Below are 61,703 nucleotides of genomic sequence, written 5' to 3' on the forward strand. Positions count from 1 at the left end.
GAGGGACCCGAGAACGCAGAGCGCTGGCTAGAACACATAGAGAAGACTTTTCGGGTGCTACATAATCAGGGGAACTTGCCTATGGAGAGATGGGTTGAGACGACCGCTTGGTTTCTTGATACGGAGTCGGCAGCTTGGTGGGAGCAGGAGCTTCGTAGGTTGACTCCGGATCAGAGGGTCGAATGGAATGTTTTTACGAGGTTGTTTAGGAGAAGGTATGTGCCCCCTGAGTATATTGACCGTAAGAAACAGGAGTTTTCCGAACTGAAACAGCGGAAGATGTCAGCGAATGAGTACTACCGTAAGTTTACTGACTTGTCCCGTTACCACCCTGATGTCGCTGGTAATCCGGCGGAGATGCTCCGTCTTTTTCGTTTGGGCACCAGGAAGAAGTGGCGTTCTATGGCGTCTGCAATCCACAGCGAGACTTACCGGGACTTCTATGAGATACTGCTGAGGATCGAGGATTCGGAGAATATGTCAAGCGATACTGATGAAGAGAAGGACAGCAACCAGAAGAGAGATGACAAAGGTAAAGGTCAAGCATCGCTTGGGCCCCGTCAGACTCAGAACTTCAAGAGAGGTGGAGCTAGTTCTAGTTCTTCGAGTGGTGGCTTCAGTGCCACTGGGCAGGGTCGTGGAGGTAGATTTTCTGGTGGCGCTAGAGGCCAGAGGCAGGGCGATGGTGGGCGAGGCAGAGCCCCAGTTTGTCGTAGGTGTAACAACCGGCATTTCGGTGAGTGTAGACGTGGTAGCAATGGTTGCTTCACATGTGGACAGGTGGGACATAGAGCGGCACATTGTCCCCAGGGCCAGCAGCAGCAGAAACCACAGCAGACCTTTATGCCACCATCTGCACCACTCCAGCAGATCCAGGGTCCTAGTGGTTACGGACAGGCAGGTCGAGGTGGTGCTTACCACTACCAGGGTGATGCTGTACCCTATGCCTCGGGACAGTATCAGTATCCTCAGGACCCCTACTCCCAGGGTAGTTACCCTCAGTATTCGGGCGGCTATATGCCGTATCCTCCAGCTTCAGCCGGCGGTTCTCAATGGTATCAAGGAGGACAGTTTCAGACAGGAGAGATTGCTACCAGTAGTGCAGGGTCTTCGAGACAGACCGGTCAGCCCAGTCAGGGGCGTGGTACGCAGAGTCGTGGTGCTCAGGCGAGCAGAGGTCGTGGCGGACGGCAGCAGGGCCAGGGGCGTATACACAACATTTCTCTACAAGATGCTCAAAACAACCCGGATCTGATTATGGGTACGTTAAATATTCTTGGTTATTTTGCTAGAGTCTTAATTGATTGTGGAGCTACACATTCCGTAATTTCTCATACATTTGCTCAAGCGATGCAACCTCGCCCCACACCCCTAGGGTATGATTTAGAGTTCGCTATGCCTAGAGGGGAGAGATGTATTGTGGATCGTGTGTACCCAGGTTGTCCAGTGATAGTTGAGGGCGTAGTTATGCCCGCTGATCTTATTCCGTTGGATATTGTGGATTTTGATGTGATTTTGGGCGCGGATTGGTTGCACCCCAATCGTGCCAATATTGATTGTTACGGGAAGATAGTTACATTTCGTCGTCCTGGACTACCCGTGGTTACCTTTGTTGGTGAGCAGTGTGGGGTGAGACATGGTGTTATTTCGGCGCTACGAGCGAAAAAGTTGTTGACTAAGGGTTGTCAGGGGTATTTAGCCCATGTGGTGTTGGATGAGGTTCCTCCTTGTGGTGTTGAGGACGTGAGGGTCGTCCGACACTTTCCAGATGTTTTTCCCGAGGAATTGCCTGGATTACCACCAGATCGAGATTTGGAGTTCACTATCGAGTTGCTTCCAGGTACTAATCCTATTTCGTTGACTCCTTACCGTATGGCACCTGCTGAATTAAGGGAATTGAAAGTGCAACTGCAAGAATTAGTGGATAAAGGATTCATTCAGCCTAGTACTTCACCTTGGGGCGCTTCAGTGTTATTCGTAAGGAAGAAGGATGGAACCTTGAGACTGTGCATCGACTACAGGCAACTCAATCGGGTGACGATTAAAAACCGTTATCCCTTGCCTCGTATCGATGATTTGTTTGATCAACTGAGAGGTGCTTGCGTGTTCTCTAAGATAGACTTGAGGTCTGGTTACTATCAGCTGAAGATCAGTAGGGATGATGTCCCTAAGACGGCGTTCAGGACTCGTTACGGTCATTACGAGTTTCTGGTTATGCCATTTGGGTTGACGAATGCACCAGCCGCTTTCATGGATTTGATGAACCGAGTATTCCAGCCTTACTTGGATAGATTTGTCATTGTCTTTATTGACGATATTCTGGTGTATTCTAAGTCGAAAGCGGAGCATGTTCGACATCTTACTTTGGTGTTAAAGAGGTTGAGGGAACACCAACTATATGCTAAGTTTAGCAAGTGCCAGTTCTGGTTAGACCAAGTTGCGTTCTTGGGGCACGTCATTTCTGCTCAGGGTATTTTGGTTGACCCTCAGAAAGTTGCAGCGGTAGAGAATTGGGAGCAACCGCGAACCGTCACCGAGGTGAGAAGTTTCCTTGGATTGGCAGGGTATTATCGGAGATTCGTTAAGGATTTTTCGGTGATTGCCTTACCACTGACGAGGTTAACAAGGAAGGATGTTAAATTTGAGTGGGATGATAGGTGTGAACAGAGTTTCCAACAGTTGAAGCATTGTCTCACTCATGCACCTGTTTTGGCACTCCCAGACGATAGCGGTGATTTCGAGGTTTATAGCGATGCTTCCTTGAATGGTTTGGGATGTGTATTGATGCAGCAGGGTAGGGTGATTGCTTATGCTTCGCGGCAGTTGAAACCTCATGAGATGAATTACCCTACACATGATTTGGAGTTGGCTGCTATCATTTTTGCGTTGAAGTTGTGGAGACACTATCTTTACGGAGAAAAGTGCAGGATCTTTACAGATCACAAGAGTCTCCAGTATCTCTTTACTCAGAAGGAACTTAATCTTCGTCAGCGGAGGTGGTTGGAGTTGCTCAGCGATTACGATTGCACGATTGATTATCATCCTGGTCGTGCGAACGTAGTGGCTGATGCGCTTAGTAGGAAGTCACAGGGCCGCATTAATGCGTTGTACGCTAGTCGTGTTTCTCTTTTGGCTGACTTGCGTGCCACGGGAGTGAGGTTAGAAGCTGAAGATCGAGAAGTGGCGTTACTTGCTAATTTCCAAGTTAGGCCAATTCTTATTGATCGGGTACTTGAAGCTCAGGTAGCTGATCAAGAGACTCAAGCACTAATTCAAGCTCGTGAGCAAGGAAGGAGGCGAGACCTCAGAGTTCGAGATTCGGATGGCATGTTGATGCTAGATGGTAGAATGTTCGTGCCTAAGAGCGTGGAGTTGAAGAAAGAAATTCTGGATGAAGCACATATCTCGGCTTACGCCATGCATCCAGGAGCTACTAAAATGTACCATACCATTCGACCATTTTATTATTGGCCGGGTATGAAAAGGGAGATAGCCGAGTATGTGAGTCGGTGTGCCATTTGTCAGCAGGTTAAGGCGGAAAGGAAAAAGCCGTTTGGATTATTGCAGCCGCTTCCCGTTCCTGAGTGGAAATGGGAAAATATCACCATGGACTTTGTGTACAAGCTCCCGCGTACACATAACGGTTTTGACGGCATTTGGGTGATCGTTGATCGACTCACTAAGTCCGCACATTTCATTCCAGTGAGAGAGAAGTATTCTTTGAGTCGATTGGCGGAGTTGTTCATCTCGAAAGTAGTGAAGTACCATGGTGTTCCGGTGAGTATTGTCTCGGATCGTGACCCACGGTTCACATCTAAGTTTTGGGTGGCTTTTCAGGAAGCTTTGGGTACGAGACTACTTTACAGTACGGCGTATCATCCGCAGACAGACGGGCAGTCTGAGAGGACTATACAGACTTTGGAGGACATGTTGCGAACTTCGGTGTTGCAATTTGGTGATGCTTGGCACCAGCGGTTGGATTTGATGGAATTTGCCTATAATAATAGTTTTCATTCAAGTATTGGCATGGCACCATTTGAGGCTTTGTATGGTAGAGCTTGTCGCACACCGTTGTGTTGGTCAGAAGTCGGAGAAAGGGTCTTAGTAGGTCCGGAGATCGTTGAGGAGACTACTCAGAACGTCCAGGTAATCAAGACTAATTTGAAAGCGGCACAAGACAGACAAAAGAGTTTAGCGGATCGGCATGCTACAGACAGGGTGTACGAAGTCGGAGATTGGGTATTTTTGAAGCTTTCGCCGTGGAGAGGTGTAGTGAGATTTGGGAAGAAGGGCAAATTAAGTCCACGGTACATCGGACCATACATGGTCGTGGAGCGAGTTGGTGAGGTAGCTTACAGGTTGGAGTTACCTCCGGAGCTAGCCAGAGTGCATAACGTTTTCCACGTGTCTATGCTCCGACATTATGTTGCTGATCCATCTCATGTGATACCTCCTCAACCGTTAGAAATTAATCCAGACTTGACGTATGACGAGGAACCGGTGACGATCATCGATTGGAAAGAGAAGGTTCTGCGGAACAAGACGGTGAACTTAGTGAAGGTTTTGTGGAGGAACCATTCCGTTGAGGAAGCGACGTGGGAGACGGAAGATCGAATGAGGGATTTGTATCCTCGTTTGTTCTTTGATCACTAGGGGCTGTTACTTGGTTGTTTTGAATTTCGGGACGAAATTCTATTAAGATGGGAAGGTTGTGACATCCCGTCCCGGGATTATTAACACGTACGTGTGGAATTACAATTTTGCCCCTAGTGTGTTTTCGTCACTTAGTGGGGTTGTTTTGTGTGTTGTGGCATGTGTTGGGCCACACACACCTCTGCACACTCTCTGCCCTTCCTTTTCCCTCTGTCTCTCTCCCTCCCGTGTCTCCCTCTTTCCCCTTCTTCTTCACCATATATGTACGGACCAAACCCAAAACCATCCAAAACCTTGCAGATCGAGGGAACCAAGTACACCATCGTGATGGTGAGGCCGAGAGGAGTCTAGTGGTGCCATTTTCAGGTGAGAAACCAGTCGTTTTCACGTCGATCTCGTAAGCTCCGTTTTGAGCACTGTTCATGCAAACCTAATCTAGTATGTTTTTGGACATTCTAAGCTTGTAGATGTGTTAGTGAGGCCTCAAGGAGCTTGGGAATGCTTCGTTGGGTGAATTTGGACGTCGGGAAAGCTTAGTTTCAAAGTTGGCCGAACTTGGATCGTTGTTGCAGGTGAGATTCTTTGATTTTTAGGCCTTAAAAGTAGTCTAACGTGATTCTACTAGTCCTAAGCTTCATTTTGGTATAAAGAACGTGAAAAATGGTTGAAAAACGAGTGAGAAAACGAAGTTTGAAAAATTTCCAGTTTTCCGGCGACGGCGCCGGCGGCGGCGCAGGCGGCGGCGGCTCGCCGGAGAAGACAGGGGAATATTCCGTTGGACTTAACGGAATATTCCTACAGGACTAACGGCGTCAGTCAACGGAATATTCCGTCAGTCAACGGAATATTCCGTCGGTGTGCCGTGCACGTGGCCGCGCGTGGGGGCGCGTGGACCCGTGCCATTCCAGGCGCGTGGGGGCGCGTGCGTGGTCCAAAAATTATTTTAAAAATATGGTTGTGATCGTGAGGTTGTGTAGGTCACGTTGGTATATTCATTTGTCCATTTTGAGCAATGTATGAGAAGTTATTTTGAATGGACGGTTATGTGCTTTAAAGTTAACGTTTTTGTAGTTAATTCGCATATAGGTGACACGTATCCCGAGGACGAGCGTGCACATTCGAGGCAGGGGGGCTACGACCCTTCTACTTACCAGTGAGTGGGCTTTTGTTTTCCGTATATACCTATATACATTTATATTCCCAGAAATTGATTTAAAAAGGGTTATTTGCCTTATGCCATGTACTTTATTATTTATCGTTTATGCATCGTTGCATGCATCATTTGTGGCGTACATATACATATGCATATGTCATATATATTTATGTGTGGGTGCTGTGGAGGCATAGGTAAGTGCCAGGTAAGCGTTAATTAACGATTGCATTAAATAGTGGTTAGAGATGATTAGAGAGCTCATAACCTGCACCCCCGGTGTTAGTGCTCCCGCCCAGAGTAGGGCACAGTCCTTCACGTGTTGTTCACCTCCCGCACCATACGCTCAGCTTGGATCCAAGTTAGGTGCATAGGCCTGTCGTACAGACCACAGTAGGTGGTTCCGACTCGTAGGTGACCCGCGATTATTCGCACAGCCTTCACGTGATCGTAGCACTAGAGCGTATATACATGTTACACCCAGGCCTGTCGTACAGACCCTTTAGGTGGTTCCGACTCGTGGGCAGGTTTAGTTATTGAGATTGACATTTGAGCTCTATATACAGCCGTACAGGTCACGTTAGGTGACTCCGGCTGCCAGAGGATTGTGTGATTGATACGACTTACACCTGAGCACTTGCATATCATTAGGAGATTTTGTCATAGCATATATTGAGCATGTTGGCATACCCTTGAGCATGTTTGGGCACATCTATACATACGTACATATGTTATTTTCTGGGAAGTATACAGGTTTTACGGCGAGGGGTTAGATTGTGTTTTGCTAAATGGTTTTCAAAGAGCTTTGTTTTTGCCCACTCACGCTTTTGTTTTGCGCCCCTCCAGGTTCTAGTTGCTTAGCCGTTGCGGTGGTTTCCCTTGCGAGCTTTTCGGCGTTCTGATAGACACTCCATATTGTAGGGTCGCCTTCGGGCGTACTACTGTTGTTGTGTTATTTGGACTGCTATAGACCTGCTCTGAATTTGTATCGCACTAACTAGCACTTATTCTAGTACTTGAATGCTAGTTTTTAATTATTCGTACTTTTATATTACTACTCTATTAGCTTCCGCACGTGCACATGGCTACGTCGCCTTTGTGTGATGGCCAGCACACTCCTATCTCGGTCGGGGTGTGTCACTTCGGGTTCCATGGGAACTCCGAAGTTAAGCGAGTAGCGCGCAAGAGCACTCCCAGGATGGGTGATCGATCGGGAAGTTCTCGTGTGAGCTCCCAGAAACAAAACCGTGATGGCGTGTTCGGGGCCTAAAGCGGACAATATCGTGCTACGGTGGTGGAGTGGGCCCGGGATGTGATCCTCCCCGGGCCGGAATGTGACAAATTGGTATCAAAGCCTAACCCTGGTCGTGGTGTGCCGACGAGGACGTCAGGCCCCTAAGGGGGGTGGATTGTAAGATCCCACATCGCCCAAGGGAGTGATCTTTATATATATATATATATATATATATATATATATATATTCTCATCTTTACCTAGCACGAAGCCTTCTAGGAGCTCACTGGCTTCGGGTTTCATGGGAACTCCGAAGCTAAGTGAGTAGCGCGCGAGAGCACTCTCAGGATGGGTGACCCATCAAGAAGTTCTTATGTGAGTTCCCAGAAACAAAATCGTGAGGGCATGGTCGGGGCCTAAAGCAGACAATATCGTGCTATGGTGGTGGAGCGGGTCCGGGAAGTGATCCACCTAGGGCCGAGATGTGACATTTTTCAGGGGAGTGTGTCGGAGGTATAGTGGCGGCTATCCATCATTTTTGAAGCAAATCCCATCAACCACCACCACCATTAGACTCCCCTTGAACCCAAGAATAAAGCCCAAGCAGTGGTGGAGGCGTCGGAACAAGTTTGGAGGTCGAATCGAAGCACACCAAATTCTAGGGTCTGTACGGATTTTGGTGAATTGAGGTATTTCCAAGTCGAATTGGCCTTGGTCACAGGTATAAAGTTTACTCTACCCATTGAGACCTACAATTCTATAAATTTTAGTAATTTTTAGAAATAGTTGAATTTTCTGGCGAGTTAAGGCGGCCGACCGCCACGGGCAGCGGCGCGTGCGGCGGTGAGTGGTCAGTGGGCCGCCAATGCTATTTTTAGGCTATGATAAATTTTGGGAATTCAGTCTTGATATTGAATGACATAGGTTGATCGTTTGAATCAAATTTTGTTATGAAACGTGATTTGGTCGAAATGTGAATCGACAATCCGACCGTTAGATCGTCACCAAACTTGGATACATTATTATACGAAATATTTAAGGATTATAGAAATTTACGGATCAGGACTCTGATGTGCAAATCTTTCCGAATTGGAATTGTAAGTTTGTAAAATAAATGTTAACCGCCACTTGATTTTGGGCAATTGGTGGAGATCCGACCGTTGTATCGTAATGAAATTTTAGTAGTTATTCTAGAAGCATAATGTGTATCTTTGGAAGTTACAGATTGGAAATCTCATATGTGGATCTTCCGAATCAAGTTATTCAGGGTTGTAGACCCTACCGTCAATCTTTGATCGACATTTGACTTGTGATCTATAAGTCTCAAACTATTTTAGAATGTTCTCGAGGATGTACCTTATGTGAACTTCGTATTCTATTGACAAGAGTTCTGATATGTGATTCAATAATTGTTATAGGCGCCAATCGTTTCGGACGCCTTGATATGCGTGCTAGTGAATCATAGCGTGGACTTTAAGTGAGTGGATCTTTTCTTTTATAATATGTATATAATTGATGGTTCCACAAATGCTTCTAAATTGATTTAAGCATTTTATGCCATGTCATATATATATATATATATATGTATATGTATATGTATATGTATATGTATATGTTTTAAAGTGTTAATAGATGGTTGAGTTTAGATTATGTCATAGTATATCCATATACATGTTGTCTACAATTAATTATTGTGAACTACGAATGGCTTGATCCCTGTTTATGGTACGTAGGCAGTCTAACGAGACGTTAAATGCAGCCATACAATAAACGAGACTAAATATTTGAGACAATAGCCTTGTTTGAGGAATTGAGTAATGTGAGGGAGATTGGTGAAAAATGTGAGATTTAACCTTCGGTTTTGGTAGTTAAATGTTGGTCATAAATTAAGATGTAAAGAATCAAGAAATTGAAGTAAGGAAAGGTAAGTAGTGATAATTAATTTAATTAGTGTCTATTTGAACTTATCATTGATGATTACTCTCGAAAGTAAATAGTTTGGGAGCAGGGTGATACAATTATGCATTTCATGCCATTTTTATATATGTTTATATATCTGGAAATATTATAATATGGTTGAATTTCAGATTTACATCATGGCATATTCATATGTATAGTACATGAACCTAACTATTGTGAATGCTTTGAAGTGCCAAATGATGCTGCGGACGTCCAGGTAAGCTTCAGGTGAGTGCATGTTGATGATAGTGATAGTAGTGAGTATGATTGTGTTGAGATATATTAGAGTTCATAAACCTGCACCCCAGTGTTAGTGCTCCCGCCCGTGGCCAGGGCCTAACCTTCACGTGATCGTTCACCTCCCGCACCACAAGCTCACTTTGGATCCAAGGTAGGTGCCAGCATGTCGTACAGACCACTTTAGGTGGTTCCGACTCGTAGGTGACTTGAGATACTTTGCACAACCTTCACGTGATCGTAGCACTTGAACGTATTTATTTACACCCAGCTTGTCTTACAAACCACTTTAGGTGGTTCCGATTCGTGTGCAAGAATTGGTAAATAAGCTAGACGATGAGATATGTGATGAGGTATAGATAAGTCGTACAGGTCATTATAGGTGACTCTGACTTATATGCTAGCCATGAATGATGAGATAAGTGATGAGATAAATGATGAGAAATGTGATGAGATATGGATAAGTAGTACAGGTCACTATAGGTGACTTCGACTTATATGCTAGTCATGAATGATGAGATATGTGATGAGATATGGATAAGTCGTACATGTCATTATAAGTGACTTTGACTTATATGCTAGCCATGAATGATGAGATATGGATAAGTCGTACAAATCACTATAAGTGACTCCAACTTATGTGCTAGTAATGATTGATGTGATATGTGTATAGTTGTACAGGTCACCATAGATGATTATGACTTGCATACTAGTATGGTTTATTAAGCACGTGATTATTTGTATTGTTAATGAGATGCTGGATAGCGGTACATTTCTGGGTTTACGATTAGTATACTTTTGATTTCATACTTTTACGTAGTATGATTTGTTGGAAACTATACAGATCTTATGGCGATGGGTTACTACATTTGATAATGGAAATGATTTTGAAAATCTTTGTTTCGACCACTCACTCTTTCTATTTTTGCACCCCTCCAAGTTCTAATAGCAAAGTTCCGTATCGACGAGGACTTATGGCACTCCCAGTTCAGGTGGCTCCTTATGATGGTATAATCATTATCTTATCTTACGGTGCTTACTTATGCTCTGTATCACGCGTAAAATGGGTCCATACTTGCTCACCGCGTATTTGTGTATATAGGCATTTTTAAGTTTAAATTTATTCACATTTTGCACATTATCACATTCTATGGCTTCGTCACCTTCCAGGTGTTGGCCAGCACAGCTCGATTCGGAATCCTAGTAGACTTTTCGGGTCAGGGTGTGTCATATGTCATTCTATTTTGTAATTTATGATGAAATTACATATATTTTAAGTATAAACATACACTTATTTACACGAAATATAATAGATTTATTTAAATTCGCCTAGTTCACCTAGGCGCTAGGCCCCAACCCGTTGCCCGATTAATGCCTAGTGTCTTTTAAAACCTTGGTTTTGTGCATCTAATTCACAAGATAACTTGAATCTCTAATCTCGTGAATGATGAATTTTTGTTGATTTAAACCTCTCCACTCCTTCATGTGAATATATCATTGTATACAAAAAAATTTGCTAGAAATCTAAAATAAGGCAGCTCCACGGACATCACAGTACTCTTTACCCATACAAGTGTTGGAAAAATTATGTTCTAATTGATATATTAAATCACATGGAAAATCAAGAAATAATTTATGCAATTAAATATCAAAATTAATGCATGCACATGAGTAACCAATGTTAAATGAAGATGACATAATAGATTAGAAAAACCTGAAAATTCAATCGAGGCAAGTGTTAGACACTTTGTCTTTAAGACAAGTTTACGCCCCACTATGGTACTCATGGTTGATCGGTGCATGTCTCCCAAGATACAACGACCACGTCCTTGTAATAGTAGCACTCCAAATCACAAGGCTCCATGAACCACGATTGTGTTGAAAACCCTCTCATATGGACTCAATGAGACTTTCTAATATTTAATGCACTCTACGTATGATTATTTAAAACAAATGAAAAGTTATCTTATGTTTATAGGGGGTTTCCCTATTTATAGAATTTGAGATACTTTTTTGGAAAGCATGTGACGATTCATGAAGAGTCAAAAGCTACAAGTCTTCATTAGAATAGACACATATTTCTACCACAAGGCATCACTTCTAATTTTCATTCAATTAATTAATTTAATATAATAAAAATAATATTAAATTTTCCAACAACAAGTGCATAACACTCTTTACGGGTGAGTTTCATCCAAACTTGCCGTATTGTGAGTTGCAGCATGAGTTAGCGCCATGGACAGAGCCACGTTGGGTTCAGCAGGGGCAGACGCCACCACTCAGTTTTTTTTGTTTTTGTTTTTGGGTGGTAAAAAAAAATGTAATTGCTTATGACATTAACATTAACTTTTTTAGTTGCTACTGTTAATGTTGAAAGAGCATTTAGGCCATGATATTTCTGAACAAACGATTAATAAATTGAATGGGAGAGTAATTAACGGATGAATGGAAGCATGGTTATTTTTATAGTGAGATATATTTGATTGTATTAATAATGAAGTTGTCATACAACGTTTTTAAAACATGAAAACGCATGAAAAGAGGTTGTAATATGTTGTACGAAAAATATTATGGATTAATTTATAAGTATTTTGTTCAGTAATTATTTAACTTTTTAATTTATGACTTTGTTGTTTAAGGATTTTCCATTCATATTCCTAGTCAACGCCCTGGACAAAAGTTGTTTAGAAGAAAGGGTTCTTTAGATTTAAACCCTTGCAACTCTTAAACTCTAGACAAAAACCCACATATATTATAACTTCTAAATAAAACCCAAATTTTAAAGATGATATCATGTTAGATAAAAGAAGTTCATGAATTCGTGTTTATTTACAAAATCATGCCACCAAATCTCTTATACATTTCTTTTAGCTAGACATTTAATTTGTTTAGTATATTTTTTATATTGTGTGAACTCCTCCAATCCAAAATCTAATTAGATCAAATATATACGGACATATATTCTACATTTATGTATACTAATACCATAAAAAGAAGTAGGTAAATTAATTTTGTTACGAATTTAAAAAGTAGGCACATTAATTTTCATGTAATTATACAGTAGGTAAATTATTTTCATAAAATCAAACAATAATAGATATTGTTTTCAAAAAATTAATTTTCATAGTAGGTAAAATTTTTCATGCAATTATACAGTAGGTAAATTATTTTCATAAAATTAAACAATAAATATTGTTTTCAAAAAATTAATTTTCATAATAAGTAAACTATTTTCATGTAATTATACTGTAGGTATAAAATTAAACAATTGATATTGTTTTCATAAAATTAATTTTCATAGTAGGTAAATTATTTTCATAAAATTAAACAATAGATATTGTTGAAAATAAACACTAAATTAGGTATATTCAAATTGAAATTTATTGTCGAAATTAAAAAAAAAATCCACATTAATTCCTCTATCTAGAACCATATTTCATGGCTACAAGACCTTGCCAAATTCAATGCACGTGATCAATTAAAACAAAATTACAAGAACTTTCCATACTGGCTTAGATGGGGTATATTAGGGATCCAAAAAATATAAAAACGGACACACAAACTTAATTTGGTAAGTTGCTTAGTTGGATCCTAATCATTGAGTTTTATTCGAATAAATATTTTATGAGGCTAGGAAAAATGAGTTTGGAGTGGGGAAGTTAAATTTTCATTAGAAGAAATTTGTATGTTTTGTAAAATTCAATAATCCATGTTTGTAGCAGCAAGGCTGGGACCTGCACATGCACTATGCATATGTTATCTCTAATTATATGGTGTAGCAAACAAGCAATCGAGGTTCGTCGTTTGTCTTTTGTCTTTTTCTTTTTTAACAAACAATTTTATCAACATCAAAAAAGGAGAATTACTTAATCTCACAATAAACTAGCAATATTATTAGACAGTACTACTAAGTTACTTATGCATTGACGTATTTATTTTCATATACTATACAAGTTTTGTTTAATGTATAGTAAATTGGCTTCATTTTTAATCCTATTAATATACCACATAATTCTTTAAATATAATGATATATATATATATATATATTTTTTTTTTTTGGTCATTGATATTTTGTTTGTTAAATAATACAAAAGTATAATGAATTTGCTACCCTTAATATTCACGCTTTCACACTGGAAGCAGCTGAATTAATAAAATAATTGTATTAAAATCATGGTCCATATAAAATCCACTGATGAATAATTTAATAGTAAATGATTAACTTTTGCATGGGAATTATTCATCACTTTATTAATCTTTTTAACATGGACAGGCAGGGACACTTTTCAATTTGTCATCTATTTTTAATTTGGTTCTTAGTCCTTCATTTATGCTTTATAGAATGTGCATATTTATCTTTCACGACCAAATTTATCACCTTTTTTAGTATTTTTTATTTTATTTAAAAAAAACGCGCTTAAGTGGAATACTTAACCCTTATAGCTACGAATGAGGATCATCTCTAAATTCTCTTTGTGATGATTCTGGAGATTCTCAAATCGTGTCCGTTCATCTTACATCGTGCAGTCATAAATTATTTTAAATACTTTTATTCAAAAGTAAACATGAACAATAACTAACGAAAACTGTCTGTAAAATAGACGATGAACATACATGTTTTGAGGATCTGGAGAGGATCCTCATTCTTTAGCTACAACAATGCACGAGTTGTTATGCACAACAAAAGGTGCAATAAAATCCTTAATGAATTTATCTCGATATTGAGTTGACCCAACTCTGAACAAGTTTCCTGCTTAGACTAATAGATTTAACACTATGTTTGGATGAAGAAATTTAAGATTATTAAGGAGTTTTAAAATGATAGAAATTAAAATGACAAGATTTTATTTTCTAGAATTTGTGAATTTTTTTGTTTAGTTAACCTAAAAGAACAACAATCATATAAATTAAAAAATGACACATATTTACATGGAATTTAAACTTGAGAATTGGAGGTTCTAAATTCCAAATTTTTTTTTTCACGCATAAATTCTAAATCTTTATGTTTATGAATCCAAACAAAAAAATTGGTGCATGTCAATTTATAAATTCTAATTTTTACCCAAATCCCAATTTTTTTTTTCTCATTCAAATATAGTGTAAGAGAAATCACTATATTCTCTCTATGGGACGCTTTGAGTTAGCAAGGCGTTGTACGGTCCAATCACATGATAGCTCTCAAGTGTTGGCATGGCCCAAGCACGCATAAGGCGTACCGATGCCTAATGCAAGAGAAGAAAGTCAAGAAGCGGCGCTGCGAGAGACTAATTAACTTGAAATTTTTATTATTTTGATAGTAAGAGCTAACACGTTATTTTGAGGAAAAAAAAAAAACAGATAAAAATCCTTTTACTTAAACATTAAAAACAGATAAAAATCTAATTAAATATTAAATTTGTTATTAATGTGGATCGAATATAAACCCTCTTACTTAAAAATATTGTATGGCGAAAAAAATTAGCATTTTGCATTATTCTAAAATTTATATCTTATAGTAGTATCCTTTTAAATTTCGTAACACTACGTCAAAAGCTCGAACAAACAATGGCTTGAAGGTAAAGAATTGTTAGGCGAAGACACGTATGGAGGACACTGTCGGCCAAACGAACCAGTTCAATTTTAGGCAAGCAGCTTCTCCAACGTTGACCAAACCAGCTACACTTCCCTGACTCTCTCTCTCTCTCTCTCTCTCTCTCTAAAACTACCATTCTCTCTCTCATCATCTCCGTCTCCACTTTCCACATCCTTCATCTCTCAAACCAATCGATCTTTCGACTCTTTCAATGGCGGGGGAGCCACCGTCATCGGGGGCCCAAATGAGAGTGAACTCACGGCGGCACTACAACGTAGTCCACCCAGTAGACATCGAGACGCCGCCGCTAGCCTCCCCAGCTCCGGCCGCGTCTCCGCCCGTGTACAGAGAGATCAAGCATTTCAAGAAATGGGTTGTCTGGCTGATTCCTGTCTTTGTTGCTGCCAACGTTGTTATGTTCATCATCACCATGTATGTCAACAACTGCCCCAAGAACTCAGTCTCTTGCATTGCCACGTTCTTGGGGAGGTTCTCCTTCCAGCCTTTTAAGGAGAACCCACTTCTTGGACCGTCCTCATCGACGTGAGTTCGTAATTTCTGCTGTTAAATTTGAATGATTCTGGTTGTTTTCGCTTCGATTTTCCTTTTTAAGCAAAATTGGCAAACGATAGGATAATGTACGCTAAATTCATCTAAACTACGGCCAGTGCGGAAGGGTTTGAACCCGAAGACGCAGCGGGTTGAAGAGAAAGGCCCTGTCCACCACTTGCAAACCCTTTGTTTTCAAAATTTCTTACTTTACTTTTCATTGTTATGTGTTGGGAACATGTGTTCAAGTTTAGAACTTTATTCGAAATCATTTGGTGGGTATTTGGAACTTTGGAATTAGATTTTCAATTGGTTTGTGAAGTACTAACTTTTAATCTCATTTGGGTCTGATCCCTTAGATGTTTTTGTTATGAAATTGTTAATTGATTGCATATCGTTAATTTGATACATTTTGTTTGAGTTAGCTCCAATTTTGTGCTTTAAGAAAACCACTTGGTTCTAAGTTTTGCATACTTTCCGTTGTTCTGTTTCCATAAAAAGATGTTTTACAAGTGGGGATTGATCCGAAATCATTTGGTGGGTGTTTGTAATCAGAGTTTTCAATCAATTGGGGTGGACCCTTTTTGCTCTAAAGGTTGTTAATTGATAGAGATTGTAAGTATAAAATGGTATTGTGTTGGATTTTCGTTGGTTTAGGTTGCAGAAGATGGGGGCTTTGGATGTAAATAAGGTGGTTGACAGACACCAGGGGTGGCTTCTCATCACTTGCAATTGGTTACATGGGGGTGTTTTCCATTTATTGGCTAATATGTTGAGCCTTTTAGTCATCGGATATCGGTTAGAGCAAGAGTTCGGCTTCGGTATGTATTCGAAAATTAGTTTTTTTTAGTCTAATTCCGTGGTATATATTATCTGCAAATTCAAAGAACTTTGTGATCATAAGCATTTTCATCATTCAAGGGAATCGACTGATGATTCTTTGCACTGCAACCTAGTCAAGTTAGGCTTTTATTATCATCGAGCCAAGTCGATTTGGTGATGTAGGTTTTGCTTATTTTACTTCATCTCAGTAAACTTAGCTTGCTCATGTTGTTTGTGCTATTCTCGTGTGTTTCTATTGCAGTCCGGATTGGGTTGCTATATGTCATCTCTGGACTTGGTGGGAGTTTGTTGTCTTCACTTTTTATCCAAACAAACATCTCTGTTGGTGCTTCTGGTGCACTTTTCGGGTTGCTGGGAGCCATGCTTTCTGAACTTATCACTAATTGGACAATTTATGCTAGTAAGGTAATTGTTGAACTACTTTAAAGGAGCTTCATACTTCAGAAAACAAAAATTTGGTGACATTCAGGAACCCGTATCTAATTCGTTGTTCTTGTTCAGTTTGGAGCTCTTTTCACCCTCCTGATCATCATAGTAATCAATTTGGCAGTGGGGACGCTCCCACACGTTGACAACTTTGCTCATATTGGAGGATTCCTTTCGGGATTTTTTCTTGGGTTTGTGTTTCTTATCCGCCCCCAATTCGGATGGGTTAACCAAAGATATACTTCTCCAGGTCCAGGATATGCCTCATCTCAAACAAAATCAAAGTTCAAGACCTATCAGTGCGTTTTGTGGGTCCTCTCTGTGATCGTTTTAATTGTTGGGTAAGCCAATTTGTTTCTGTGCTTCTGTGCACTTCATGTTTCCATATTTAGGTTGCCATAGTACTAGTAACAGTATATCAAAGACAAGATTACTACTAACTAAAAATATAACATGCTGACTTGTTTCTACCCAATTAACATTTTTAATAAGTTCTTTTTAGGCGATATACAGCTCCTCTAGGACTTCAGGTTTTGCTCAGCTTCAGCCCGGAATTTTTTTTGTACTTGTATTGAAAGCGAGTTTCTAAAGTTCTTGTACCAAATAAAAAGAGAAATGCGCACTTGCCTGGATGTTGAAATCTAGCTTTTGGAGTTCAATGTAATCATGAAACAGAACTTTCTCTATTTCAAATACCAGATTAGTGTAGAGTTTCCCATTCCTGGCTGAAGCTTTTTCTTGGTTTCTTCTACCTAGGAATAAGCCTCAAAGCGTCGGAAACTGATAATAGAAACTTTGCCAATTTTGGAGATGCCTACATATAGACTGGCAGATAACCTTTTCGAAACATGGTAGCAGCTTACGCCGGAGTAATAATTAGATTGGAGACATGGGTTCGGACTGAGGAGAGCTCTATATCAGTATATTTCTTCGGTGTGATCTTTGTTTCTCTAGAAGTGAAACATGTATACTTGGAGAGGCTTTGCAACACTCAGCACCCTCATTTTTGTTCTTGCTTTTCTTCTTGGTTGTATGTTCTCCTTCTATTAGTTCATGTCAAAATTGGTGCAGCCGGGGGATATCATATATAGTAAACTTAGGTAGTTTGGATTCATTCCTGGCTGGGAAAGTTTGTGTAATTTGAAAATTTAGTAGTCAATTACGCAGCATAAATTTACAACCTAAACTGATTTTTGCTGATATGGCAGGTTTACAGTTGGCCTCGTTATGCTTCTTCGGGGAGTTGATGCCAATAAGCATTGTTCTTGGTGTCATTATTTATCTTGTGTCCCAACTTCAAGATGGAGCTGCAACTCGGAGCCTGCATACTGCACGGTACCTAACACTCTACACCTGCTCCTACTTGTGCGTATAATTTAATACGCGCAATCAGTTTTACAATCCAAACCATTTTTCTAAAACTGGATCAACTTCTTAAGTTAGTAGTAGATGCATATTGTCCAAGTCCCTGTGCGTTAAATGGAATTGTTCATTAGAAAGAGTCGGTTTATATACTATGAAATAATGTTCTGAGGCAATGTACGTATGGCACTTGTGAGCAAATACAGTCTGTCGAGTACTTATCGTGTGATAACTGCATCGATCTGACTCCTGTGCGCGATGATCTCATTGCAGACAAACCAGATGGGTGATCAAATCTATTTAACATGCTCGAGCAACGGTAAGAACGGGACGTATACGGTTCCAAATGCAAGCAGTTCTCAGATCCAGGGGTTATGTTCTCAGCTTTGCAGTTGATTTGTGCAGTCAAGAGGTTCCATGAGTTGCTCAGATGTATAACTTTGTTATTATATGTATTCATATCATCGTGTAATCTTGACTCTTGATCTTTACTATCAATAGGAATTTGATTTGTGTACACTTTTAAATAGAAGCATTATGTTTGACTCTCATAAATCGCTAGTTCGATATCAAATTTTTACTTCTTATTGTGCGGCTTGATCCAACTATGACTTATTCCAACCCCCAACCTAATATCATTGCGTAACAAGAATTTATTTTCAATTTTTTATTTTCTCTTTGTGTCTTTATACACTTTTATTTCACATTCTTCTCCATTCTTTGTTCTTCCCTTCTCCCAGACTTTTCCTCTTATTACAAGAGAAAAACTCAAAACGAAATAGTTATCAAACCGATCAAAATTCTTTTTGCCCTTGAGAGGTCGTTTGATAATCATTTCGTTTTTAATTTTTCACCTTTTTATTTTAAAATTGAAAAAAATGGAAATTGTTATAAATAGACAAAAGTTAGAGAAATAACCTTTGTTGGGGATACGAGAGAAGTGAGTGCAAAATATCACACTGTTTAGTTTTGTAACTATAACACAAAAGGATTGCAGGTAAAAAGAGGGAGGGATACTGGTATTATTGCTTTCACCTATTTTCTTTGCTGTGTATTGTAATCACATACGAAGTGCTCTTTATATAGAGCCACATCCGTAACAAACAAAAATGTGAAATGATTGCCCTTTTTAAAAGCATCACACAACAACAATTACACTACTATTGCCCTTTTGAAAACATCACATAACAACAATTACATTACTCTTCTCAAGTCTTCCTCACTTAAAGCATGTGGTCATTTATCCTCACAATTTTACAACAGAAATAGTTATTAAACGGCTTTTTAGTATTCATGTACATATTAACAAACCGAAAAACTACAAATGACCTCACACTAAAAAAAAAAAAAAACGAAATGATTATGAATCCAATCGTTTCATTTCAATACAAGAGTTTGGGTGTGACAAAACTCAAACAAAAGGGCGAGTGTAAGAACAAACATTTCGCAGTCACGAAGTGGAGAAATTTTTAATTGTGACTGAAATATAAATGACATACAACATGTTTTAATAAAATTAGCGAGAAATTTTGTATTTTAAGTTGTTAACTTTTTAGCATACATATGTCACCGTTAAATTTAAACGGGTACCACCTCAACTGGTCATATTGAAATCCCTCCACGAAGTGATAGCCCATTTTATCATGAAGTAGAAGAAGCAGAGCAACCCAAAAATTCGCTCGCATATCACCAAACCTTTCATCGGCCATGGCGGTTCGAGCCACTGTGGGCAGCTGCTCAATCTTCCGCTCCGCCTCCTCTTCCGCTTCCTCCCCCACTCTCCTTCCTTTCCGCTGCTGCCCTTGCCATTTCACTACTCTCCAGTTCCGCCGACTCTCCAAATTAGGCATTCGCTTCCCGATATTTCGGTCCGGTAAGCTAGCTCCCGGCCATGGCGGCGGCGTTCAAAGCACCTCCGTCCACAGCCTCGTCGATAGCGTCATGGAAGAGCTCGGCGCCCTGCGCAGACGGAGACTAGTTCCCGCTGCCGCCAAGTACCTTCTCTCTCTCCCTCACAAAATTATCACGTTTCTCCTAATTTTCTTCTAATTATCGTTAATTATGAACTTAGAGAACTTGGACTTTGTTTGGCAAAGATAACTGGATTGGATTGGATATGTGAAAGGACTAAATGTGGCGGGAGATGGATTACTCGAAGAAAACTAATTCATTGTACGATTAGACGGGAGAACAATCCCATTCTAATCCCCTCGAAATGACCTTCGATAAACCTTTTCAGGTTATCCATTCCAATCCAGTCCAATCCTAGACACCAAACGAAGCCTAGAGTAAAGTAATTATGCGATGTTTGGTTGAATAGAAAGAAAAGGCACATCTTTAATGCATAAATGATATACTGTTGTGAAGGGTGGAGCTGACAAGTAGTGGTGGGATTGTAGAAGATAAGCTTGTGAGCCGGACGCTGCAGCAAGGGTTGCTGCTTGAATTCAAGAAGGATGCAGAGAGAGTGTTGCTGGCCGTTGCGCAGAAGCCCGATGGCAAGAAGAACTGGATGGTGTCCGATCAGGTTCTACTAGAAACACAAAACAACTAATGCGGCATATTAATAGGTTGCTAGGTGTTGGAAAACTCACTGTTCGTTGTTTTTAACTTTAATAAACGCAAAGATTATAGCTTGTTTGCTTTGCTGGTATTCTGAAGTTTGTGTTTTGATTGTTGTACTTATGTCAGAATGGTGTTACATCATCGATTAAACCACAACAGATTACATATATTGTTCCCGGTGTTGAGAATTTTGACCACACAGAGATATCAGAATTTATTCAGAAAGCTCAAGCTAGCTCGGTTGGTGATTTGGTTCCTGCCCAAAAGTAGTTGCGGATAAAATGTTTTTGTTTTCCCTTCTTGTGGTTTGTGTTTTGGTGAAGGATATTAGTTGATTTGGTGCAGGATCCAGCACTGCTTGAATTTGCTTGGGTTGAGCTCCTTGAAAAGAATAAGCGGGTGACGGCAGAAGAATTAGCTGAGGTACCGTACATTCCAGTTAAAGTTTTTATGTACTACTGCTTCTTCCAGTGACACTATCTCATTCATACAGATGATATTTGGTAGTGTGGAGCCTCTTGAATGCTACTGTGCTCATCTGTTGCTTTCAGAAGACGAAGTATACTTCACTGTTCTGGAGACAAAAGGTTCTCGCTCTATATATGGACCTCGACCTGCTGTACAGGTACAATATACATTGGTTCAACATCTTGTCCAAGAAAATGGTTCATGTAGGTCGAGAGGCCAATTAGATATGTTGCCTTGGTTTGAACATGTCTATCTTTAGGGCTCCTCATGTTAGATGTGTTTCAAGAAAGAGTGATTCTAGATAGATGTATGCTTGGAGTGATTCTTGTCATATGCTATTTCATAAGAGGGAATCTGCTTCATTGTTCATGGAGAGGGATAGGATGGTGCCCTTCTATTGACCATTTCGCGACCAAGTATTGACCGTAGTGATTTTTAGATTAAGGTGCTTTTGCCCTGTTTTTGGCCTGACAAGAAAAAAAGCCAGTTATTCTTGACACCTGGTAGAAGTAAATGCAAAATTATTGGGTTGAGTTATCTTTGATAACCTTCATCTTGATTACTTGTTTGCTTTTCCAATAATTTTAACATGAAAGTCCTTTTAGGTTGAGGAACTTCTGCGTAGGAAGCTCGCAAAGGAGGCTGCTGAGAAAGAACTGCAGGAGTTTAAACAATTACTGAAATCTGCTAAGGCAATGCCTTTAAATGCTAAACCTCCCAAAACTTCTTGGTTGGCTGAAGAGAAAATCAGACACAAAATTGAGTCTCTTGAAGCTTATGCTATTGATGCCTGCACAAATGATGACCAAAGGAAAGCAGCCGGAACAGTAAGTCTGACTTAAACGACAGTGTTTTAGTTTCCTGTTGTAATAGGTACTTACTTCTAAGCTCTGAAAATGTATGGGTTGCCAAGAGAACAGTTACCCTCATATGGTATTTCAGGAGCTAAAGATATTGAATGATGTTATGCCCTATTTCTCTTTAATGCTCTTTGTGTGATAATACATGATGCTTTGTTCCTGATCTGTATCTTCTTGTATATACATTTTTGTCAGATCCTAAGAACAATGGGGATGGTAAAAACAGCCTCATCAGCTTTGAATCTCCTCATAGACATTGGGTATTTTCCTGTACACATGAATCTTGACCTGTTGAAGTTGAACATCCGTACTGATCATTCAGATGAAGTTATAGCAGCTGCAGAACATCTTCTGTCAGATTCATCTGATTTAGATGTGGTTAGCCTGTTTCTTTTATAAATGTAGTAAATTAGTAATACTCATTTCACATACTTAGTTCTACATGGAATCATTTTGTGTGTGTGTGTGTGTGTGTGTGTGTGTGAAAATAATTAGTTAAATAATTAGACTAATTCTGTAAATGTTCTTCCTATAGATTGAAAGGAGAGATCTCACTCACTTGAAGGTCTATGCTATTGATGTGGACGAGGCTGATGAGGTATGTTTTTCACATGCCTAAAAATGTTATCATACCTCTGCTGTCAAAAAAGTAAAATTTGCCGCATCAAAATTTGACCTCTCTTGTGAATTTTTTTATTGTAATATGTTAGCTCGATGATGCCCTGAGTGCAATGAGGCTACAAGATGGACGCATTAAAATATGGATTCATGTTGCAGATGCAACTAGGTTTGTCCAACCTGGGAGCATAATAGACAGGTAGCTCTTGAACAGTACAAGAAAAAATGGATAAATGTTCGTGTTGCACTCATTTCTTATTAATTTATGATGTATAGGGAGGCAATGAGAAGAGGAACTTCTGTATTCTTGCCCACTGCTACTTATCCTATGTTCCCGGAGAAACTTGCCATGGAGGGAATGAGTTTGCAACAAGGAGAGATTTGCAATGCAGTTACTGTATCTGTGGTGCTGCACTCCGATGGAAGGTAAAACTTTGCTTTTTGCAATTGGCCCCCCTCTTTGAGATCTCATCCCAATTGATGCTGTATTTTAGTTTAATGGAGTTACACAGACGGCTTGGGAACCATTACTACTTAAAGGTTGTTGATTACCATAGAATTGGGATTGGAGGTGGTGGTTAGATATATTTTAAATTTGAGTGAATCCTTATTCTACAGAGCGTGAAATGAATAAATCATTCTTGTTGTCAATAAGATAATTCCAAAATCCATATTACGTCCCATCTGGATATGTGTATTATGACCTTAGCTTTATGCCACTACCATATTTATGTCTCTTAGCCAAAATGAATGGCAACCTGTATGTTAAACTTATGTCTGGAAGTTCATAGGAGTTTAAGACATCCAACTTAATCTAGGAGTCTTCTATTACCAACTACATATGTAGAATGTTCCCACCGTTGAGGCTTTTTACACTGCTAGGATTATATAATTATTCGGAACGAGTTGGGTCGATATTTCTTTAAAGCATTATAGCTTTTGCTAATTTGAAGGGTAGTTTTCTTTTTGCCAACTAAATTTTACTAATGAACTAACTCCACCTTCTTTGGGGTTCGACAGTATTGCAGAATATTCAGTGGACAACTCAATCATTAAACCAACATACATGTTAACATATGAGAGTGCATCTGAGCTTCTTCATTTGAACCTGCAAGAAGAGGCTGAACTGAAAATCCTGTCTGAGGCTGCAACTCTCCGGTCAATATGGAGACGAGAACAGGTTGAACTTAAAGAACCAGAGCCAATTTAACTCCGAACCTTTGTAGTGTGATTCAAAGTTCCAATGTATATTTTTGGTGTCTCATGATCCTCATGATCATGGTTGTACTATCCATAATAACATGGACCCTATAGAGATTCTACCATAAATATTAATCCTGTGCAAAATCGTTAGATCACGACATATTGGGAAAAAAAATCGGAAACCTGTCAGGAAAAAAGAACAGATCTAAAACTCATTTCAAACAGTTTCATCTATAAAACAAACATGCATTTACATTTGTTAATGGAAAATGTTGATTTAAGATCTCAGCAAGGATTGTTTTGTAGGCATGATATGTATCAGTAACCCTCCAATTCTTCTGATAATAACTATATGTGCATTTTTCAGGGCGCAATTGACACAGCCACATTGGAAGCACGCATCAAAGTGGTAAATCCAGAGGATCCGGAGCCTGTTATTAATTTGTATGTAGAAAACCAGGCAGACCCTGCAATGCGACTTGTCACTGAGATGATGGTACTCTGCGGAGAAGTTATAGCCACTTTTGGTTCTAGAAATAACATTCCTTTACCCTACAGAGGACAACCCCAGTCCAACATCGACACCTCTGTATATGCACATCTTCCAGAAGGACCTGTTAGAAGCTCTGCTCTTGTTAAACTAATGCGTGCTGCTGAAATTGATTTCAGAAAACCTATACGTCATGGAATTTTAGGACTTCCGGGTTATGTTCAGTTTACATCTCCCATCCGTAGATATATGGATCTACTAGCTCACTATCAGGTGAGTTTCTTTCATGCAAGTATAGTTCTTAATAATCTACGATGTTAAATGTGGACCTTGCCCTCAATGGGTCTGTTATCAACAAAATCATATAGTGTTTTTGATCTCTTGTTTGCCTTTTGCAAGTGGACAAACTTTTAAGTGTCACTGCTATGTCGAGTCTATTGTTCAAACCAGACTTACTAAGGTAATCAAATCATGTTTCTGTCTATATTCCCTCTGTGGGACAGATTTGGCACGCAGAATAAAAATGCAGGTATTTTATGTATCTACCCTTTTTTAAACTGGTCTTTAGCCATATTCTTCTCACGGGGCAGCTTGAACAGTTTTATATGTAATATCGTGCTAGTTGAGCACACATTTATTTAACCTTACTCATTAAATCTTATAAATTCGACAAAGCCAAGGTCAGAGAGTTTAGTGAAGGTGGTGGGGCCAAGTGCTATGACTTCTTCATGTTTTATGAAAACATTTACACTGTATTCAGCCACACTGTTGAGTTAATGTTGTTAATCATTGATGAATCCATTTGTTATGTAGGTGAAAGCATTTCTTGCAGGGGAATCTCTTCCTTTCTCGGCTGGTCAGTTGGAGGGGATGGCATCTATTGTAAACATGAATGTTAGAGTAGCAAGGAGGCTCTTTAGCAGCAGTCTTCGCTACTGGATATTAGAATATCTGAGAAGACAGCCAAAAGAAAAAAAATATCATGCGCTGATTCTTAGATTCATTAAGGATCGGATTGCAGCCATATTGTTAGTTGAGGTAGCATCCCATTGCATCTTTTAATTGTAAATGCAGATATTTGTCTCGTGTTATTTGTAGTTTGAAACTTCCAGCACCGTATTAGAATTACATGCTAGGACAGTTTCCAAATAATTAGGTGTACAGTTTCATGATAGATTATATCAACGACTCTTATGGAATATCCTATATACTCTGCAGATCTAGTGTGGACATATATGGTATATGTCAACTGAGATTATTATCTTTTTTGTGTTTTCCCTTCTATCTTGCTTTCAACTGTTCTTTTATTTGCGAGTGTGATATTCTTAAGCTTTAATTGATCTTGGTCACTTGCAAAACATTGCTGATTTGTTGCACTTACGTCAATTGTGTCCAACTTGAAATTTTGCAGGTGGGACTTCAATCTTCCGTGTGGGTATCCGTGGGAGCCCAAATTGGAGATGAAGTTCTTGTTCGGATAGAAGAAGCTCATCCACGGGATGATGTGCTTTTACTTAAAGAGGTGGTCATTTGAGAGACAAAGAGCCATTCGTTTCACCGGATTTTGTTATCAAAGAGACGTATAGTCGCTGATGTGACAATGATCTCTATGGGCAAGCAATGTTCTCTTGTTACACCATCTGTGAGGAGTTATTGTAAGCATCGTCATCTGCAGCAGATGATGCCCAAGCATTATTGGAAAACCGTCAAATATGAGGAACAGGAATTCGCTTCAAGACCTTAGCTCCACATGTGCCCCGTACTCTGCTTGTTTTTCTGTGGGCGCGCTATTGGCATCCAATCGATTGGGATGTATAGCTCAATACATGGCAGAAATCGTAGGTCAGCATTTCCTAACAAGTTTTGTGTATTTCTGGTGTCGAATTTTGATTGATTTTAGAAGTAAGCATATCTAAATCAGCTGTTCAATTCGTAACTAGCCGAAGTTTGAGAAATAGTATATGAATCAGAAAATTTGAAGATGTCAGGACAGACAGTGGTTTAAGTTTGCATAGCCGAAGTTTTGAGAAAACTGGAGATACTTCCGAATCCTTGTAATAATGAATGTCTTTGTTACTTTTCCGTTCTCAGTCGACCTTCATTATTTGTGGATTGGTGAAGGCTTGTCAATTTGCAAAAGGTTGTAGAAAAATGGATCTGATTGTTTCAGTTTGATACTTGATAGTACCATCTTTTAATAGACCGATAGCGTTAATGGGTTAAAAAGTTAGTTGTTAGGGGAAGGAGAAGCGGTGGGGATTGAACTTGCACCAGTGTGCATGAGCATGGATGTTTTTCGCCACTCAATTTAACATATGCTTCTAAAATTTTAAAGATGTTAGTATAGCTAAGCAGGTTTATGTGAGAATAACAGACTTAGGTATAGGTGTCTAACAATATTATTGGCATGCATTTCTTGCTAAAGAATGACTCATATATTATTCGCATACATTTTTTACTAAAGAATAACTCATTTTATATTTTAGTCTTATCCAATTCCGTGTAATTTTAGTCGAAATTATTTTAACCAAGCACTCCTACCAAATACTAGCAAAATCAGACAACCTTACGAAATATCTCATGATGTTTTAGTTTTTTCGTCTTTTTATCCCCTCTATTTTTATTTTGGGAAGATCTCGCATCATGCATGTTTAGCTTTTATGGTCAGTCACGTGAGAGGATAAAGGCAAGTAATAATTACCTTCAAACTGCGTACGGCAAGGGAGACATGCTTTTAAACTTGTGTGCTGCTTCATATTTAATTCAAAGAATAATTATATCGGGAAATTCACCTTACAGGGATGAGGGATCCTCCATCATCAGATGGCAAACCTGCTTTGTCTAGGGTTTCACATGTTTTAGAGCCTAAATTAAGAACAATAGTTCGCGGTTGAAAATTCAACCGCTAGTCTTACTTTTATCTAATTAGATTTGAACACATGTTTAAATAATTAAAAGTGTAAACACAAATTCGATACATATTTAAATTTGATTGGATGAAAGCAAAAGTGGCCATTGAAAATTTAACGACCAATTATTGTTCCTAAATTAAAGTGCTAAAAGGTGCATGATATATGGTGAAGAATTAGGGTTTCTTTGTGCTCATATCATGCAGTCATGTGTGGTAGTACTGCACAAACATTGACACAGGATCTCAATGACCACCAAAGACAAAATTTTCTTGTTTTGTCCCCCATTTGTGGGGCTATACCTAATTGCTTTGACCCCTTTAGGGCATAAATGTGAAGGGTTGTTATCTAGGGTTGGTTTCTGTTTGGTCCTCAACTGATCATGCACGATGAGGTAGCTAGCTAGCAACCAAATGAGAGGGTGTGAACACTTAACAGGTGAAGGACCCTCTCAATTTGCTTATTTATTATCGAATGCCCTAGATTTTTCTCTAGTAAATAAAGATAAATGGTGAACCGTATATTACATTGCTCAAAATCGACGTTGCTTTGCTTAACACCCAAGATCATAGCTGATCTAGATCAAGCTCAAAACTTGGTATATACTACTATAGAAGCATGAACAATGTGGTCTAGTAGGACTATAGTAGTTCTCTTCTCAATGTTAGATGAGGTTCTGAGTTCGATCGCCATTTCTCGATAATAAAAGAAAGGGATTCTTTTGTGCGGCCAAGAGCTATAGCAAGTGAAACCAACTCCAACACATGGGTTGAGTTGATATCGGCTGATGGGTTCATGCACCGATCCAAAAGAAAACAAAGGGCTTTACAACATGTTTGATGGATTGACATATGTGGGACTTGATAGTGGTGGTAGGGGCGGCTAGAAACACCGAGATCGAGCCTGTGTTTGGTTCATTGAATTGAAGCTTCATCATCTGTATTACTTCCAGCCTAAGATTCCTTTTGGTTACTAATTTTACGGGGTAATTAGTTGGCCAAGTTGGCCAACATATTTTTTTAGGCTAACTCCATTTAACACCCTCAAAATTTGATTGAGATGATTTTTAAATTGGGTCACGAGGTTTTAATTTTGTCACATTGCCCCTAAAATTTTGAATTTGCATCAATTTACACCTTATATATTTGAACGTCTTAGTATCCATTATTTATGAGATTTTAGGCTATGTGGTGAAAATGTAGTTTACATGTCAACTAAGTCATTATTTATGAGTTGTAGGCTATGTGATGCAAATGTAGTTTACATGTCAACCAAGTTACAGGTTTTATACTCACTATATCATCAGTTTAGTAAAGATTTAAATAATTCATTGGAAAAAATGTTTAAATTAATATAGTTTCAAAACCTTATATAGGGGGCAATGTGAGAAAAATGAAACCTCCTGACCTATTTTAAAAATCGCTCCAAACATGAAGAGTGGAAAATGTAGTTAGCCTTTTTTTGTTTCTTTCAAAAAGGCCAACTTTATTGTTCAAAATATTAGGAGTTTATTTGTGGTCCGATCCAAGTTAGAAGTTTGATGGGTACTCTATTCATGTCCTTTTATTTAGCCAGCCTCTCTGCAGGTGTCCCATACTCTGTGCCAACATTACATGCTAATCTGACATGCAAGCACATGTTTTAATTTGTTTGTAAATCACATCAGAAGATGATGCACGCGTAATAAAACGACCATACAAGAAATTTAACCCGTATATTCTTTGGGAATAAAGATGATATTTACCTCATTTTGCTGTTTCTGTCAATAACTCATTTCAATAACCGTCTCCTCAAGTTAGAACACTCTATTCAAAGGGGTAACAACCACAGAGCAAGTATAATTGTTGTTGGCGTAGTTATTGTTAAACGCGTGACAAACAGTCTAATGTATGATTTTTTATTTTTTATTTTTTTAACTTTTTGTCTGATTTTTTACCATGCTTTTAGCAATAAGTACTCCAACAACAGCCGTGCTTGGTTCGTGATTGTTGCTCCATTTTCTTGTAGTGGGTAGAAAATCACACTGAATATAACACACATGCAACTATTAGATTGGCGAGATAACTCTCCTCTAAATACAGGCGCATTGACATCATAAGACTGATGCAATTCGCTCTTCTCTATTAGGGTATAGATTAATCATAACAACCAAATTGTGTTAACATTCACTACAAACTCACATTGTACATTGTTGGTTCCGTATGCAGCGTAGAACCCTAATTTGAACTAAAAATGATAACAAACTACATATGCATGCACGTACAAAAGGAAATAATAAATATGATAAGGTTCGTGCTGTGCGTGTCCGATCGAGAGAGGTCGCAACCGCTCTGGTTAGGTAGAAAACCTATTTGTGCTTGGACAAATTAACGGTTGCAGAGGAGTGAGAGATCACATGGAAAGAGCAGAAATCTGCAAGAGTTCTGTTGATGGATGATAGGTCAGGGAAAAGTGGTCCTTAGAGGACCCCTTGCATACTATCCATTGGTCCTTATTATCCCTCCCTCTGATCGATCATAAGTTTTTTTACACACATGGCATGCTGCTGCCGATCATTCTTGTCACACCATCCACTCCACCCTTTGTTCTTAGTTAAATTTTCATGGCATATTCACGCACCTAGCTCTACCATGTGGGATAGTTTATATAGATTGTTATTCCTGTACTATTTTCCAATGTATTTTTTGAAACTTGAAAGTAGATAATATTATTGGCAAATATAAATTGCGACAACTCTTGAATAGTATTGATTATTTAGTTGACGTTAATTCAAGTTTGAATCTAGACAACAAAATATGATTTTATTTTTAACAATGTATTTGTTATAAGTAGGTGTATTTATATATAGGTTATAGTTTTAAGCACCAAAATCCGTTGTAGCACAACTTGATGAATTCGAGTCAATCCCCACCATTAGAATAAATTTTATGGTTTAAATGTACATTTGCTGAATGGGTAATGCTAGGAGACCATCAATTTAAACCATACATATGATATGATTGTTAATGATTGAATTATTACTTAAGTGTTGACTAACGTGCTTAATTCATATTAGTAACACATCACATGAGTTGCAAATGTGGTCCAAAAAAATTGTCTACATAGCATTACTCTTGCTGAATTGAGCTAATAATATTAACTATATTAGGATGATTAAAAGTGTGACAATTCTATATTTTCATGAGGATGCCTATGTTAGGGTTACATAAATAAATCAGTCGGCAAAGACTTTGTCATAAACTAGTTAGCTAGTTCGATAAGGAAGGCATATTTTCCATTAAAAATTACAAATGCTTTTAACAACGTGCAACCGAGAAAGAGTGGTCGATAAGAAATCTGAGTTCTCTTTTATAGATATATAAAGTATTATTATAACTCGCAATATATAATTAGCCGTACACATTATCTGTTTCCACAAAGTGTACATTCTTTTTCTTGTTAATTAAAAGTCCAAGGTGGTGTCAAACAATAAATTATATAACTTAGAATACCGTTACCATTTAGAAATACAAAGTCAAAAATTCGACACTGCATTTATAAATACAAAGTCAATACATGCACCCAAATAATGTATAATTTAGAACACCATTAGCACGTTACTGTGTTCTGCAGATAAGAAAATACTAATATCAATGCTGTTTAATGAAAAGGTTTGTATTATATATGAACAAATATATGTTAATTAGAGTAATCAATAAGTATAATCACATAATTTAATGATAAGCAGGTGATAGCTAACATGAAAGTACGTTTGCTTATAAGAGGGTACGGAATAATTTGGAGTACTGTCCCTTGATTAGAAAACGGCAGAATTAATTTGAACATGGTCACTTCCTGCTCCAGATGATACCTAAAATATTAAACCTCAAATAATATACGTTAATATTTTAGCTATATATCATATATGGCCCTTGGCTAACTCACCTCTCATACTATACATAAACGGAACACTTTTGGGTTGCGCTATTCACATAAACATTTTTATTTCTTATACATTCTTTTAATTTTCGATTTTCAGATCAAATAAATTGAAAATCAATGACTAAAAATTAAGGTCAACTAGCAGGCCCTTCACGTCTCTGCCAGTCATGCATGGCTGTATTTAAAAATATTTTTTTATTTTTCAATTAGAATAAAATGTATATTGAATTGGTTTTTTTTTGCATATATAAAGTTTTTATTTTAATTTTTATAAGGATCAAAATATGTTAGTTGCATGCATTTAGAATTCTCATTACTCATTATTTCTTGTTGATCATCAACTGCTGTATTTCGAAATGGGCAGCAAGCCCCCCATTTTTATGAATTAGGTAGGCCTAAACATTCCAAATATAAAGTAAATAAAAGAGAATCGATTCTCTTATTGATTATATTAACCAATTTATATATTACATTTGGTGTCTACTTATCAATAAACAAGCTTAGTGTTATTATTTTGAATTTGTGAGATAATTCTTTAACATAGGTCTTACAGGCTGCCTGCCTAAGGATTGATTCCGATAAACTTTATAGACCCAGTATGGTCTAGATCAATACCGATATTGTCTCAACTTAATTATATATAGCTGGGTGGTGGTGAGTTTTATCATAAAAAGTCTCAGTTATATTAGGGGTTAAGACTCCCAAATATTAATTATATATATTTTTGTCATATGACCGGTATGAAATCCTATCCTCCAACACGCTCCATCACAAGTGGCCCTACAAGGGGTCACAAGGGAAATCAACTCCCACATTGGGAGGTCAAATCATTATAGTAAAGTTAACGCAACTTTTTTAGAGTCTGGTCAATGGTCATCATTTAGAGGCTAGAATCAACACAATTTTTCGAGGGCCCAATCATTCAATATCTTTAAGTTGAAGCTTGCACAACTTTTCAAAAACCCAACTTAAGAAGGCAAACTCGAGCTCATTAAACCACACCCAGATTGTGTTGAAAGAATAGTCTACTGTGACACCATGATAAACTTTATGGTACAACATGACCCACAACCAATATTAGGATGTTGTCTCAACTTTACCACCTACTGCTAGGTCTTGGTTTTTATCGTAAAATTCCTCAGTGATATTAGGAGTGAAAACTCTCATATATTAATTGTATATTATTTTGTCATATAACCGATGTAGAATTCTATTCTCCAGCAGAATCAACATGAGATTGAACCGTCTATTCACAACAAAACCCATTAAAACCCAAAACAAAGTTGAAAAAAGAAGAAGAAAATGAACCCTATTAAGCATTATAATAATGCATACAGAACAATTGGTCAGAGCAAAATACCAAACCTTTATTCCAACGCGTATTTCGTATATTAAAGTGATTTAGGCTCATTTAATAAATGTTTCAATTTTTAATTATCATGGTAATAAAAATTTGAAAACTACAAACTTGTTTAATCATTGTTGTCAGCCTTCGTTTAAAAAAAATTGCTAAGCAAAAGCTGAAACCTAATACGGTGAATTATCAAATTTTGGCTTAATTTTGGAAAAAAAAATAGTTATTGTCACATCCCGGTCCGGGGCGGATCACTTCCCGGGCCCGCTCCACCACCGTAGCACGATATTGTCTGCTTTGGGCTTACTATTCCCTCACGGTTTTGTTTTTGGGAACTCACGAATAACTTCCCAGTGGGTCACCCATCATGGGATTGCTTTAGCCCCATTCTCGCTTAACTTCGGAATTCTTACGGAACCTGAAGCCAGGAGCTCCCAAAAGGCCTCGTGCTAGGTAGGGATGAAAATATACATATAAGGATCACACCCCTAGGCGATGTGGGATGTCGCAGTTATCAAACTACTTCTTTGAATATCATTTTGTTAAAAAACACAAACTAACCCATTTTATTAGCATTGGTTTATTGTTTTGTTTGACTTTGACATATAGTGGGATTTAACTCATATAAAAAATTCATCAAACTAACTTTTGAAGCAAAGTTGATACAAGCTCCCATTAATCGATATGCGATAGACATGATTGGAATCGAAGGCAAATACATATAATCCCCTAAAGGATAATACTTGTGGTCCCCTTTTGGAGGAATGAGTTCATTTTTTCATTTACAAATAACGTATCTTTATTATAAAAATTTCATATTTAGGATGTTAAATTTCTTTTAATCTTCATTTGAAGATCATCCCTATAAAAAAATTATTTGAATCGAAATTCGTTTAGTCATTCAAATGTAGTAGATAAATATACGGTTTGTCATAAATATGTTACTTGGTACCTATATATTATTGATTTATTTCATCAATTTGGATGAGTAAACGAACTTCGTTCTAATTATTTTTTTTTATAAGGATGACCTTTAAATGAATATTAAGAAATTGAGCGCTCCGATGGTGAAATTTCTACAATTAAACTACAATATTGCAAGTGGAGAAATAAGTTCATCCTCCAAAGTGGGAATACAAGTAAGACCCACCAACTCATGTGGGTTCCATCCCTATTGGAGAGATGATACAAATATATTATAAGAATATCATTTTTGTATGGAGAAAAGCTAAGAAGACTCTCTGACATCTCACACTTTAAGCTCAATTTTCGTGCCAACATTATAGAACATAATGCTAAAAATATGAGGTAACAGAAAATCCATAAAAAAATTCACTTTTGACAGAGTCTGCTAATTAGCATTTCTCTTATATATTAAAGTGGGAGGCATAGCTAGCGAGAGCACAATACGTAGAGAGCTCATGATTAGGGCTATCTCACTGGAGTGCAATTATTCTCAAAGCCATAAAATTACACCGCCCCAAGATGAAAGAATATTTCCTAATTCTCTTCTGAAATATATAATTAATCATAAAATTGCATGCGATCGTGTTTGGATCCCAAGAAGCTTATTATGTATTCGCCCGTACAAAACTACACATGCAATGCAATCATAGTCAACCCTTTTAGAAACCAATCACTCACCATCCAGTTCCAGATGATGAATGAGACAGAGAAATTTTGGAAAACCCAAATCAAATGTTGCTTTGGTTTATCAGTTTTATCTTTTGATAGAATTTGATCTATCAATTCTACAAGAACCAATTGATGTTCAAACTTTTATGTTCGACTCTCAACTAATATTGAAATGTTTCATGTATTGTTTATATTTTGGCCTCGTTAACTCTAATTTACATTTTCTTACATTATAGAGAATCGAACTCTAGATCAGTTTTAATCCTAATTTATTACCCACCATTCTTCACTACTTCAGTTTAGACTTTCACTAAGCACATGAAATTAACTGAAGTAGTGAAACCCCATTAACCGGCTCATACAGTTAGTTGTAAAGTCAGTTCTATTAGTTAGGAGTCAAAACAGTTTGCATTGTTTATTGGAGTTTGGTTAGATGTTGTTAATTAGAGATTAATTATAGTCTTAATCTATGTCTCCGTTATACACTAAGATATAATATATAAATGATTCTACACACTCGTGGTATTCAACATGAATGCTATTATTCTATTCTCTATATTTAAACCTCGCTTGTTTGCATCAAATAAGCAACTGTCATGTTATGTGCTATATCAATTTGTAAGTTAAAAAAGAGATGATACTATTCACCGATAGTCTTTTAAACTTTACAACGTACATAGTTGTGCAATTTGTTTTGCATTTCTCAAATTTTCACCCTTCTTTCTTAAAATAGATACTAATAATTAATTAGCTATAAATGCATCCAATTAATATGTATAAATAAGAATTAAAAGACAAAGTGATGGGAATCATTAATTTTAAATTGTCATGTCCTATGATATCAAATTACACATTAATTAAGCAAAGCCCCATGCATGCATAACTAACTTGATACATTTGAATTACTTAACAAAGTTTGAGTTCCGTACACACAAAAATGAAGGCCGTAAGGGGAGCTGGGGCAGAGTGGTGCTAGCGTTGCACCATGCAGCATGCAGCAGCTGAGTACGTACTAAGCTAAAGCAACACCATACATTACACATATCACATGCTTCATTAATCCCCCTCACAAATTCACATTAAAACGTGCGTGGAAAATTTGGAGGAGGAGAAGGAGATCGAGATGAAGAGGTAGCTAGAGATCCAAGGAGATCTGGGTGGCACGTTCACATGCCTTGCCATGCATGGCATGGGGTTGGTACTGTTTAGTTGGGGCAAAAGCCAACCTTCATAACTCCATTGCCGATCGATTATGATGATGATGACCTGGCAGATTTGCTAGATCTAGTTGGTCGGTGCGCGCATGAGTGGGACACCTTTTAGCTTCCTAACACATTACGTGTCAAAAAGTACCAGCTAGCTGGCTGCACCCACCAGCCCCGACACATGCCCTCTCAACCATATCATCACCAATATGTGTACTTTTGATTTAGGGTTTCTTCCAAACTGTTTTTTTTTTAAAAAAAAAAAAACTAAAAAGATAACTAAATAGGCTTCTTTATTGTTTAATAAAAACTTTAAAAGTATTTTCATGTTATAAAAGCATTTTAGTGTTGTTTGGAGAGGTACTTATTCATAATTAAAGCACTTCAAATTTTATAGAACTTTCGATGTGTAAAAGCGTTTTATAAAAAAAAGTGTTTCCTATAACACATTCGGTCCAAACATGAAATTAATGAATGAACACACAATGGTGGGTCAAAGCTGTGGTATGTGAAGGTAAAATAAATATTGAAAGAAAAATTTTTGCAAGAACTTATAAGAAGGTAGACTACTCCGCACAAAATCAATTGGCTTATAAAATGTGGTGGTGAAAGCAACATATGTGCCCCTTGTGTGACACATTGTCACGTGAGAATGATAAGTAAGAACCAAAGTTTAACAAAAGAAGGAGAAAAAAAAACACATAACATGCATGCAGGTTAAAACTCCACGTATACAGACTATAATATTGACTCTTTGTGGAATATTCTGCAGAATTAATCCATGCATTAATTTTATATTGTCAAATTTAGTGTGCGGGTATTATCATGATCATGTTACATGTTTCTCCATTTATCTCATGATGCTAACATATGTGCTTATATTTATTCAATTTATTTAGCCATATACAGCACATTGTGGCTTCATCACGGCAATTTATCTTTCTAGATGTTGGGAAGACTCACAGAGGCATTTCAGCCTTCTCCTGACTACTATTGTGTGATTCATCAACGTCAAGAATTTCACTCAAGACGTGCCGTGTGAAATACAGATCTGGAATTCGTTCCCAACCATTGGACTATAAATAAGAAAAAGCATCACATTACATTACATGTTATATGCCGTTACTTAAAGTTTTCGAGTGATGTTATGTCTACCCACCTAGTTTATTTGATAACTAATATATATGAAAAATGGATGCAAAATGTGTGCGAAAATAAGTTAAGTGAATCGGCATAAAAACACATTAATTTCTTATTAAAAACCTAATGTAAGACAAGTTTAAAATATTTCAAGTACAAACTTAATAATTTATACTCATGGAAAAAACAATTAATATATATAGGAAAATAAGTAGGGAAAAAGAAAGAGAAAGACTTAATCGGTGTATTTAGGGGGAAAATAAGGAAGAAAAATGAAAAGGGAAAGGTGGCAATTAGTGAAGGCACATGCATGCACCATGCAGTGTGATATGGAGATTGGAGAGGAGTCTAGAGGAAGACAAATACGGAAAGCAAAAAACGAGGACAAGGATTTTCTTCTTCTTTTTTTTTTTTTTTTTTTTTTTTTTTTTTTTTTTTTTTGAACACTCAAGATTTTATCTTTGTAGAGAGAGAAAGAAGAAGAAAGTAAAGAGAGAAAGAAGAAAACAAAACTGTCAGAGGAAGTGCGGAAGCAGAGGAAAAAAGGGTGGGGAGAGAATCCTCATCCAAAGGAGAAAGCAATAATTCCATTCGCATGCAGATATTGAACCTTTTTGGATGAGGATTTCAGCAATTATGGTTCAACTTTCAGCTAGCAAGCTTTAAACTTTAAAACTAAAAATTGGAGATCTTGGATTCGAAACTTGTTTCTGGTGTGAAAGTTAGATTTGTGACAGGAGGAGGCTGAAATACCTTTATGAGTATTTCTAGCCTCCAGAATGAGTGGATAACCGTGGTTTGCTACCAGTTGTCCTTCTTTAAAAAAAAAAACCTTAAATATTATCATGACTCTTCGGTCTTTCCCTCCCTCCGCCCTCTGACTCACGGCGCCTTATGGTCTTTGATGGCCATTTGCCCTCGTAGCATGGATAGTGGATTCACACCAAATACATAGACCTAACAACCTACAACTACTAATTCTAATAAGGGTTAAAGTTGAGTAGTATCTTAATTAATACACCGTAAATTCATTTAGTATGATATTTTATTGAAATGTTAATACGAGTCATGAATTCCAATCAGAGTTTAGATGGAAGCCGTATATGTAACAACATAATCTGATTGATTCTTAATTGTTAGAATATGCAAAGATCTCTGCAACCTAACGTGACTCATTAAAATAATCAGCATGACGGTGTTCAATTATATTCATATATCTTTTATCACGAGACTGGTTAATAGAAATCGAGGTTTTTCTCCTTAGAAACATCCACGACACCAAAAGGGCAAAGTTAGCCAAATAGTTAAGCTCACACTAGTCCAAAATAAATCCAAGATACAATTGAAGCAATTTACTATATTTGTAAAGTAGCTCTCAAGTTGGGTTTCTCTTCTTGATATATAGATGTAGATATATATATATATATATATATTATTTTTTGAATGTATTTTATATAAGAAGTAGATAATTGAATTCCCTTTCTCCGGAAATAAATAGATGATGTTTATAAATGGAAAAATAAATGGAGGCAATTAAAATGGATTTTCACAAAAAAGGAGGGCAGGCAGTTGGTATTGGTGGACGTGCCATGTGCGCAACCCAATCATAGGCAATAAGACTATAAAGGAAGACTCTAGAACCCGGAAAAAAGCCTGACCCCGCCGCAGTAAGCACGAGCCATGCACCGTGAACCCTCCAAGACGGGTCCTACTTACGGTTAAGGCTCATGGCCAGTGTGCCGCGCGATAGAGGATGATTTATACAAAACAGGTTCACGTTGCGTCCAAATTAAGTAATAAATTTACTTTATGTGTTTTTTCATTAGACCTGTATTAGTGAATAAAAACATCACAATAACAATAAATTCGTTCTAAGTAAGTTGTTTTTTGCAATGTGGCTGGCTGACGTACAACACTAGGCTCTTTATTACCAGTTAATATTCATTTATCTGTTAAAGATGAGATGACATTGTTTTATCATACAAAAATTAAAATCATAATTAAGTATTTTTTTTAATGACAAAACGGTTTTCAAATAGAATAAATTTTTCTTTTGGTTATCTTTAAATAATGATAAAAAAAAATTAACTATGCTAACTATAACATGAATAGGAAATAATGTCACAATAATATAAAAATAAAAATAACTTGTTACATAAAAAAAAAACTCTGCCTCACCCTTTTAATCTTCTTACCCTGCTAACGATAGACGGACAGATTGGGACCCACATTTTACGCGCTTTACTTATCTGTCTCCAGATTGCTATTGGGACCCACCTTCATCTTTCTTATCGTTTTTCCAATTTTACAGTTTTTTTTTTCTTTCTAAATTAAATAAAAGGGAAAGATGCCAATTTTCTCAACAAATTGCAGCCATTGCTGATGGCTCAGCTTGTGATACAAGCACAAATGTGACTTCCACTCACTACTATTTTTTCTGTTTTATTCTTCATGAATTTTTGAACAAATCCTATATATATATATATATAGGATTTTCACTGCGATTTTTTTTTTTTAATTTTTTATCGTTTAAGTGTTTGTTTTGGTTGGACTGAGGTTTTTTATTTTCCCAAATTACAAGTTGGGGAAATGTTCATATACTAAAAAGATAAGGGGGAGGGGGAGAGAGAGAGTTAAAGTACATATTCTCAAGCATTGTTTGAGCAAAAAGGACCAATAATTGTCATTATTATTTGGTTTTACCTTGATGGAGTTGTTATTTGAACAAATCTCACAACTTAAATAAGACAAATTGTGGATCGATGCTTTTGGTGTGATGGACAGTGCGTCGATACATGTTTTATAATAAACAGAGTTGAAAAATAACTGTATAAATTGATGACTGGGGTGACACATCGATGAAGATATTGTCTTGATTACTGAACATCCAAAATTATTATAAATGGACACTTGTTATCTCTCCATACACCCATTTGTTAATTTTGGTGTTTAAATTGAATAAAATATACGAGAATCAAGAGACAAGAATATACATAAGTGTATAAACATAGAAAATAAATGCACGAAAATAACATTCCAAAAAATTATCGTTACTTGCCTATTTTTCTCCAATTCCTTTTCCTTTTCACTTAAAATGCTTGTAATGTTGGATATCACACAACTAATTAAAGAAATTATGTCTACCCATTGGACTAATGATACTTAAGGTTCACATCAACAATGTGAAAATCAATGGGGTTGGCCTCCTTAGCTTCAAAATCTATTTCATGCTAATTAAATCCTAATTGGCTTAACTAAAGATTAATTAAGCTGAGGGTTGTGTTTCACAAACTACTTTTAGCGTCTCACCTTATCAAATAAATCAAACGAAAAAACAAATATAATTAAACATGAATGTATAACAAGAAGAAAAAAACGTGTATTTATTGTTTCTCTGATCGGCTCTCCCTCTCTCCCCATTGGCCCTTGAACTTGCCCCCCAACTTGACCAAACAAAATCAACACGAAGAGAACCCATGTGTGGTGCACGTGCACATCAATTCATGCTTCCCCAATGAATGGTGACCCAAAAAAAAAAACTTGGAAAATAAGAAAATAAGAAATAAAAACAATAAAAATAAAACCTTTTTTTTTGTAATAAATAAAAAAGTAAATAATAATAAAAAATAGATCTGAGAGTGGGCATTAATTATCCAGACCACTGATGCCCTGCTCGCAACCTCCATAAGTACCCCCACCTTCTTCCCGCTTCCTATTCGCTCCAACGCCAATCCCATATCCATCAGTCTCTCTCTTCCTTCTGCTTTCTCACTCCTTTCTCTCCCTCTCTGACTCTCTCTCCGGCAATGGCTTTCCTTCGCATGCTCTGCATTGCTTCCCTGCTCTCTCTCTTCATGGCGGCCAACGCCAGAATCCCAGGGGTTTACACTGGTGGCGCATGGGAGGGCGCCCATGCCACCTTCTACGGCGGCAGCGACGCCTCTGGCACCATGGGTACGTCCCCATTTTCTTTTTCTCAAAACCCCATTTCATAAGCTTCAAAAAAGAATAAACCCATTTCATTTCTGACTTTTTTTCTTCACAAATCTGTCTCATTTCTTCACCTTTTCTCTCTGTTTTTCAAAACCCGTGTTATTTTCTAAATTTCTACTCAAAATCTGAGTCTCCTAAAACCCTCATTTCTCTGTTTTTTCAGGTGGCGCTTGCGGGTACGGCAACCTCTACAGCCAGGGCTACGGCGTCAACACGGCTGCGCTTAGCACTGCTCTGTTCAACAATGGCCTCAGCTGCGGCGCCTGCTTTGAGATTAAGTGCGGCGACGACCCCAGGTGGTGCCACCCAGGCAACCCCTCCATCTTCGTCACCGCCACCAACTTCTGCCCTCCTAACTTCGCTCAGCCCAGCGACGACGGCGGCTGGTGCAACCCTCCCCGCACTCACTTCGACCTCGCCATGCCCATGTTCCTCAAGATCGCCGAGTACAAGGCCGGCATCGTCCCCGTCTCTTACCGCCGGTGAGTAAATCAAAACCCCAATGTCACAGTCAAGTCTCTGTTTTCTTTCGCTCCTTCTGCGTTTATTTTTCGTTTGGACGGAAATACCCTCGTCGTTTCTTACTTTTTACCTTTTCTAAAGGAATTTCAACGAAAAGCAATCGGTTTACTTTAACGAAAATCATATTTTTATCCTATAAAATCAATTATTTTACTATTCATTTTATCATTTATATTTTGTGGTTAAAACTCAAAGTTTTCTTCTTAGTTTTTTTTTCCCTATAAAATCCTGTTTGGCAGCCGATAAACAACCGTAGAATACAGTGCTCCACTGTTAAGAACATTCTTGTTTTCTAATTAACCAAACAGCAGATTTCTAATTAACCAAACAGCAGAAATGTTTTTATTTTCTCGCGAACCAAACAGATCTTAATGTTAGAACCTTTCTTGTGTTAGTTAATCATCCGTCCCGCTTTACGTCGTTTACCCGAAAATAACCAACGGGAACCCGTTTTCCCTTTACCACTTTGCTCAAAATGACCAAACTAGCCTCACCCGGAAACCCGTGTGCCTTGGTTTAGTGTAGAGTGTAAATTACCCAACGCATGAAGGGTATAGAAGTCTTTTGACCTTGCTAGGGTTACTGTAGATATTTTACGCCGTTCGACGCGTGTATAGAAAAGGTACTAACTTTATGGGAAGTTGCACCACTCCCGCATCGGAAATTTACCAGTCAAACCTACTCATTGACTTTTTACCGCAGTAATTAACCAAGTCACCGCAGTAACTAAACTTTGACTCTGTTTGTTGGATTTTTTATTTTCTACAGAGTTCCCTGCAGAAAGCAAGGCGGCGTGAGATTCACAATTAACGGCTTCCGTTACTTCAACCTGGTTCTGATCACCAACGTCGCGGGCGCAGGGGATATCGTGAGGGTGAGCGTGAAAGGCGCGAACACGGGGTGGATGCCGATGAGCCGCAACTGGGGGCAAAACTGGCAATCCAACGCAGACCTGGTGGGCCAGACCCTGTCCTTCAGAGTCACGGGCAGTGACAGGCGCACCTCCACTACCCTCAACGTGGCGCCCGCTCATTGGCAGTTCGGACAAACTTTCACCGGGAAGAATTTCCGCGTCTAAAATTAAGGGAAAAAGAAAAGCTTATGCACTATCTTTAATTTTTTCTTTTTAAAATTATCCAAAGCTTAATTTCCCGCGTTTGGATTTTCCTCTATTTTCCCGGGAAAATTTGGAGTGGTGGGAGCTAAAAGTAAAGTATTAGATGATGTGGGGGTTAAAAGTTAAAATTGGGTGACTAGATAGGTAGAAAAGTGACTTACTTTTCAAGTGTGTTGTGTGCGGCAACTTTTACTTTTTTAACTTTTGGTGCTTTTTTTTGCTTAAGTGGGAGGCTGGAAAAAATTAAAGTCATCCGGCCAAATGATATATATGTGTAAAAGGAGCTGAAGTGGCTGCAAAGAATCAACATGCAGCCCGCAGCTCTTTCTATATCCTTTTTAATATATAATATAATATATTTACGTTTAGTCTATTAATTTCTGTGTATGGATTACTTTTATGGAAAGAGATCCTCTCTGCGCATCTTTTTTGTCAAATTCATTCAATCATTTAATTCGAATCTTTGAAATTTAATTTAAAGTTAGTATAATTTTTAAAGGAGATTTATGTTTGTATCCGTTGAATTAAATTTTAAGAATCCAGATTAATTTATTGTGTGGATTTGATGGATCCTATTTTTATATTGGTTTTTGGTTGGATTAATGTTGTCTTTATTAAAAAAAAAAGGATTGTATTAAATAAATTTCAACATTACATCAAACCGTCTACAGAAAAATAATTTCAAAAAGGAGAAAACTATTGCTGGCAAAAGCTGCACATATTGTAAACATACGTACGTCACCCAAATTAAGCTCGATTGCTACTTTAATTACCTCGACAATGCAAAACCTGCAACACATTACTAATCATATTGACTGATAATGTTCCAGTTTAATTACCTCATTTTTCGGCAGGTCTTGATTTTATCACAAACCCAAAACAAAAATAGAAAGATTTCAATTAAACAAGGGATTAAGGAAACGGGATTCAGATTCAAAATACAAGGCAAAATGATTTTTTTTATTTTTTTTCCATGTATTTTGTATCATTTTGGGGGCAATGGTGGAGCGGTAAGATGGGGGACTGCAAGTTCCTCTAAGTTTAAGAATTCTTTTAGAATACTCTTTTATTGAATATCATTAAAAAAAAAATTTCGGATGGCCTAGTATGCCACCAATTAGTAAACGGAGATTTTTGACTCTTATTAAATGAGAGAGATCCATCAAGGCAAAACTACTGTAGATGCAAGATATAGAAGGGAAATGCATACTTTTTTTTTGTTTGCCATCTTTCAATTTTTAAAATTTTAATGAATGAATAATTCAATATAAGTTGTAATTTATTCTATCACATTAAATCACGAAAAATGGAAATAAAATTGATGATAATGTTGAATTGAAATGGATGGAGGGCCATGACGTTTATTGCCTAGAAGGCAGTGATGATAGACGGGAAGAACTGGCTCCATATGAACATATCTACCAGATTGTCCGGAGGAAAACTGCATCACGGTTTCACCTTTGCAACTTCCTCTGCACAGGCGCATTCATGGCCTCTTGGAATTTTGCCCAACCTACCTCCTTTCGGAGATGCTAAGCATACGCATGTCCTTTCTTTCCTTGGTTTCAGAAGTTGGTTCTTACCACCTCACTCAATAAGATAATGTCCTTCTCATGAATGATCCGTTGATTACGAGAAGAATTTACATGACACGGGAACGCTGATACATTAGCTAATCAATGTGTCAATATTTCGTTACATAACATTGCAATTGTATCAAGGCATGAGAGGCTACGATACTAATATATTTGTACCATGTAAGTTGCTCTCGTCGATTATCCATCAAATTTTATATACATTTTATAAATGCGTTGTATAGTTATTTTTTGGTTGAAAAACGGGGACAAGAGCTCAAACAAACCTATTTAATAATAAATCTAGACTAGGACATCCCTAGTCGATCATCACGAATAAAACGAATTGAACAAGAAGGAAGAATATCAAAATAAAAATTAGCTAAATCTAAATCAAGACTATAACTTGTTAAACTATCAGTCACAAAGTTCTTTTCTCTGTAGACAAACTGAAGTTCGCATTGCCAAAATATTGAAAGACAACCAGACAACTTCAAGTTTTTTAAAAGAATACTTCAACAACTCAATTGGAGAAGGGAAAAAAAAAATCCTTTAACTATTCACTTGTCCTTTCCAATTCCTATGTGCCCTTCTTCCAATTCAAAGTATAAAGAGTATTTTTCTACATGTATTAGACAAGGCCGTCTCTGAGATTTCGGAGGTCCTGTACGAAATTTATAAAAGAGCCCCTTCTTAAGGCCATCTCCGACCGAAGGGTCTAGAGGGCCGAAAATAGCCCGAAAACCGTCTCCAATCGAGGGCTAGGCCAGATGACTTGTGGAATCTGAGAGGGCCCCACGAAATCTTAAAGGGTTGGTTGGCGCCAGTTACTGTTGGATTCAAATTTTGTTTTTTTTTGTTTTTTTAGGTTTTTTGGGCCATTCCTCACAAAATTTTCATCATTCCTACACCATTTCAATTCTCATATTTTCCTTCCTCTTTCAAAAATCTATCTTTCAATTTTTTTAATAATTTTGAAATGGCCTCGTCTGCAATGAAAGGTAGGGCTTAGACCCGAAAAGAAGATGAAGCTCTTTGCAAGGCTTATAGATGGGTGTCGGAAGATAGTGTGAGGGGGAATTGTCAAACAAATGACGGTGTTTGGACTCGTATGTCCAAAAAATACGTAGAGTTCTATGAAGGCACCATTCCAATGAATATTCGAAATCACGAGAGTTGTTCTTCAAAATGGAAGAAACATCTTCAGCCAAGTTTGAACAAATGGCATCAAGCATTGTTAGCAGCTGCAAGTAGACATGAAAGTGGCGTTAATTACTACAACTAAGTAAGTGTTTTCATAATTTATTTTAAATATTTAATTATATTACATTTAATTTCATAAATTAATTTCCTTTAATTTTTTTCTAGGTACACCAAGCCTAGGAATTGTATATAGATAGCAGCTCGAAACCCTTTCAATTTCACAGTTGTTGGGAAATTTGTAAAGGGTGGGTGTTATTTGAAGATCCACCACAAAGAGCTCCTACACCGGTGTTCAGAACTACATCCTCAGCTGCAAATATGGATGAAGATGGATCTCCAACCATTCACCAAATAAGGGTAGAAAATCCGTCTTCTGGTGAAGGTTTCATACCTAGGGTTATGGTACGAAACAAGGCACGAAGGTTGAAGGAAAAAGGGCAAGGCAAATGATGATTACGTAATGAAGTGGCAACCTCATTGCGATTATTGGCAGAGCAAAATGCCCTTGAGGCGGAAGAAAGGAAGTGTAGGTATGAAGAACGGGCCAAACAAATACAAGAAGAGATGGATGATAAGAATATGCAAAGGAACACTTCAAATTACACTCCAATGAGTAAGGCTTATTTTGATAGGAAAAAAAGAAAAGAAATTATGAGCCGACGGCAGATGTTTACCTCTGACTATATTCATACGATGGCGGATGATGAAGATGATGTTGATTACGGATATTAAATTTAAGTTGTTGTAGTTTTTAAATTTAAGTTAATGTTGTTTTCGAATTTAATTTGTAGTTTTTAAATTTAATTTTTCATTTTTAAAATTTAGTTGTAGTTTTTAAATATACGTTGTAATTTTTAAATTTAAGTTGTTGTTGTTTTTAAATTTAAGTTGTTGTAGTGTTTAAATTTAAATAATAAATTATGTTTGACCCTATAGCTCTCGGTTGGAGACGAAGGCAAATATGGTCTTGTATTGTTCATTAAAATATTAATATCTTGGAGGACCAGAGGGCTAAAACGAGCCATCTGACCAGCCCTCAGTTGGAGATGGCCTAAGATAGTTTTAAAAAAAGTAAAACAATGTATTGATGTTAGAAAATAATCACTTAAATCAAAACAAACTTTAGCACTCACTAATTGTAAGTTTACATATATCATTAATTATAATTAAAAAAGCTACAAGCATAACCTTCACTAAATAATCAAAAGCAGTTCAATCTTAAACAACCAAACATGAAAAAAAAAAAAAAACTTCAAAACTGTGACATCCCACATCGCCCAGGGGAGTGATCCTTATATGTATATTCCCATCCCTACCTAGCACGAGGTCTTTTGGGAGCTCACTGGCTTCGGGTTCCGTAGGAACTCCGAAGTTAAGCGAGAAGGGAGCTAGAGCAATCCTATGATGGGTGACCCATTAGGAAGTTGCTCGTGAGTTCCCAAAAACAAAACCGTGAGGGAATGGTAAGCTCAAAACGGACAATATCGTGCTACAGTGGTGGAGTGGGCCCGGGAAGTGATCCGCCCCGGGCCGGGACGGGGCCGGGATGTGACAAAAACTCTAACTTTAAAATTTCACTTGAAAATATGACATTACTATACAATAAAATTGAAAAACCATTGTTTTTTGGGATGTTATTATTGACAATTAGAATATGTCATTGTACTCCAAATTTTTATATGGAGTAATGCTAGGGAGATTAAATTTGTAAACTAAATTTTGTAAATTAGACATATGAGCTGATATACGTGCTCATTTAGTCTTCCTAGCATTACCTTTTTATATTTAAAAAGGAAAAAAAATTACTCTTATAAGGAATGTAATGAGATTTTAAAATGTTAACAATAGCCATTTTCGAAATATAGAACATTATTACATAATATTAGATGACAAAATTTTGGGGGCCCCTACAAATTTGGGGCCATTTGCGACTGCACATTTCGATTTCGCTCCCCCCCCCCCACCCCGCGCGGGGGATTAGATTATGAAAGATTTTAAAGTATGATTAGGATAAACTGATAAAGAAATAATATGATTGCTCTTACTTATAGACCAGAGTGAAAGCTAACCCTAAGGGGAGTTGGAAGAGGCGGCCACCTAAGGCCATCTCCAACCGAATAAGGATTAGAGTGCTCGTTATAGCCCTATAGCCCTCCAAGAAATTAATATTTCAATGAACAGTATCATGCATTATTTATTACCATCTCCAACCGAGGGGCTAGAGGGCCATAGGCCAAACATAGCACTGAGACAAAAAATATCTCCAACCGAGGGGGCCAAAGGGTCATAGAGCCAAACATAATTTATTATTTTAATTGAATTAATATGGTTACTTAAATTAAACAATCTTAATAATTTTTCGAGTTGGAATCTCAATAATTTTACGTCTCGGAATTCAAGCGCGACGTGTTGGATTTGGAATGTCAATAATTTTTTTTTTTAATGTTGTTTAAGTTTTATGTTGTTTAATGTTACTTAATGTTATTAATATTGTTTAATGTTGTTTAGTGTTACTTAATGTTATTTAATGTTGTTTAATAGCTTAGGAAGTTATAGGAAAAATTGTAATTTAATTTTTTTTTTAATTTTGTTAATAAAAAAAATTCAAGACGTCAGTAAGTAGTCGTCAGGATTCAAAATGATGGACTGGCTGGCTGGTTTGGGCTAGCTGGTTGGCTCAATTCTCCAATTGTGGCCCAATGGGGCCCGTTAGCCATTTGACAGGAACTGAAAAGTGGGCTATAGCCATTGATTTCGGTCATCACCAAGTATGAGAAAGGTTCGTTTTTAAGAATTTGAAGGGATTAGATAATTCATAAAATCCAAAATATATGAAGCTAGAGACAAATGATTTTTTTATTTTAAGAGATCATAAGAGGATTAGATATGAATTGAATTTTGGGGGTCAATTGAATTTTGGAATAGATAAGAATAGATAACTTTTCTTATGAGTATTTACACGTCCAAATTAGACGTAATCCATTCTAATCTAATCATAGACACTAAACAAGTCCAAATTGGGGGTCAATGATTTTCTTGAAGGATGGCAGCGGACGGAGAAACAGGTGGATGTCGAGGCATTGCTGCAACAGGTGGTGTTTGGGTTTTGGCGCATTTGGAAATGTCTGAATGAGGTCGTGTTTAAAGGGGTTCGAACTTTACCCCAAGTGGCTGTTGAGTTGTGGCAGCGGCATTTGGTAGAAGTGATACAGTGGGAGAGGGATGTGATGTTTTAAGGGTTAGGTTACCTGGGGTGGGGAATTGTCACATCCCGGCCCGGGGCGGATCGCTTCCTGAGCCCGCTCCACCACCGTAGCACAATATTGTCCGCTTTGGGCTTACCATTCCCTCACTGTTTTGTTTTTGGGAACTCCCGAGCAACTTCCCAGTGGGTCACCTATCATGGGATTACTCTAACCCCCTTCTCGCTTAACTTCGGAGTTCCTACGGAACCCAAAGCCAGTGAGCTCCCAAAAGGTCTCGTGTTAGGTAGTGATGGGAATAAACATACAAGGATCACTCCCCTGGGCGATGTGAGATGTCACAATCCACCTCCCTTAGGAGCCCGACGTCCTCGTCGGCACACTTCCAGCCAGAGATTGGCTCTGATACCATATTGTCACATCCCGGCCCGGGGTAGATCGCTTCCCAGGCTCGCTCCACCACCGTGGCACAATATTGTCCGCTTTGGGCTTACCATTCCCTCACGGTTTTGTTTTTGGGAACTCCCGAGCAACTTCCCAGTGGGTAACCCATCATGGGATTGCTCTAGCCCCCTTCTCGCTTAACTTCGGAGTTCCTACGGAACCCGAAGCCAATGAGCTCCCAAAAGGCCTCGTGCTAGGTAGTGATGGGAATAAACATACAAGGATCATTTCTCTGGCCGATGTGAGATGTCACAGGAATGATTTAGGGGATAATCGGGGGGAGGAGTTGGGAATTGGGGAATGCACGGGGGTTGGAGTTGGAATTCAGAGGGGGATAGGAGACAGGATGTGGGAGGGATGCTAGCAGAAACCCAGTTTTGGCGCATTGAAACTAAATTGCAATGCGGCATGGATGAAACATTCGAATGAAGGAGGGGTTGGGTGGGTCCTTCGGGATTTTGCAGGGATTCCGAAGCTAGCGGGAGGGGAAGGAGAGGGGTTATTTGGGAATGCAATTATGGCTGAGGTTGAGGCAATCCGTAAGGGATTGGAGGTGGTGGTGGGTAATGATGTGGGAACTAGTGCTAGGTTGGTGGTTGAGTCGGATTCTAAGGGCTTGATTCAGATGCTTAATAAAGCGGTTACGGTTGATGTGATTCTTGAGATTTATCTCCAAGATATTTGGAGACTGGCAAGCTTATTTCAGTCGGTGAGGTTTTGCTTTACCCCTCGTCATTGTAATCGTGCAGCTCATTTGCTTTACCCCTCGTCATTGTAAATTAGACATATGAGCTGATATACGTGCTCATTTAGTCTTCCTAGCATTACCTTTTTATATTTAAAAAGGAAAAAAAAATTACTCTTATAAGGAATGTAATGAGATTTTAAAATGTTAACCATAGCCATTTTCGAAATATAAAACATTATTACATAATATTAGATGACAAAATTTTGGGGGCCCCTTCAAATTTGGGGCCATTTGCGACTGCACATTTCGATTTCGCTTCCCCCCCCCCCCGGGGGATTAGATTATGAAAGATTTTAAAGTATGATTCACATGGATCACAAGTTTGATACTTGATTAATAAAACTATGTGCTACTCAGTACAAATTTTTCTAAAATATAAATCATTGTACATTTACTCAAAAAAAATAAAAATCCATAATTTTTCTCAAAATTATTGATGTACACCCCGTACAACGCCCCACCATGCCCAAGACCCATATACTTGCTACTGCGCTGCCCCTTTCATGCCTCGTTGTGCCATCGTCGAACCCACTGTCACTAGAAATAAGTATTGATTAAGGTTTTTGTAGATTTTCATGCGAAATGATTTTGACACCCAACAATGTTTTATGGCCATTGGATTGTATAAAATACGGAAAAATTATAGATCAAATATTCGCAGAAGTTATTATTGATGGCTGTTGGATTGAATAAAGTATAGAAAAACTAAAGATCAAATATTCACAAGAGTTTAGAATAAAAAAAGATAGTGCAAAAATTATTTCTTTTTTTCTATTATTTTAAATTTGGTAAAATTTCTAGCATTGAGTGTTTGGACTCGAGTTTTGAGAGATTTGGCCTAGGAAAAAGCTGCTTTGCTCGAATTAAGTTCTGAGAAACTAATGAACCATAAATTTTGAGATCAAAGAGGAATCTATCCTAACTTACTGAATTTTTGGTCTAAAAGTTGAAATTTTATAGTGTTGCCGAAGGCCTCTTGTGAATCTCGATAGAGAGATGCCCAAAGACTCTTGTGGCTTACAAATAATTTCTTATATGGTATTTTTACAATAAAGTAAATGTTGGATGAACTCCGATGAGTGCAAAGTTCTTATTCTCTTAATTTTTATTTTATTTTATACAAAAACTCTAATGTTTCATCTCTCTCAAATAAATCAGGTCTCGTAATATCAGTAAATTCCTTTTAAGAAGGAGCCGTTATTGGCAATTCATAGAAGTCATCATGCACTTCAAGTACGTAGAAATATAAGGGAAAAAAAAATTACACTTGAACGAATGCGTAATCTTTTTTAAAGCATCAATAATATCATCTTTTAGGAATGGAGATAAAACTGAAAAAGGAAGTTTTAAAGCATTTTCTTTAGGAAAATACTGGGGACCATGTTTTGTAGACCGCATGATGTGGCCGTTAATGATTGTGTTTCCTAATTTAATGATTTAAAAAAGGAATCCAACCATCAATCATAGTAATATGCTCTACACAATATGGTTGAAGTAGATGGTCTCTCTAGGATCATCCATTTTCTTTATAGAATGAGAAAATTGTACAAATGACCCCTCAACTTTAACCCAATTGGAACAATGATCCCTCAACTAAAATTCATGACCATCAGTCCCTTAACTCATAAAAACGTAGAACTATGATTTTTTCCGTCAAGTTCGTCAGAATACCATCAAAATGAGTCATGTTAGAAAGATCATTGCTACAATTAGGTTAAAGTTAAGGGACCATTGCTACAATTTTTTTCATTTGGTTCTCCATTTGCCCCTTCATTCAGCCTCACATGCGTGACACATGACAAATTTTGACTGAAGTTCTACCGGAGTTGACTAAAAGTGCTATAACTGCACATTTTGATGAGTAAAGGGACCAATAGTCACATATTTTTAGTTGAGAGATCATTACTTCAAGGGTAAGAATTAAGGAACCAGTGCTACAATTTCCTCTTATAAAATTGAGTATTCATATGTGATTCGTAGATTAGCACCAACCAGTTTGAGGTAGTTAGTGTGCGTGGCACACCTTTATTGGTGAGTATATCTGCCGAATACTATCTACAACTGCCACTCAGACTTGTTCTTAATTAGTCTTCTTTTCCTAACCATGTTGTACCACGGCAAATGTAATTTGATGCTACAAAGATTTTTTAATGGTGCTTTGAAGTATCAGATATTTAAAAAATTTTAAAGATAATTTTTCTTTTGAAAAGCATAAAATAAAAATTTAACGATTAAAAGCTTGAGGGCATCTCATACTTCAAAGCACCATAAATATTTTGTTGATGTCAATCCTCAATCTTTGAAATTTTCTCGTCCTAGTTACTCCTTTTACCTAAAGCATCCACAGAACTACCATTTTCCATTAGTTTAAACTTGATTCATGTTTAGCTTGTAAGAGAGCTTGTAACTGAAAGCACTTTTAATAGCACTTATGACCTGAAATATTTTCTATAGAGGTATATTCTCAAAAGAACAATTAAAATATGTCCCGATTGCGTTACAACTTTATGCATTTCGCAAACACATGTTGTCAAATGGTTCCTATCAGATGGTCACAGCTTGCTAATATCTTGAATGCCCTTCAATTTCACTCCCCCTTGGAGGCAATTAACATTGGTTGTCTATTTGCTTTCTTGCAATCAATTTTTGTGGTCCTTTTTGTGCATATATATGACCAAAGAGCACACAAAGCATCGAACGGACGGTGAAGATTTCATTGAAACAAAACCAAAGATGAATGTGTCAAAGATGCTAAAATTGAAGCTCTTTTATTTGCTTCCAAAATTAAAAGCTCAATGCTTCAAAAGCAAACCCTAGAGGGCGGTGCTAGGTTCCATGTAGATGTGTAGAAAACGTTGGTGGCATTTATACCTTATCCACCACATTATCTCACAACTTTCGGTGTAAGAAAAGAAACTCCATTGGTGCAAAGATTTTTGCAGTTTAGGATGTCAATTGTTAACGGTTTATATTCTTCTAACGTAGAATATGTTTGCTAACTTATGGCTGATTTCGTGTTGCTTAAATTTTTTTTAAAACAGCTTTTTAAAAAAACTGGAGCCTTAACGTGTTTGGAAAATGAGAAAAAAAACGTTTTTTGTTTCAAAATCACGGGTCCAAAACAACTAAGCAGCTTTACACATGTTTCTCACAAAAACCTTTTTTTTCATTGGAGGTAAGTGAACAATACCAATTGATGAAACTTTCATATTCACAATCTTAAAAGCACTTTTAGGACTATAGTTTATCAAACACTTATTTTGTTTTTTTTTTTTCCACAGCTGATTATTCTTACAGCGAAAAAACATTGGTCAGGTCAATGTGTTTAGTCTCAATACTTGAATTTGAAGTGCCGTTTCTGTACATTAAAGTAATTTAAAATATTGTTTTGTAAAAAGCAGAATTCTTTGACCTACTCACATATTATCCCTTCTATATGCTTTTGGTCAAGTAGTCACATATTTGGAATCTTTATACAAATTGGATTTTGAGGTTGTGAGGGCTGATCTATCATATCCATGGAGATTGGTAGAATACGAATATATATACTTGGGAATCCTATCAAAAACTTGTTTCTTCAATTTTACAATTTACAGTGCAGCCTACGCCAATGTCAAGAGGCCACGAATTGCTTGTAAGGCTACCTATTTTTAACCTTATTTATATTATTTTAAAATTTAAGAGGAGTGATGTTCGCTTTTCTCTAGCATTTTTTAGCTATTGAATTGAATAAATGAAAGAAAAAGTATCGAATTAAGCATAAAAGTGCAGATCAAAAAAGAAGTGCGAAAATAATATTTTCAATAACAATCTCAACTATTTGGAGCTCGTTTGACAAATGTTTTTAAAGGACTAAATACTTGTTTGGAAATGCTTTTAAAATAATTGAAGACACTTTTGATGAAAAACACTTCCAAACGAGCTCTAAATAGTTTTGAAATGAGGCCTAAGCACCAATGAATTTTAAATTTTGTCCAACATTTAAATTTAGTGAAGAATTTTATAAAGGGTGGCCCAATATAATCTTTCTTTTGTAGCCCAATGGACTAACCTTAGAGCAAGTCCAGCGGGACATTTAGCCCAATGGACCATGGACAGAACAGGACCAAATCGCTGGGGAGATCAAGTCTAGCCCATGCGGGCTTCAGCGCCGGAGGGGGCCCGAGCGACAGGCCTGACACAAATTGCTAGCCCGAGAATACCGGAATATTTGGCAGGGATTCTTCCCGATTCTGATATCAACATAAAACTCCACCAAAAATTATAATTTAAGCACAAAAAATGCTAAAATGAAAAGAAAGAAGTTCTACCACTGTGAGTAACAGAGCTTGCCAGATTTTGGAAAAACGAAACAAAAAGCATGCACAGTGAAAAGAAAAAAATTTAACCATTAAGTCTTCACTCGGAATCACAACACCAACAAGAGAATCCCAAATATTCAAAGTAACAAGGAAATCTCACCTGAAACTACAAGCTAGAGCTTGAAGCTCTAGGGTCTAGGATCACTGCACTTCCCAATGCATCAATGGTGCATGCAAGGACCCAGTTGTGTTGCTAAAGTTGCCAGGAGTCCAAATATACAAGTTCCAAGTTCACGATGCGAAGAAATGGTAGGGAATTATTGTGATGCTCTCGGTGCTTTATTCGAAATTACAAATAAAATTTTGTATTATTTTATAAAAGAAAAAATACTAATATTTTATTATGTCAGTGCTATTCAATTTTAGAGGTAGAAATGCAAAAAGTAATTACTATTCACTTGATGGGTTCAATAGTGAATAGCCAGCCCTAAGGGACCTTTGCAACGTTGGAGTTGCTCTTATAGTTGTCTCAGGTAGATTGGGCCTTATTTTCTCATTCTATTTAAATGAACCCAAAAAGTAAAATCACAACGCCGTCTGTGGGAATCGAACCCACGACCACGTGGTTAAAAGCCACGCGCTCTACCAGCTGAGCTAAGACGGCTTGACGGAAATTTGAGCAATCATGATTATTTATTCGTGAACTGAGAACATTTGGATTTTGAACAACAATTTGCTTATGAATTTAAAGTGAAAGTTAAAGCAACAGAGATCTCTCCGGCATAAGTCTTGTCTTGAAGGACAACTCTGTGCTTTGCAGATCGAAGTTCAGCCTTTCCTCTCTCTGTGCCCAACGCTATCACATCCTTCACGTACACCCTGCATGCCAATCAACAATTATAATACAGATGTTATGTTGCATGTACTGTATCTAACAATCGATCTATTCGCGTTTAGTCTTTAATTTATTTGAGAAAGTTCTGAATTCAAATCTTACGTTTGATAATTAATGTAATAAAAGTGACAATGATATATGCATAGGACTTTACTTAGATTCACCGACAACTACATCATGGTCCAAGAGCTTTTGGGTGTCCATGATACGAAACCAAAGCATATATTTGTGATCTGCGCCTCCAGGATATTCCACGTTGAATGTAAACTTTTCATTCCATATTGGTTTCGTTCCTGATCCTGCATTTGAATATATATAGTACTAACCCAATTAATTTCATTTGTGATCATTAACCAAAAACAAGCGAACGGGCCAATTATTTATGGTCCTTATCCTTGATTGGTTGGCACATATGAAATCTATCTACTAGCAATATGAGTATAAAATATGTCATGAATTACATTTTAGTCACGATTCTGACCTTTGGCCACGTTGCTTGTATGCTTTTGATTTCCATATTGGATTATAACATACGTGTTCATCTTTACTGCAAATTTCAAGAATATATGAACACAATAATTAAACATGGAAACAGATTTGAGGCAAAGCAATACAGAAATGATGGAATTATGCAATTAAACAAACCAAAAAAATCCATGTTCTTGAGACCCTGAGCTTCAACCAATGTGACCTCCAATACACCACCTGCCATCTCTCTCTCTCTCTCTCTCTGTGGGAAGTTCAAACTGGATCGATGGTTTAAGCTGTGGATAATGGAATCAGAAGTCATGGTCGTCCCATGCAAATTGGTGTTATATATATAACTAATTAATTCTTTTTTCCGGCTGTGCGTTGTAATCTGTTTTGGTACGTCAGAAACTTCTATGGCACAATTGCTTTGAAGTTGGTGCTGTTTATTAATTGTTTAATATTGCCAACCAGAAGGATTTGATAGCAGATAATTTTGAACGAAATTTTACCTGGTTGCATGCGAGATATGATTTGGACTATCATTAATGAAAATTTTACGACACTTCAGAGTATAAAATATTCAAGAATATATTAAAAAAAAATTTAATGAAAATGATTTGAAAATTTTGAGTTTTAACGATAAGAATAGAATAAAGGGTAAAATGAATAATACCAGAATTGACTTTTTAGTGTAAAAATATGTTTTTTCGTTCAAATAAATAGCACTGGAAGCTTTTTGTTAAAGTTATTTAAAAAAAACCCTCTAATCTGTTTTTCCAAACACGTAAATTGCAAGGGACTTAACTTTATGTTGGTTCGGTTAGCTGGTCTACTAAGAAATGGAATTGATGAAAGTCAATGATAGTGATTGGGAACCCAAAGAACTACCACCCTATGCGACCAACCTCCCCCACCTCCCCCTCCGCGATCCTATCCACCACCCGTCAACTCGGGTTCCCGCACACCCCGTCCTCCACGACCCATCCCACTGATGCCCGACCTGAATCTCAGAGAGAGAGAGAGACATCGACCAGCAAAAGAAGCAGCGTACGTCGTTTGTATTAGTTAGAATTTCATGGGTTTGTTGGGTAATGCATGGGTATGCTTACCCACTCCACTAAGAGATGAGCATAATGAATATGGATTAAGCCTTAAAATTTGATCCATTTGATTTGAGTCAAAATGACTTCCAAGGGGTGACACAATAATTAAGCCTTAAAATTTATATAAATGTTGTCAAAATTAAATTCCCCACAGTTTCTATCTTCCTAATATTTTCCTTTTTCATTTGAAAAACATGTTGAAATAAGCAAAACGGCAATTCTGTTGCCGGGAGTCGAACCCAGTTAAACAGCTATCCGTTGTCAGATGTGCTACAGCGGATTCATGTGCTTACATGAAGAATCAAACGCTATATAAACGATTAGGGAATAATCATAGATTCTACGTAGCTGATATTACCTCTAGTTAGGTTTTTAATTTTTTTGGGTGCGGTTTAAGTATTGACAGAATTAATTAAAAAAAATTAATTTCACTGTCGGATTTTTTTTTTTTAAGAAAAGTACGATATTTCATTCATTGATAGAAGAGCATTACAAATACAAATTATGAAGAACTCAGCCCAAAAGGATCCTTGCAAACTAGATCAACAAATATTACAATAAAGTATCACTAATCGCTCGCAAAGCAACAAGTATACTTCAAGCACTCATAAGAGCTCATCAAGAACCACACAATTACACATATCAATAAAACCGTTAAACTTTATGTTACATGGAGATCATGTGAGCATGATCTAGAACACCAAATGAAGTAGATCTAGCAAATCAACCAACTCCACCCTTCGCACAGATATCCAAAGGAGGTAGCGCACCAAATCCAAAGTTAAAATCAAGCACTCTCCTACATAGAGCAATCAAATCAGCAAACTCTCCTCCTGGAAATTATTAAATGATAACAAAATAAAAGGATAAAAGGATAAAAGGATAAAATCATGTTGCCGCTCCATATCCTTTGGAAATCAGAAAGGCATATCACTGCACCAGCTAAACCTAAAGTGTCATACCGATTAAACATGATCCCGACACAATTCAACATTTTCCATGGCCTCCAATTTTAACCATTTATCGAAGGTGATAATTGGATCCAAAACTTTGTGTTAGCTGTGTGCCTGGGCATAAGACAACAATTATCATAGTGACCATAGCATTTCACAATGACAATTCAACACCAGATAAAGTAAATGAAAAATGAGAGAAAAGAGACCAAAGATAATTTTTAAGAAGATTGCCGCCGACCTCAAAGCCAAAAGCATGGATCGACGGCAAAGAATTTTTCCTTTGGTTTTTCTCAAGACGGCTAGGGTTTCATTTGGATCTTTAATAGGTGTTCTAATTTCAGGCCATGGAAACAATGGATTCTTGTTGAAGTATGAATAAAAACTTATATAACCGCTGTTCGGAGTTATAATATCTCCGATGCACCGGGAGCTTACGACTTACATGTTACATTTGGGAATGAGACTCCATATGAGACATTCATGGAGGATGTTATGAAGGTCATATAATTTCGAGATATACCAAAAATACCCGAATGAGCTGAACCTGAATCACACTTCTCATACACATGTTGCAATTCTGCGTTTCTTTTTTTCAGTAACCAGAACAGAATTCTGCACCGTCGGTGATTCTGTGAGTAAATCACCGCAAAATGCCATAAGGCAATAGACTCGAAGACATTATACACAATCACTACACACTACTTGAACAATTCTTGGGTATGTACAAATTTGAACTCTCAAGATTAAGATTCAAGACTTCACTTCACACCTTTCCCCATATCTCGGGCAACACGAAAGCTTTCTCTTCAAGCAAAAAGTGGGTTTCTGGAAGGCCGGGGATAAGCAGTCACGCTGAGAGCGTCGTCAACACTCCTTTTGCTGGAGTCAGGCGCACCGTTAGGAAGGCCTTGACTAGTTGCATTGTGCTCTTTCTGTGTACTTTTTGGTATGCCCTTTGTGTCCTGAAGTTCCTCCAGTATGGTTACCACTTCATTCATGTCAGGTCTGTACTTGGGATCTACAGCAAGACATTGAAGTGCAAGGACGGCAGCCTTTTGGGAACGACTGACTGAGTACTGACCTTCAAGGCGAGGATCAATGACACGAAAAACTCGGCGTTTGTTTCTCAGGTATGGTTTTGCCCATTCCACCAGATTGTGTTCTCCAGTTGGCCTGTTCTTATCTATAGCTCGTCGTCCAGATAACATTTCTAGAAGAACAACTCCGAAACTGTATATGTCACTCTTGGTAGTAAGATGACCTGACGAAGAAAACAGCAATTAGATAAGCACTAACTGAACTTTGGTTCCATTAAATTCTTAATACCTGAACTTTGGCAATCGCAGCCGCATTACAGCAGTGACCGACAATTGAACGAAGGTAATTTGACAGAATATTTTTAGGCGTTTGATGCATTAAGAGACCAAAATAAGAGAAGGCCATGAAACGAAATGAAATCACCCCGCTCACATTCTCTTTTAAGATTGAAAGGGCCATTATTTTGTGAGGGTAATCTTAAAAACTTAATTTGAAAGACTATTGTCTTGTGAGGTATAAAATTTGAATTCTTTTGAAAAGAGCCAGTTATTAGCTCCGCAAATTGAAATATCATCTAAAGCATGACATTCGACCCGAGCTTGGTTTCTAAAAGCCAAAGAGGTTCAGACAGGCAAAGGGTCTTAGAGAAGAATGAAGTATGAAAGTAGCACCTGTGGCTAAATACTCCGGAGCAGCATATCCCTGGGTTCCAATGACCCTAGTAGAGACGTGGCTCTTGTCACCAGTTGGCCCATCCCTGGCTAACCCGAAATCAGACAGCTTTGCATTGTAGTTCTGAAATTAAAACCAGATGTCAGTGGGGGGACCCTGAAACGTGGCACATCAAACCATACTTGAATCTGATGAAAATAGGTATCAAGTTACAAACCGAGTCGAGCAGAATATTTGATGACTTGAAGTCACGATGTATGATTTGTCTTTCAGCATTGTGGAGAAAGGCAAGTCCCTTTGCAGCGCCGAGGGCAATTGTCATTCGGAGGCTCCAAGAAAGTGGTTGAAAGTGAGAACTTCCTGTTGCAACAATAGCTAATGCTTCAGTAACAAGGTATCATATGCAACTTGCAATATGTTTTCTCTAAGGACAAAAAGGGGGAGGAGAACTATTGAAAAAGAATGCCGCTAGGGAGGATGCAAGGAACTCACTCCTGAATAGATGATTTTCCATGCTGCCCTTAGGCATGAACTCGTAAACCAAGAGCCGGTGATCATCCTCTAAGCAATAACCAATGAGTTTCACAAGATTGGGATGATGCAGCTCACCAAGATAGTTGATTTCTGTCTATATGTCCAACAATGTAGTACTATTAATCACTCTGGTATTGAGAGATGCTCCGAAAATAATGCAAAATCGACAATCTATAATCTAGCCAAGAATTGCAAGCATTAGCAGAGTCACAATAATCTTTACGGATAATTTCAAATTGCATTCTCATAAACTAAGAGAAATAAACTACTAAGGCAGCAAGTTATAAGTATACAATTCACAAAGAAGATATATCAGACCACTGTCAAAACTCATAAAAATGAAAACGAGGTAATTGGATTTACCAGCCATTCCTTGTGACCCTGGAATCCATCTTGGTTGAGTTTCTTCACAGCGATCACCATGCCAGTCCCGGCCTTGGACGCTTTAAGCGAACTTTCATCCATCCAACCTTTGAAAACAGAACCAAAACCCCCATCTCCAAGCACACTGTCAGGACGGAAGTTTCTTGTGGCGGTTTTGAGCTCACTGAAGCTGATACTCTTCAAAGTAGTGGACTGTAAGATCTCACCCTCGCTCCGAGGAGTCAGGGGCAAGGAAGTCGACGAGGCCCTGCTACTTGAACCACTCCCATTTTTCGAATTGAATCCTGCAGAGAAAGCAACCCGATTGACATATATCACAAAAGATTCAGTTCACAATGTAGTGGTGAACTCATACTATACAATTATAAACTTTCATCATTCATCACCAAAACAATTTCGCCAAAACAAAACCTTTAAATACTCATGATTCTATATTTCTATCAAATTTGAGAAGTCCCTAAAACCCCATCAACAAAACAGATGAACTGATATAAAAGCAGTGAAATTATTGCCTCACTAAAATAAATTATCAACCAAAAACATATAAAATTACCTCAAAAACTAAGAAACCCATCTGGTCAAACAAAAAGAAGACATTCAGGAAAAATAAAGTTCAACAATTTCTGAGGTAAAATCAACAACTGACTTGTTTTGTTTCCAGAAAAATATTAAAAATACCTGTATTGGAAGGACTTTCAGCCTTGATTCTGTTGCTCCAGCAAACCCCCATCAGACAAAAGTTTCCCAAAATCTCTCTCTCACCAAGGTCTTCAAATCCAACATAAACCCTAAAAATCCAAACTAAAAGATCCCCAACAGCAAAATAAGCAAAGATCTTCTTTTCCCTGCAGACTGAGATTTTGTTTTCTGGGTTCAATCTGCCAGCACGATGTTTTCCTCTTTCCCCAGAAAAAACATAAATACTAAGAACCCAACTGCAATTCAGACACGAAAAATATCTCAACTTTTTACTTTTCAGATACCATAGCTAGCGGTAGCTGATAGCATAGACCACTGATGCTTTTGGGTTGGTTCCCTTTTACTTTTTTTGGGTTTTGTTTTTTGGATGAGAAGCTAACAAACTTCTTCGGTTGCCTATGTAGACCTTCGGGAAGTACACAGAGCCAGACGCGGTTGACTTGGTTTTTGGTTTCTTTGTCTTTTTACTCCAACAGAAGCTTAAAAATTGGATAATATTAATATCCTCTGGTTTTGCTTTTGCGTGTGCTAATTTTTCCATTTCTTTTTTGGTTAGTAGATGGGGTTTATTGAGAACGACATCTTAGAAGAGAATCAGTCAATGTTTACATAATTAGAAGCTGGAATCAATGTTCATACGAATTTTTGCAAAAATGGTAGTCCGTACAGATACTTTGATATCTTCAAAAGAGAGAGAAACCATTGTTCTAGTGTTAAATTGTTAATTCTGGAAAAAAGATTAGTGTGGAATTGGTTTTTTCTTGACAAATGATAAAATGTGTACAAAAATATTTTAAAATGGGAGGGTTAATTGTAGCACTGATACAACGCATTATTAAGTTTGAAGACTAAAGAAACTAATATGAAATTTCATAGACTAAAATTAGACTAAAATTAAATTAGGGTGTAAAATTTGAAAACCATGATTACAATAAGCCAAAATGGGACAATACATCGTCAATAAAGTTGCGGCACTATAATGGGATTAATCCCAATCAAGTATCAATTTCATCATAACATCATCACAGCATCAATATGAGTCAAACTTGAAATGTTTGTCTAACTAGCTGAAGACAACACACACTAGACTTAGGGCATGTTTAGACTTTTGAAATGAGTAAGGTAATGCTTAGGATTCAGACGAATGACTAAAAACATTATTACCATGTTTGGCTAAAAACTTGTAAGTGCTCTAGCTCATAGCGCTTTTTAAAGAAGCACATGGCAGTTACAGTAACAATGTCAATGAATTCAAAATTGAAGGGAAAAAAACCATTGACATTGTTATTGTAACTACCACAATACTGCCACAATGTCAATGGGTTTATGATAAAAAGGCAATCTTGCATAAGTGCTAATGAGAAAAGAAGCGTAAATAAAGAAACAATATCAAACATGCTCCCAAAGCCCTTTTTGACAACCAAAAGAAAATTTGATTAGGCATGACAAAAAATTCAAGGGTGTTTTTGGGTGATAGAAACGTTTTCTTAGAA

At 37.5% G+C, this 61,703-nt stretch overlaps 5 protein-coding genes and 1 non-coding gene across 6 annotated transcripts; 3 read left to right on the forward strand and 3 right to left on the reverse strand.

Annotated features, from left to right (window-relative positions):
- The first annotated feature begins 14,761 nt into the window (after positions 1 to 14,761).
- On the forward strand, positions 14,762 to 18,570 carry LOC103940997 (RHOMBOID-like protein 1). Its single transcript, XM_009351179.3, has 6 exons — positions 14,762 to 15,348; positions 16,012 to 16,175; positions 16,439 to 16,602; positions 16,699 to 16,964; positions 17,832 to 17,958; positions 18,259 to 18,570. The coding sequence occupies exons 1-6, from the start codon at positions 15,017 to 15,019 to the stop codon at positions 18,379 to 18,381; spliced, it is 1,176 nt and encodes a 391-aa protein (XP_009349454.2). The 5' UTR covers positions 14,762 to 15,016; the 3' UTR covers positions 18,382 to 18,570.
- Positions 18,571 to 19,600: 1,030 nt separating this feature from the next.
- Positions 19,601 to 26,271, forward strand: LOC103940996 (ribonuclease II, chloroplastic/mitochondrial). The gene is made up of 14 exons (XM_009351178.3): positions 19,601 to 19,979; positions 20,353 to 20,512; positions 20,677 to 20,790; positions 20,896 to 20,973; positions 21,044 to 21,175; positions 21,624 to 21,845; positions 22,074 to 22,256; positions 22,414 to 22,476; positions 22,589 to 22,695; positions 22,773 to 22,922; positions 23,517 to 23,676; positions 24,067 to 24,462; positions 25,003 to 25,227; positions 25,601 to 26,271. The coding sequence occupies exons 1-14, from the start codon at positions 19,693 to 19,695 to the stop codon at positions 25,721 to 25,723; spliced, it is 2,400 nt and encodes a 799-aa protein (XP_009349453.2). The 5' UTR covers positions 19,601 to 19,692; the 3' UTR covers positions 25,724 to 26,271.
- Positions 26,272 to 40,138: 13,867 nt separating this feature from the next.
- LOC125476948 (expansin-A4-like) lies at positions 40,139 to 42,353 on the forward strand. Its single transcript, XM_048583647.1, has 3 exons — positions 40,139 to 40,307; positions 40,510 to 40,828; positions 41,637 to 42,353. Exons 1-3 carry the CDS (start codon positions 40,160 to 40,162, stop codon positions 41,944 to 41,946), a joined length of 777 nt encoding a protein of 258 aa, XP_048439604.1. The 5' UTR covers positions 40,139 to 40,159; the 3' UTR covers positions 41,947 to 42,353.
- Positions 42,354 to 54,049: 11,696 nt separating this feature from the next.
- Positions 54,050 to 54,122, reverse strand: TRNAK-UUU. Its single transcript has one exon. It is a non-coding gene; the product is annotated as a tRNA-Lys (tRNA).
- A 16-nt stretch (positions 54,123 to 54,138) lies between these two features.
- LOC125476645 (elicitor-responsive protein 1-like) lies at positions 54,139 to 55,126 on the reverse strand. The gene is made up of 4 exons (XM_048582964.1): positions 54,999 to 55,126; positions 54,835 to 54,900; positions 54,508 to 54,652; positions 54,139 to 54,337 (listed from the first exon to the last, which is right to left on the reverse strand). Exons 1-4 carry the CDS (start codon positions 55,063 to 55,065, stop codon positions 54,196 to 54,198), a joined length of 420 nt encoding a protein of 139 aa, XP_048438921.1. The 5' UTR covers positions 55,066 to 55,126; the 3' UTR covers positions 54,139 to 54,195.
- Positions 55,127 to 57,417: 2,291 nt separating this feature from the next.
- Positions 57,418 to 60,654, reverse strand: LOC125476949 (receptor-like cytoplasmic kinase 176). Its single transcript, XM_048583648.1, has 6 exons — positions 60,190 to 60,654; positions 59,491 to 59,795; positions 59,086 to 59,221; positions 58,811 to 58,953; positions 58,593 to 58,716; positions 57,418 to 58,144 (listed from the first exon to the last, which is right to left on the reverse strand). Exons 1-6 carry the CDS (start codon positions 60,239 to 60,241, stop codon positions 57,690 to 57,692), a joined length of 1,215 nt encoding a protein of 404 aa, XP_048439605.1. The 5' UTR covers positions 60,242 to 60,654; the 3' UTR covers positions 57,418 to 57,689.
- Between the last annotated feature and the right edge of the window lie 1,049 nt (positions 60,655 to 61,703).

The sequence above is a fragment of a genome, unplaced genomic scaffold (assembly GCF_019419815.1).
Source record: "Pyrus x bretschneideri cultivar Hongxiangsu unplaced genomic scaffold, Pyrus_bretschneideri_v1 Contig2, whole genome shotgun sequence".
NCBI lineage: Eukaryota > Viridiplantae > Streptophyta > Magnoliopsida > Rosales > Rosaceae > Pyrus > Pyrus x bretschneideri.

What these genes read in the sequence shown, in the direction of transcription:
- LOC103940997 (XM_009351179.3), top strand. Translation starts at nt 15,017, where the DNA reads ATGGCGGGGGAGCCACCGTCATCGGGGGCCCAAATGAGAGTGAACTCA. An exon ending in GGACAATTTATGCTAGTAAG is followed by an intron (nt 16,603 to 16,698) that starts GTAATTGTTGAA and finishes GTTCTTGTTCAG; the next exon opens with TTTGGAGCTCTTTTCACCCT. An exon ending in CGGAGCCTGCATACTGCACG is followed by an intron (nt 17,959 to 18,258) that starts GTACCTAACACT and finishes ATCTCATTGCAG; the next exon opens with ACAAACCAGATGGGTGATCA.
- LOC103940996 (XM_009351178.3), top strand. Translation starts at nt 19,693, where the DNA reads ATGGCGGTTCGAGCCACTGTGGGCAGCTGCTCAATCTTCCGCTCCGCC. An exon ending in ATGTGGACGAGGCTGATGAG is followed by an intron (nt 22,477 to 22,588) that starts GTATGTTTTTCA and finishes GTAATATGTTAG; the next exon opens with CTCGATGATGCCCTGAGTGC. An exon ending in CAGCCATATTGTTAGTTGAG is followed by an intron (nt 25,228 to 25,600) that starts GTAGCATCCCAT and finishes GAAATTTTGCAG; the next exon opens with GTGGGACTTCAATCTTCCGT.
- LOC125476948 (XM_048583647.1), top strand. Translation starts at nt 40,160, where the DNA reads ATGGCTTTCCTTCGCATGCTCTGCATTGCTTCCCTGCTCTCTCTCTTC. An exon ending in CGACGCCTCTGGCACCATGG is followed by an intron (nt 40,308 to 40,509) that starts GTACGTCCCCAT and finishes CTGTTTTTTCAG; the next exon opens with GTGGCGCTTGCGGGTACGGC. An exon ending in GTCCCCGTCTCTTACCGCCG is followed by an intron (nt 40,829 to 41,636) that starts GTGAGTAAATCA and finishes TATTTTCTACAG; the next exon opens with AGTTCCCTGCAGAAAGCAAG.
- LOC125476645 (XM_048582964.1), bottom strand. Translation starts at nt 55,065, where the DNA reads ATGGCAGGTGGTGTATTGGAGGTCACATTGGTTGAAGCTCAGGGTCTC. An exon ending in CAAGAACATGGATTTTTTTG is followed by an intron (nt 54,901 to 54,998) that starts GTTTGTTTAATT and finishes TGAAATTTGCAG; the next exon opens with TAAAGATGAACACGTATGTT. An exon ending in GTAGTTGTCGGTGAATCTAA is followed by an intron (nt 54,338 to 54,507) that starts GTAAAGTCCTAT and finishes ATTGGCATGCAG; the next exon opens with GGTGTACGTGAAGGATGTGA.
- LOC125476949 (XM_048583648.1), bottom strand. Translation starts at nt 60,241, where the DNA reads ATGGGGGTTTGCTGGAGCAACAGAATCAAGGCTGAAAGTCCTTCCAAT. An exon ending in CAAATATTCTGCTCGACTCG is followed by an intron (nt 58,717 to 58,810) that starts GTTTGTAACTTG and finishes TTTTAATTTCAG; the next exon opens with AACTACAATGCAAAGCTGTC. An exon ending in TCCGGAGTATTTAGCCACAG is followed by an intron (nt 58,145 to 58,592) that starts GTGCTACTTTCA and finishes TTTCTTCGTCAG; the next exon opens with GTCATCTTACTACCAAGAGT.